General features: G+C 38.6%; 1 protein-coding gene across 1 annotated transcript; it reads left to right on the top strand.

Moving 5' to 3' along the window:
• The first annotated feature begins 56439 nt into the window (after positions 1–56439).
• LOC149264857 (uncharacterized) lies at positions 56440–60582 on the top strand. The gene is made up of 5 exons (XM_089401034.1): positions 56440–56631; positions 57088–57728; positions 58107–58807; positions 58991–59647; positions 59945–60582. Exons 1-5 carry the CDS (start codon positions 56440–56442, stop codon positions 60580–60582), a joined length of 2829 nt encoding a protein of 942 aa, XP_089257160.1.
• Positions 60583–72089: the final 11507 nt, after the last annotated feature.

The raw sequence follows: 72089 nt of genomic DNA, 5'->3' as shown, positions 1-72089 counted from the left end.
AAGATAGAAGGACAAATAAAGAAGAAAAAGGTAATAGTGTTGATTGATTTAGGAAGTACCCACAATTTTATTCATTGTAAGGTAGCAAAAGAATTGAATTTTTTCTTATATCTAGCACCAGAGTGTCAAGTGATGGCTGCAAATGGAGGAACAATAAATTTCTCTGGAAAGTGCCATAATATCAAGCTATCCATGGGAGAATATGTATTGACTAGCCCAATGCTTTCCATTCCAATGGGAGGTGTTGATGTTGTACGAGGAGTCCAATGGCTACAATCCTTGGGTACAATAACTTTTAATTTTCAAGAACTTTTCATGAAATTTTCTATGGAAGGAAAGGAAGTTGAATTAAGGGGTATTGCAGGGAAATTGGGAAAGATAATCAGCTCTAACGGTATGACAAAGCTTCTAAAAAAGGAACAAAGAGGTGTAATTGCACAATTATGTTTGCTAGATGTTTCCACATTGGAATCATCTATTTATCCAAATCTCCAAAAAGTCTTGGACAATCATTCCAAGGTATTTGAGACTCCCAAATGTCTCCCACCTATTCGTGATCATGATCATGCTATTCATCTGATTCCAAGAAGTGTTCCTCCAAACATCAGGATGTACAGATATCCCTATGCCCAAAAGAGTGAAATTAAACGTATGGTTGCAGAAATGCTAGAGGTTGGTATAATTCAACCGAGTCCAAGTTCTTTCTCTACTCCAGTAGTATTGGTGCATAAGAAGGATGGATCATGGCGCATGTGTCCATATTATAGGGAGCTCAACAAGCTCACTATTAAAGATAAGTTTCCCATTCCTGTCATTGATGAATTACTGGATGAATTACATGGATCAATTTACTTCACCAAGTTGGATCTTCGTTCAGGATATCATCAAATTAGAATCAAGACTGAAGACATTTCGAAAACAGTGTTTAGAACTCATGAGGGTCATTATGAATTTTTGGTCATGCCTTTTGGCCTTACCAATGCACCTTCAACATTTCAAGGTTTGATGAATTCCATTTTCAAACCATTCCTTAGAAAATTTGTGTTAGTATTTTTGATGATATACTAATCTACAGCAAGTCTTGGAAGGATCATGTTGAACATGTTGGCAGGGTGCTACAACTGTTGGAGGAGAAACAATTATATGCAAAAAGATCCAAATGTTTCTTTGGAGTACAAGAGGTGGAATACCTGGGTCATATTGTATCTCATGAAGGATTTAAGGTAGACCCTAGCAAAATTAAAGCCATTAAGGAATGGAAAATCCCCACATCCATAAAGCATCTGCGAGGATTTCTCAGGTTGGTAGGGTATTATCGCAAGTTTGTTAAGAATTATGGGAAACTAGCAGCACCTCTAACAACATTATTGAAGAAAGATGCATTTTCATGGACTCCAGAGGCAACAAAGGCGTTTTAGCATCTTAAAGAGGCAATGTGCCAAGCACCGGTCTTAGATACACAAGACTTCACAAAAACCTTTATTATGGAATGTCATGCTTCAGGAAATGGAATTGGTGTTGTTTTAATGCAAGATGAAAGACCCATTGCTTTCGAAAGTCATCCAATCAAGGGAAATTTTTTACACAAAGCTATTTATGAGAAGGAAATTTTGGAAATACTCCATGCACTTAAGAAATGGCGACCCTACCTAATGGGAAGACACTTCAAGGTAAAAACGGATCATGATAGCCTTAAATACTTTTTAGAACAAAGATTATCCTCTGAAGAGCAACAAAAGTGGGTCACAAAGATGTTGGGTTATGACTTTGAAATCATCTACAAAAAGGGAAGCAAAATGTGGTGGCAGATGCACTCTCAAGAAAGGATGAGGATGTGGAAGCATTGTTGTGCGCCATTTCTATTATCCAACCAGATTGGATAAACGAAGCAAGGGAGGAATGGAAGAATGACGAAGAAGTGTGGGCACTTATTCGAAAGTTACAACAAGACTCCAGTACGTCTGATACATTTAGTTGGAAAAATGATTTGTTATGGTACAAAGATCACTTATACCTCTGTAAGAATTCCCAGCTAAAACAAAAGATTCTTATGGAATTGCACACTTCTCCCTTAGGAGGGCACTCAGGATTTTTAAAAACTTACCACAGGGTTAAGAAGGAATTTTTTTGGGAGGGCCTTAAATCAGATATTCAAAAGTTTGTGGTGGAATGTTTGGTTTGCCAACAAAATAAAGTTGAAACAATTAAGACACCGAGTCTATTACAACCTTTATCCATTCCAATCCAACGTTGGGAGGAGGTTTCAATGGATTTTATCACAGGTTTACCCAAGTCTGAGGGAAAGAGTGTCATCATGGTGGTAGTCGACAGACTTACCAAGTATGCACACTTTTGTGCATTATCACATCCATTTAAAGCCAGTACAGTTTATACTGCATTTATGGAAACAATTCAAAAGCTACATGTAAACCCAAAGATTATTGTAAGTGATAGAGATCCCATTTTCACTGGAAATTTTTGGACAGAATTATTTTATTGTCTTGGTACTCAGTTAGCTCATAGCTCATCTTATCATCCTCAATCTGATGGGAAAGATGAGATAGTAAACAAATGTTTGGAAGGATATCTTTGTTTCTTTCTATCTAATAAACAGACACAATGGGTCAAATGGTTGCCTCTGGCTGAATGGTGGTATAACACTTCCTTCCATACAGCAACAAAAATGACCCCATTTATGGCACTTTATGGATATCAGCCACCATCCATCACATCGTATTTAAGAGAAAATTCTAAGGTTCAAGCAGTGGAACATCACATCGAACATCAACAACATGTCCTCCAACTCTTAAAGGATAACCTCGTGTTGGCATAGAATAGAATGAAACAACAAGCAAATTAACATCGCAGTGAAAGAAGTTTTGATGTAGGTGATTGGGTATTCCCAGGGAAAATTTTAAGAACCCCCCCTAAATTTATAAATATAATAAATGGGCGAATCTCCATGGTATATAGGAAAAATGGAAGGCGATTTTATCAATAATATAATATGTATATATAATTTTCTGGCGAATCTCTCACCAAGCATGGCGAATATTTTACTCAATTATAAAATCTTGTAAGATCTTGGCGAGTCTTTCACTAAATAATAAAACTTTGTAAAGTCCTAGTGAATCTTAGCATAGGCTACATGTTGGTTTAATTCCCCCATTTAAATAGGCTACATTCCAGGTGAATACCATGGGTCAATACCATGTGCCATTTTGGTGAATACCATGGGTCAATACCATGTGCCATTTTTATTTTTATTAGAATATTTTACTCAATTATAAAATCTTGTAAGATCTTGGCGAGTCTTTCACTAAATAATAAAACTTTGTAAAGTCCTAGTGAATCTTAGCATATGCTACATGCTAGTTTAATTCCCCCATTTAAATAGGCTACATTCCAGGTGAATACCATGGGTCAATACCATGTGCCATTTTTATTTTTATTAATTCTAATATTAGGGTTAATAATCGTTTTTTGCATGGTATTAATAACAATCTAGTCCATGGTATTTGTCCCATAGTATTTTGGCCATAGGTTTCACCTAAAATAACCCATTTTTTGAGTGTTCCTAAATATAAGGTGACTTATGGAGTAAATATAAAAAAATGTTTTATTTGTTTACCATACCTCTCGTTTATTTATATTTTTATTAATTTACCATACCTCTTTTACAAATATGGTATTTGGCCCATAGGATTCACTTAAATAAAACCTCTTTCTTGAGCCTTCATAAATAGAACAAGGGTTATGGACTAAATATAAAAAGATGTTTTATTTATTTACGATACGTCTAGTTTATTTATATTTTTATTTATTTACCATACCTTTTGAGTAAGTATAAAAAGACGTTTTATTTATTTACCATACCTCCACTTTACTATATTTTTATTTGTTTACACCCTTACATGTATATAAGGTGACTTATGGAGTAAATATAAAAAATGTTCTATTTATTTACCATACCTCTCATTTATTTATATTTTTATTAATTTACCATACCTCTTTTATAAATATGGTATTTGGCCCATAGGATTCACTTAAATAAAACCTATTCTTGAAAATGGGCGAATGGATTCACTTAAATAAAACCTATTCTTGAAAATGGGCGAATGGAAGGTTGTAAGTCCTAATTTCAAGGGCTAAATTTACCTTTTTTACCCTCTCCCTTAAAATAAGGTGGGCTATTTGAGGTGATTTGTAAAAATGTACTATGATACAAAATATTCGCCGACTAAAAATTTAAAACCCCTTAATTTCGCCAAAGGGCGAACATTCGCCCCTAAAATTATCCTTGGGTATTCCTACGGCTACAACCATATAAGCAAATGTCCCTCAAGCAAGCTAAGAAGGATAATAAATTATCACCAAAGTATTATGGTTCATGTACAAGGTGTTGCAAAAGATTGGTACTATGGCATACAAATTGGAGCTTCATACAGCTTCTTGATTGCACCCAGTTTTCCATGTTTCATGTTTAAAGAAGGTTATAGGTGACAAGCTTCCAGTTCAAACAATGTTGCCAAAACTTGACGAGGAAGGAAAAATTATATTGGAACCAGAAGAAGTCACAGAAACAAGAACTTGACAGTTACGAAATCGATCAATTTCGGAGTATCTTATCAAGTGGAAGAACTTATTTGTTGAAGATTCCACATGGGAGGATGAGAATTTTATACAGAAGCATCCAGAACTACTAAAGCGTTGAGGACGACACTTTTTTGAAAGAGAAGGGCATGTTGGGTCCCTATAATACTAGTGATTACCCCATTACTATTGTAGTTGTATCCATTATTAATATTGTTGTGCCCCTATTGTCCACATATTGTTATTACTGTGCCCCATAGAATCCCTCTATTTTTATTTTTGTGGCTTTATATTATTATTGTTAGGTTGGCTAGGTTATATTGTGACTCCTTAGACTCCTATATATAGAAAGGAGGTTTTGTCATTTGAATCATCTAAGAATTGCTCATTTGTGTAATGTAAAGGAGGTTGCCCCCTCGAAGAGGCTGAATTCTAAGGCGTTGATCTCTCTTTTCTAACTTTTTGTGAGCTGGTTTCATAACAATGTCCATCTCTATTACATCGTATGCAATGAATATCAAACCTTTCTCCTTAGAAATATTTGCCCCCCTCTGCCTCTAAAATTCTTCCTTCCTCTTCCTCTTCCTCTTCGGCCACCTCTTCCTCTAAAAGAATCTTGTGCATGATTCTTCTCTTTTTGTGAAAGGAACACAATGGTTTTAGAAGATTGAGGAGTTGTCTTATTCCCAAACTCCTTCTCTCCTTTAACAAAATTCTTCTCGAGGGATTCAAAGGAAATATCCTTAAGTTTTCCACTTTCTCGCAATGTATCAAGATAATGCGAGTAGGTGGGATATAGTGCCTTGATATAGGGTCATCATTTTTCAACTCAAGTTTGAACAACTTAATCATCAGTTAAATAACTTCAAGTTTAGGGTGTGAGTCATACAATTCCTTCAACTTCTTTAAGGCTTCAAAGGCATTTGAAAATGGCAAAATATGATGACTCGCCTCTTCATTTATTGATGCTGAAATCAAGGAATAGAGCTTGTTGTTCTTGTTTTCCCAAATGGCAAGCTCCTATATGAAGTAGGATTTCCAGGTGCATTGTCTTCTTCTCCTTCTCAAACTCCTTTCCATAGTTCATTGAAAATGAGAATGTATTTATCTTCTTGGACCACTCATGGTAGTTCTCTTTGCCAATAAGAACTACTCCCACTATGAAGATGAGTGAATATATTCTTAAAAAACTATCTTCTTTTAATTCCAAAAATAATTAAAATCTTTATTGATATCTTCTATTTAAATAACAAGTTAAGTTAATTTAATATGCAAATGAAAAACCTTCACTTTTCTTTATACGTATAAATAGTCACCGCCATATAATATATTGCTACTCACTCATGTAATTTATGACATGTTATACTTTTACTCCACTCATACACTTTTTGGTATTCAAAAAAGAGACACAAAGCATTTTAATATTATAAAATTTTAGTTGTGAACCATTAAATATGCCATGGGAATTATATGCCACCACTTATAATAATATGTCCTCTAAAAAAATATCAACCCATATGTAAAAATGACTCTTTAAAGGTTATCAAATGCACACTTAAAAGTATTAAAAAACTTCAACGTACTTCCCAATGGATTCCCAACATTAAAAACATTGATATGCAACCAAGCTATATGACTTTACATAATTCATATATACAGAGTGGATTCACCATACACGACGACTATTCAACACAACCTCAAGAATTTCAACGCATGACCTTTTAATAGAACCCAAGAATGTACATGCCATAGCAAAGCTCGTCGCACCAGAGTTTTCTTCAATGCACAAAGCCATCCAACAACAACGCATGATCAAAGATTTTAACAAACAACCTTCGAAAACATATACACACTCAGGCAAACGAACAGTCTGAAGAATATATTCACAATATTTACATATATTTTCCTAATTTCAAATATTAGGTTTCAACATTATATAGGATGACGTGGAGGTCTATAGTGGTCAACAATTTAGTGAAGAGACATACTCCAATTCGTAAGAGTGATCTCTTCTTATTTTTGAAAAGAATTCATTTGGCATGGAGGTGCAACCTTTGGGAGAGATCTGATTTCCATGATCTTTGATTATAATGGAAAGGTCTCATATTACATTGATTGGTTTCTGATTCCCAACAATGGGAGCATTCTCTAGCTGACGGTGCTAATATACATTCCAAAAATGCACTCACTCAACAATAGAACTCTCAAATCGTAGCATGCACCAGACAAGATTTGTAAATATGATAGAGGGGTATCTCCAATAGGTTTGAAATGTTATATAGATGGAGGAACTAAAGCCAAATCTGAAGAGTTCTCCAAAAATGATGATGTAGGAACTTGAACATATATAAATGCCCAACATGATAAAGGATAAATGAATATGTTTAAGGGATAATTTCAAAATCACTCAAGGTTGTTGAGGACAGTTGGCACAAGTGGACCCTATCATTTTAATGCTAATTTTCGAGGGTTGTTGGTAAAATGTGGTTTAAGAATAAACCAAGTCATTTTCTCTTAGGATGATCCATTACTTTGAACCCCTTGACACAATTAAAGATAATCCAACTTACTACTTTCATGAAGTTTTTTATGGAAAAGGATGGTGACACTCTTAGAGAAGTGGGGAAACATTGTCCAAAGATTCACTTGACATGGTCAAACCACCTTAAAAGGGAAACACACCTTTATGAGTATGGTTGTTGGGTTGTTACATTGCACATTTTTAAAGTAAGACCCATTATTAATGGAGGGTGCTAATTGAGGAGCGACTAGGCAACCCACTCTACAAAGACCATTGAAGCAAACAACATAGAGGAAGCACCTACTGAGTCTACTAGAGAATTTAGAAATTAATTACTATTGTTACCACACATTAAAAGGGCATCTCACCAGATTTCATGCGCCTAAGCTATGTCTTAAAATATTTTTATAATTTTTCCTTATTGGGGAAGCGCCCTAGTTTGATAATGTTGTTTAAACAATCCTTGGCCTATCTTTTCACTACTTCATATAAGATCCAAAATTCCAAGAAGTTATTTATGTCAAGGAGGCAACCAACACATCATTCAAGTTCATAGGAGATCCCAAGGAGAAAAGCTCCCATCCTAGAGGAAGAGTTGTGGCCTTGTTAATATATTTTATTATTTATTCTAGGATAAATTAGGGCATCAAGAAATGACTAAAGATATTTTCTTATTTTAGGGGGAGAAAAGAAAAAAGGACATTTAAAGGAATAACAATTCAATACCTTTACCTTAAAAACAACCATTGGATAGCCACGAGTTATTCTCCCATGGAGGGGATCACAAACACTTGAGCTTATATGAGAGGAATTTACATTCTCTTCGTGTTGAAAATATGTTTTCAATGATGTCAATAGGTGTTAGCAAGTGGTAGCATGAGGCACATGTGTCAAAGAAATATATCATAAGAGCAGATTCCAAGCACAAGAAGAAAGGTCTAGGTGCAAATAATAATAGAGATTTTGAAGCCATTTTTTATGCAATATATGAGCTTAAAGGCCACATCGGACAAGCTCAACTAGAAAGCACTTTGAAAGAGATTTACAACTATATAAGGAAGCTTGAAAATGGCCTCCTGGATAAAATGTTAGATCCAATCAAAGTTTTGTGACCCCAAGTCCAAAATAACAGAGTTAGTAGAGGTTTTGGAGGACATTTGGCAGGCAGCCAAAGTTGGTACAATAACCAAGACTGGCGGAGCCTCTAAGCGAGAGGTCTAGGAAAATATGGTGTTGGACAATGGATAAACCAATGCTCCCCATATGTTTCGCGACATGGACTAACCACATCTCGTGGATCCTTATCTATGGCGATGCGATCGTTGACTAACACCTACGGGTTTTCGTTTAATTGAAATCATGATTCCCAACAAGTGGTATCAGAGCATAAGTCACGAGTTCGATACACACCTAGATCACATTGGGGGGGAGATTATTGGACATTGGATAAACCAACACTCCCCATGTGTTTCACAACATGGACTAACTGCCTCTCGTGGATCCTTATTTATGGCGATGCGATCATTGACTAACACCTGTGGGTTTTGTTCTAATGACAATCATGATTCCTAACACATGGTGTTAGGGTCCTATGTTATAGGAATATTGATCATGCTAGTCTTTCTATTTATTTGAGGTCAATTTGTAAATATTAGTCATGATGACCTGACTATTATGGTTTCAAGAGGTCTAGATTTGGTTTAAATGTCATGAAAAGTATGTATATTTTGCTAAAAATTCAAATATCTAATGTCGTGAAGGATCATTATTAAAGGGATAGTCATAGGGAGTCATTCGGTCATCATTCCAGAGTAGTGAGGGGTGTTGGGATGGGGTCCCCAAGGGTAGAATTGAATTAAGTTAGTCATTTTTTGTAAAGAATTTTGTAAAATATTTAAAGTCTCTGTAAAATGTGGATGCGGAGGGCGTAGATAGATAGGAGTCAAAGGGGTCTTAGCCCCTTGTTTTGGTCACTTTTGAAGACTCACCCATGAGCTAGGGGCCATGGTATTGTATTAGAAAAGCTATAAATAGTTGAGTCATAGCAAGTCTTAGGGATAAATTTTTGATAGAGAAGAATGGAAGTAAGGCTTGCTCCTGTCAGTAGCAAAGGAAAGGCTCTGCAGCTGAGTGCATGGAGGCCTAGAAGAGTCCACAAATGAGTGGGTGGACCCCCGCAACTAAGTGCGCAGGGTAGTTGAAGTTTGCACTAGGAAGGCTTTGATTAATAAAGACTGATTTTGGGTTGGAAATATTTTCACCTATGTTTTGTCAATTTATCTATTTATTTGTTATCTCGCTCTAAATACTGTTTCCTTGAATTAATGTGCTTTATCTACGTGTAGTGGGTTAATTGAATATCTTATGCTTAATAAGATGATTGAATGATGTACACAAATTTCTAGATCTAAACTAAGTAGTTTCGGATAAGGAAGGTAGGTTTGTGCGACGACAGACCTAGACTTCAGAAACCCTAAAAAGCTTGTTCAATTGCGCGAAAGTAGTAGCCTTATTCTGTTAGGATATAAATAACACAATTGAATGGTTCCACGAGGATATGAAGGTATTTAAGACCAATTTAAGGGTTTAAGATCTATCATAGGATTATATCTATGCAAAGGCAGATTTGGGCTATAGAAACTCATCACATCATCTTTGGATGCATAAACTTGGTTCTTGCATCCCCCAACACTGCTTTGGGTGAGATTGTAACCTGTGCTACATAGGTTGTTTCCGAAAGGGCTAGCAATGTATGGTTTTGTTGGTTGGCACAACTAACTCCGAACCTGGGCCAGGATCCCCTAAGCCAACAAATGGTTCCGTTGTCAGGACCAAGATCTGCTTAAAGAGATGTGTGATGTCGCATCATTGGAATCTGACTAAGAAAGAGATTGAAAAGTGGTTAGATCGGAAGATTCACAAGTTTTCGGCTCAAGAAAATAGGAATCCATGCTTGTTGAAGGACGATTGGTTGAATATGTATCTGTATATAGAGGTACATGAAATTTTCTTTTGCACTTTCCCAATTGAATTATATGAGTGGTTAGCTAAATTAACAGATAGTCAAGGAAGGTGGAAACTCAATAGTCCTATAGTGTGGACTCCAGAATTGGTGCGACGACTAGAGGCATCTGAAAACAAGATCATGTGGGCTATCGATCATTGGCTTGATCGAATTCTAGGAGGATTTGTTACTGAATTTGTAGTTGATACCTCAGTTAGATAAAGCGAAGATTCTTCAAGGGACTGCAAGAGAAGTACTTAAGGTCATTGAATACTTGGATTAAAATGATCTTATGTGAAAAGAGGGTAACTTCGTTACCTTAATCTTCGGAGCTACGCAAAGTGGGAGACTCTTTAGAAGTAACGGATTGGGTCCAGAGTATAGTCCATTATTTGAACCTCCTTCAAGTGACGACGAAGGGGTAGTGCTGACTACACTGCAAAGTGTTGTTCAATTAATAACTCAAGGTATTCTAAGGATATCTCATCCATCCACTCCACCTCCACCTCCACCTCCACCGCATACACCTTCACCTACACCTCTGCCTCCACCTCTACTATTCAGCACGGAAAACGCAATGAAAATCTCGGTCTTCAAAGGAATAGGAAGTGAAGATCCAGAGAAATTCTGGCTTGTTGTGAACGTTGTATGGATAGCGCAACAAATCACTGTTGATAATATAAAGAAGGTGCAGTTGGTTACCGCCTTGCAGGATTGTGAACTAACCTAGTACATTAAGTATCACACTAAAAATCCTCATGCATTGTTACCAGAGACTCAGATAGCCTTGAACAAAGAATTTAGTAAGCCTAAATTTGAGGCGCAGTCAGTAATTGAATTTAAGGAGATCCTAATGAGGGTCGATGAGACACCGTGGGACATTGATAAGAGGTTGAAGTGCCTGATCAGAGGTTGAAGTGCCAGATCAGATAGGCTAACATGAAAATCTCAGATACCCAGCAACACGACTGGTTTATCACATCACATTTTCTGCATTTAATAATCTCTGTGTCACATTAGAAGATAGAAATGCAAGTAGAAGCCTTGAATATTACGATGAGGCTGCACACATATTCAGGATACGAACCTAGGGGTACAACATATTCACTCGCAGTTAGCGAGCCTACACCTTGAATCATAGAGTTTAAAGAAAGAAAAGAAGACTAAGCCAGAAGTGCACACAGAGGTTTGGTGCTTGAAGTGTAAGGGCCACGGGCATCATAAATATCATTTTCCATTTTACGTGAATTATCTTATGGGGGGGGCTAGCCCCCCTAAAGCCAGAAGCCCCAATCGGGCTAAGCATAGAAGTTGCGCTGTGTTGCGCCATTTTTCAAGTCACTGGGAAACATGCAATGGATAACTACCACTTACTTCAGAAGTTTTTTTTAGAAACCCCAATAACTATTTTGTAATTTCTGTAAATTTGTGGGCCATGATGAGCGCTATTGTCAAAGTTATGAGCTAATGATGGAAAGAACCCTACTTAGTATATGCAGGTAGAAAGTTGACCTCATGATCATGGCGCAAGAGGAGAACACAGGGGATTTCAAGGCCAAGGACGAGGAGGAGGAGGAGGACCTGGTCGAGGTCATGGTCAGGTTATCTACTACAATTGTGGATAGTCAGGGCACTTCACGCGAGATTGCCTAAATCCTACACACGCTTCATGTCAATACTATAGACAAATCAACCATGCCATAGAAGAATGTTCAATGCTAATAGCTAAAATGCAAGAGAAGAAAATGCAGCCTCAACAGCCTACGCAGAATTTACAAATGATGAGGGCTGAGCCCCGTGAGGAGGATCAAAGCATTAATATTGTACTAAGAAGTGGTATGATGACTAGCACAGATAAAGGTAAGCAGCCTAAAGAAGATAGATGGGTTTGAAAATCTCCTGAGAAAGAAGTTTCCTTTGACCTTAATCACGGTAAGGAAACATTCATGGAAGAAAAGAAGAGCTTCGTTGAGGCCTCCACCTTAGGAAGCTAGGACAAGACACCAGAGACCAGTGTGACACAAGAGGTTGATCCTTCCATACTCACTACTTTTTTGGAGACTTGCATGAAGTTACTACACGACATAAAGGTTGTGGAAGGATTTCAAAACTTAATAGACAAGTCCACCAATAAGGAAAATACTCCTACGGAGCAGTGCACAGTTAGAAAGATTGGTAAGCGTAAGGCATGAACTAGATGCAAGATGCAGATAACAATGTAGATAAATGATTATGAAATGGACCAGGTAATTTGGGATCTAGGTTTCGATGCGAATGTTCTTCCGAAATAGACATGGGAAAGGATGGGGAGACCTGTGCTGCAGTGGTCTCTGATTTAGCTCCGAATGGAAAATCAACAGAAAATCATCCCCATGGGATGATTGTATGGAGTGACGGTTGATATTGAAGGTGCGAGTGCATTAGCAGACTTCGAAGTCATAGAAATTGTCGATGACGATAATCCCTACCCCGTGTTCCTGGAAGTCGACGGGGCTATTAATATCAATGGGGTCATTAATTTGAAGAAAAGGACAATGTCATTTGAAAGGAAGTCGCTAAGGGTTATAATGCCACTGGATCCTGTGGAAGAGGCGCATTATACTGAACCAGTCTGCGACTATGTAGAACATGACGACAAGATGGATCAAATATACAAAATAACAGTGCAAGATTGGGACTGGATCAATCCAATGGGGGATGGAGATATCTCATGAGACCGGGAGAGTTCATGCACTTGTGACTCGGATGAGGAATTATAGCATTGGAAAAACCACTTACATGAAGTTTCTACATTGTGATGCAATATGATGATGAATTCGTTGCACTGTGTTTCGTCGAAGGTAAGAAATGTACCTTATTATGATGGTTTGACTTACGTAGATATGTTTTTAGATGAATTTGAGCATGAAGTCCCTGAAGACCATCATTTTCAAGCATTGGAGTTGGCGTTGTGTGCTATGCCCAGAGGGATTATAAGCGAGTGATGAAGTTACGCTTTGGGAATGCTAATACCAGAATGATTGTGAAGTGTAGTGGGAAGGATGATCTGCATGATCAACTGACAAAATGGACTAAGGCACAAGGAACAGAACCGTAGGCAGAATGGCTACATATATTTTTTCATACCTTGGATACAATCCCCATGCACTGGTACCTTGAAACAAAGCTCTACCATGACATGGCAGAATGGGATGTATTGAAGAAAGGTTTCTTACTGACTTTCAGCTTCAAAGATAGGTTTGACTGCATCGATGAAGTGATTCAAGAGATTAAAACGGTTATCTTCAGGACGCCCAAAGGATCATATGGAATGGACCCAACTAGATTGGAGCAGCCAGTTGCACCACGCATTGGAATGATATAATGTGACTACTACAGAGGAGGAAGAAGACCCGAGGAATCTCAATATTCCAAAGATAGAATGGCATCACAAAATAGAAGGACCACAAGTAGAGGACCCAAACATCTCTGCAGCTATGAAAACAAGATAGGTAAACATTGGAACTAAGGAAGAACCGAAGTTCGTGAAGAGCGGAGGCTATTCGGATGATGCTGCATTAGACAAAGTTGTTGAATTACTTCGGGAATACCAAGATCTCTTCCCCTCTAAGTTTTCATATTTAAAGGGCATGCTTGGTGATTTGGCCATTATGAGGATCCCTTTGAAGCCGGATGTGAAGCCTGTCAAACAAAGGCCTTATCGCCTTAACCCTAAGTATAAGGAGAAGGTTTGCCAAGAAGTGGATAAAATGTTGGATGCAGGCATTATAGAACCTATTGAAGAGTCTGATTGGGTGAGCCCGATGGTAGTACAAGAGAAGAAACAAAAGGGAGAAATAAGGATTTGCGTAGATCTACAGAATTTTAATGATGCATGTGTTCATGATCCATTTCCAACGTCGTTTATAGACGAAGTGTTAGAAAATGTAGGAGGACAAGAGGCCTATTTTTTACTGATGACTTTTCTGGTTATCATCAAATTAAGATTGCACCAGAGGATCAAAGCAAAACCACCTTTGCTACAGAATGGGGTTTCTTTCAGTACATTGTTATGCCTTTTGGATTAAAGAACACACCTACAATATTTTCCCGCATATTCATAGCAGCATTCAAAGAATTCATTCATAAGTTTCTAGAAGTATACTTCTATGACTGGACGTGTTTGGATTGGTAAAACACTAGGTAGCAAGTATGTGCCTTATGTTGGATACATGTTGAAGATAAAAGATTGCACTGAATTTAAAAAAATGTATATTCTGTGTTCCTTTTGGGATCTTGTTGGGTCATGTCGTGTGTAAGCAAGGATTGATGGTGGATCCTGCAAAGATCATTGTGATTGTGAACTTGGAGGCCCCTAGGAACATCAAGCAGTTACGCACAACGCTGGGACACACTGGATACTATAGAAAATTCATTAAAGCCTATGCTCAAATTACCGCGCCCATGGAAAAACTGTTGAAGAAGGATGCGACATTCTGTTGGGATGAGGAATGTCAGTGTAGCTTAGATGTGTTGAAAGAAAAGATGGTGACTCTGCCCATCCTGGTATTTCTCAATTGGAAGAAGGAGTTTCACATACATGTGGATGCTTCTTGCATTGCACTGGGTGCAGTATTAACACAGAAAGACAAAGGTGAGCTAGACCATCCTATAGCCTTCACAATTAGGAAGTTATCAAAGGCTGAGAAAATTAATTCAATGACAGAGCATGAAGGGTTGGCCATGGTCTACGCGCTGCAAAAATTCAGGCATTATCAGTTAGGGGGACATTTCAAAATGTATACAGATCACTTTTCCTTAAAGTACCTGGTCAACAAGCCTATGTTGGGGGGGGGGATATTTACAGGTGGCTGTCATTATTTTAAGAATATGATTTTGAAGTTATTGTGAAGCTTGGTAGGTTGAATGTTGGTTCAGATCATCTGTCAAGGATTGAATCAGGCAAAGAACTGAATAATTTGGAGGAAGGGTTGTCGGATGCGCAGCTCTTTACAGTACATGTAGCAGATGACCATTTTGATGACATTATTCAATTCTTAACTATAATGATGGCACTTGAAGGATATACAAATTAGCAAAAGAAAGAACTAGTCGTTTGCACAATAGATTTTTCGGTCATTACGGGAAATTTGTACAAAATGAGGATAGACGAAATATTGTGAAGGTACGTGCTAGAATTTGAGCATGATAGTATTCTCACTGAAGCTCATGGGGGAGCTGCGGGAGGCCATTATGCAGGGAAAGCAACCGCGCAAAAGATTTTTCGCGTGGGATTATGGTGGCCAACATTGCATAAGGATTCCAAAGTATACTGTAAGGTGTGTGATGCATGTCAACGAACTGGTAGACCATCGCAGAGGGATGAACTATCACTACATCCTTAGGTATCCTTGTAGGCAGTTAAGAAGTGGGCGATTGATTTTATTGGAACAATTCAGCCACCTGGCAAGAAAAACGACACACACTACATTATCACTATGATAGAATATTTAACCTGATGGGCGGAAGCACTTTGGATGCTCGAAAGTATTAATATATCTTAATGCATTTTGGATGCTCGAAAGTATTAATGAGTGATAGGGGAACGCACTTTCTGAATGAAACAATTAGCGCAATGACAGATGAATTTCAGGTCTACCATTAAAATAGCACACCATATCACCCACAGGCGAATGGGAGAGTCAAATATTTTAACAAAATTTTGGAGAACGCATTAACGCAGGTGTGCAACATGCAATGGAATGACTGGGATGTGCACATACTTGCAGTACTATGGGCCTATAGGACAACCTATAAGAAGATGACAGGGTAAACGTCATTTAGATTGGTCTATGGGGTCAAAGCAGTGATGCCTATGGAGTACAATGTACCCAATCTGTGCATAGCATCCTTGATAGATATGGCAGATCATGATGCCTTGGAGGAATGGCTCGCACAGATAATGGAGTTAGAGGAGGACCGATTTCTGGCAGGATTCCACCAACAAGTACAGAAGGAGCATGAGAAAGCATGGCATGATCACCATATCAAGCTTCACACTTTTAAGATAAATTATCTTGTGTTTTTATATGATAGCAAGTTCACCAAATTTTCAGGTAAATTCCAGATGCATTGGTTAGGACCATATATTGTCAAGGAAATTACAGAGGGTGGTGCAGTTCAGCTCGCGAAGCTGAATGGTGAACCGTTTCTGGGAAAAGTGAATGGGAGTCGGTTGAAGCTGTATATAGGGGATAATGCCCCTGTGCAATGACTATATGGCTACAAGACAGTCTTAGTGCTCCAGGCAGTTGCAAGGAGGCACGGGACTATAAAATACATTGCCTGACTGGGAGAACATGGTAGCCAACAGGCTGTGCGAAGAATGACTAGGTTGAACCACATCAAGTTTCACTCAGGATGTTGCACCATGGAGTGGGGTGTCATGCAGCCTAGCCCAAAAGTAGTCGTTGGAGCCACTGTTACTGATTGGACTGAGAAAATCCTATTATGAGGAGCGGATAGGGAGAAATTCAGGCGAAAATCTTTGAAAATTTGCTGCCAAGGGAGCATTTATAACAATGTTATGTTGGGAACGGTCGGATTTAAATCTAAAAATCACTATAAATATGCCCTGTTGGTCTACAAAGAAACACTTTGTTGCCTAAGAATTTCTTGATTGCGCCAAGAAGAGTGAGAGAATTTGTTCAAGCATCCTGGGCTAGTTCATTATTCTGATACATTGCGCTGAGTTTCTTTGGAGAAGAAGTCTAAGCCTATGAGTTCTGAGGCTATGGTGTCTAAGGCCCCTGCTCCGGAAGCTGAAGGCATAGAAGCTACACCAGCAGTACCTATGGCGCCAAGGTCGCCTAGGCCTAAACAACCTACTTCTAAGGCTAAGAAAAATAAGTCGGTCGTTGAACCAGTGCACCACTCACCCCGAAAACATCCGTAGGAGGTGTGGCAGAAGGGAAAAATGGATAAGAAAAAACAACCTTTTGTGCCCCTAGATCTAGACGAAGAGGAACTTCGATAGGGGAATGAGAAGTTGGATGCGGAGGACATGGAACTGATCACTATGCTTCGAGCATATGTGCCTCCACAAAGAGGATAGAAGAAGGTGACCAGAGACCCTGATTCTAGCAAATTTTCAATTGCCACGCCACTTCTCCCAGCTAAAGTTCACTTTGAGGGTATGCTCTTAGCGCACATACCATCATTAAAGATGGAAGACTGGGAACTCGCTGACCAGGAGAAATTCCCACATTTAACTATAAATCATTATATGACCCGCATATACTATGAGGATACAAGGGTCAACAAAATTGGAACCAATGAAATGGGTTCATGGAGATCAGCTGGCGAGGCCTTTTACACATGATATTCATACCTCATTTTCATCGCTCCAATATCAATACAACGTGTGTGCGCCAGTTGCTGATTTTAGTGCATGATGGGTGTTTATGGTTAGGTGAGCCTATCCCAATCATGAATATGTTAATCCATAGGATTACTAAACTACCCTATAAAGGAGTGGGCCTGGAAAAGGAGTTTGTCGAAAAATCCCTAGAGAAACAGCTTGTAGACCACATAAAGACCAAGTACGGGGTGGTAAAGGGAAAGCAAGGATATTCTATCCATTCCATAATAGACCAGGCGGTACAATTTTCCATGTAGATCCTCACAGGCAAGATAATGCGGAAATGTCACACGGATGAAGTTCCCATGTCGGTTATTTTGTTAGCCATCCAGTGTGCGAACGGGGTCCAATATAACTAGGCCCAGTATCTCTATAGGAAATTTTTTGCTAACTATTGTGAGGCGCAAGAGAAGAGCCAGCCATTCCACTATCCTTGTCTCTTATTACTAATAGTTTTGGTGGCATGGAGGCTTCCGGAGGATAGTCAGTTTCCTCTGCATGGTGGCATGGAGGCAGCAAAGTTCCCTTCGTTTTATCATATAAAAGATGCAGCACGAAGTACAGAATCAAATGTTTTTTGGGTAGTCATGGAGATGGGCATCCACATGGCTATAAACCAGAGGCCAAGGTTATCTCCCACCTTATTTGAGCAGCTAAGGGCCTTCGCAGAATTTAAGGCATGCCTTCACAATGTTGGGATCCACACGAAGAAAGACCCTCAAGAGGTATGGTACAAGATGCCACACTTGGTGGCTGACATTGATGTACAGGAGGTTGTGGGTGGGTGGCCAACAGAGTGGCACGAGTGTACCCAGTTGGATGTCGGGACAAGCAAGGCAGGAGAAAGCTCGTCTGCACAGGCCTCTGCTGCTGTGAAGAAGAAAGAACAAGAACAGGTAGTCGTGCAGGAGAAGGTTTCCCATTAGAACAAAAAGGAAGTTGTTGCTAATTAGTTGTGGAAAAAGAGCGCGTTGCGAAGGAGCGCACTGCTAAAGAGAAGGTTGAGAAGGAGAAACAAGATACCAAAGCAAGAAACCAATCAACTTCACAGTGCATTGATGAGAAGGAGATATCATCCCAGGGCGGTGATGGGGGTGAGGAGGTGTCCACCCCCTTTAAATTCCAGAACCGCACCCAGGAAATAGAAATAGGTCTATGGAAGAAGCAGAAATTAGATAAACAATCACAGGTGGAACCTCTTGTGCTAATAGAGGGAGATTTAGATGAGATCAACAACAAGGTTTGCGACACCACATCCGAGTTATGGTCACACTTTGAGCATTAGTACATACAGACACTAGGAAGTGCCCAGAAGGATCTGTGCAAGCAGCAAATCCAAGCCGGTCAGATCCAGGTGAATGTGGGGCAAGTGAGCGCGGTGCAAGCGAGCCTCACTCAAGAGAGCGTAACTTAGTGCTCCAGAAGTGGAATGGACGATGGAACTAAGGATCATTCCTTTAATAGAAGGATCCTTGTGAGCAGATAACCAGGAAGACCACAGCACACTAGAAAAAAATCAAGGCTACTGGGATCAATGTGGTCGCGTTGCCGCTCCAAGCCCTCCATGCATTGCATCAGGGGGTCTCTGATGAATTGCAGATCAAGGAGTAGCAAGCCCTTGCGGTCCTTAGTGAGTGTAAATTAAACTATGCATAGATGTACGAGGAGAAGATATAGGCACTAAAGGAGAAAGAGGATATGCAAGCACGAAGCACAAACCTAGAGATAGTAATTGAACAAGCTTGTCAAACAGTTCTTGAATTACATATCCCAGACGACGCACAGGTCGAAACAAAAGTCAGGAAGTTAGCTACTGCGGCGAGAGATGCCAAATATGAAGTTGGGCGGCTCACTTTCGAGTTCCATATGAAGATATCCAAACTCCAACTCAAGCTTCAACCAACTACACCGCTAGAAGTTCGGGAACAAAGAGGTGCAACTATCAATGAATATCTGGGTCAACTAGATGCCACAGTCCAAGGTTGTGACCAAATATTCAATCAGGCAATGAGAATATGGGATATATTGCAAGAGGACCCCAAGCTACAACAATTAAACACAGAAACCAAGGAAGCGCAGCAACAATATGACGAAATCAGTACGACTGTGTGGACGTTGGCACTCGTCCAGTGCTTCATGTGCCTACAGGAAGGCAAGGCAATTCAGATGTAGATCCAGGAGTTACAAAAAAAGAAGTCCTTGCTAAGACACCGACTTCAGCCTTGGACAAAGGAAGCCAGCCAACTTCCACAGAACATTCATGAGAAGCTCAATGCCATGCATCAGACCCAGAGGACTACGCAACTTGACGTGGACGGGCCAACCACAAAGAAATTGGTCCAGGAGGTACAATAAGCAGCAGAAAAAAGTACCGTGGAGCTTCAGACATAGACAAAGGCATCAAGCGATCCTCGTCAGAAAGTGGAAAAACCAGTCGAGTGACTGAAGGGCGAGTCACGATATTTGTGTTGGGGGCATGTTGGGATGCGGTCCCTAGGGGTAGAATTGAATTAAGTTAGTCATTTTTTGTAAAGGATTTTGTAAAAGATTTAAATTCACAGCAAAATGTGGATACGGAGCGCGCAGATAGATAGGAGTCAAAGGGGTCTTAGCCCCTTGTTTTGGATAGTTTTGAAGACTCACCCATGAGACGAGGGCCATGGTATTGTATTAGAAAAGCTATCAATGGTTGATTCATAGCGAGTCTTAGGGATAAATTTTTGATAGAGAAGAATGGAAGTATGAACGAATGAAGGAATGATATTGTAAGGGTTTAATAGACAGTAAGGTTTGTTCCTGTCAGTAACAAAGGAAAGGCTCCACAGCTGAGTGTGCGGAGGCCTAGAAGAGTCCATAACTAAGTGTGTGGACCCCTGCAACTGAGTGCACCGGGTAGTTGAAGTCTGTACTGGGAAGATTCTGGTTAATAAAGAATTATTTTGGGTTGGAAATATTTGCACCTGTGTTTTATCTGTTTATCTCTTATCTCACTCTAAATAATGTTTCCTTGAATTAATGTTCCTTACCTGCACAAAGTGGGTTAATTAAATATGTTATGCTTAATAAGATGATTGAATGATGTACGCGAAGTTTTATATCTAAACTAAGTAGTTTCGGATAAGGAAGATAGGTCTACGCGATGACAGACCTAGACTTCAGAAACCCTAGAAACCTTGTTCGATTGCACAAAAGTAGTAGCCTTATTCTATTGGGATCTAAATAACACAATTCAAGGGTTCCACGAGGAGTTGAAGGCCTTTAAGACTAGTTTCAGGGTTTAATATCTATCAGAGGATTACATCTATGAAGGCATATCTGGGCGATAGAAACTCATCACATTATCTCCTGATGTAGAAACTTGGTTCTTGCATCCCCCAATACTGCTTCGAGTGAGACTACACTTGCAGTACGCAAGTTGTTGCCGAAAGGGACAGAAGTGTAGGGTTTTGTTGGTTGGGACAAATAACTCCGAACCTTGGTCATGACTCCCTAAGCCAACAAGGGATCATGTCATCAAATTTTGATCATCATGAATTAGTTACCTAAATATAGAGATCAAGTTTACATCAAAGAAATCATGAGAAAGGATTGGGCACAAATTTGGAGGTTTTGTCAAGTCAGTTTAGATATCATTTCGTGAGTGGTTATGACCTCATCATGAGTACAACAATCAAAAGTAAAATTCGTTGTATTTCCTCAAGCACTGCACTTTCTAGGAGGTGTTGCGCATTCATCATTTCCTTTTCAAATCACAATCATTTCTATCAATTCTGCTCTAGGCCGTTTTGGGAGATTATTTGAACTTTTACCTTCATCCAAGATTGCTCATTTCCTATTTATTCACATTGGAAACCTGTGGTGTGGTCGTGCTAAGGTGTTGCGCAAAGGAGGTAGGGGCAATGTGTTTCCACACAACACAACTTTTCTTGTCAACCTGAAGACCAAACTCCTTTCATAGGTTAAAATTTGAAATATTCTTTGTTCCTTGGATGTGAATACATTTTAAATTGCATTCATGAGCCAGCTAAAACCATTCAAAACCTACAAAAAGATAAAATTCATCTTCCCTACGTTTGTGTAATTCGTTGTGCGTTCTCCTCATTTTTGCGCTACCACACAGTCCTTATATTTTGCATTTATTTGTTGCCAAGACTGCATTATCCTCTGCGAAGATTCCATATGCAAAGTGTTATATATGCTTAAATTTCAATGAAGCCCCTCACCCTAACTGTTGTGCTTGAGAGTTGTTTCAAACCCAATTGCCTTGAGTGGTACACTTCTCACAAGGCATTGTGCCTGTCCCTTTACTTTCTCTGTCAGCAGTTAAAATTTGCAAGTTGTTTAGGGTTTTTCTGAAGAAATTCTGTATTGATTAGTCTCTTGTGTGAAGTTTTCTACTTCTTAATCATCATAAAAGGTTTAAACTTGAAGAGTTATTCTTGTCATTACTCTTACATTGTTGCATAAAACAAGTTTCTTTAAAACCCTATACTATTCACTGCTACAAAACAAAATTATGTCAACTCCAAAGGAAAAGAAGCACAAGGGAGGTGTCATTGTTCAGTTTTTGCCACAAGATGTCACATTTTTTAATGCATACCTAGCCATCAGAATGGATTTTGAGTAGGTGGGGTCGGGTGTTTGAGGTTTTGTGAAATGATTCAAGGGTACAATATACAATTAACTAAGGAAATACCCAAGTGTTTTGATGTATTACAGGTGAAGGTTGCAACATTTACTTTTCGAATCACAGTGTAATTGATAGTTTATGACACTGAGATCCATTTACATGTTGATGAATGGTTTAAGGGTATGGAGTTAGATTTTTGCTCATTTCAAGACTTTATGAAACCACAATACCAAAAGGGGCATGGATTTGTTGTTCTAAGTAGCTATCTACACGACCACCATAGTAAACTGTTGGAGGTGATTCAAAGGTATTTTGCATGTGAAAGGAGGTTCAGAAAAGTTTATCAGTATCATGTTAGGATTCTAATGCATTTTAAAAGAAGGAAACCTTTGAATCTTCCTTACTATTTATTTAGGAGTCTTAGCAAAATGGCTAACAAAGTTCAAGCAAAGGGGAGTCATATTGAACCTAGTTTATTTCATTTTTCATTAATTAAATTGTTGGTGATAAAGGAACTTGACAAGAGGGAGCAGTCATGGTAGGAATTTTTTATCTCTTTAGGGTGGATGACACAATATTCTGATAGCCAAAGGACTAAGAGAGATACCCCATCAGTTGCAATCAAAGAGGCCTCATCTGCAGCAGTTGGCTCAGTCAAAAAACCTTTGATTAAGAACAAATCAGTTGACAAAAGAAGTGCCAAGAAAATTCACTTCTCACCTGAGGTAGAACAAGTGGCTAGGGGACCAAGAACAAGATCTTCAACCAAAAGATTTCCTATAGACTCTACACTTGTTCAAGTTGTTGAGATATCAGAAAGTGCACATGAAGAAGTGGAAGTTGATGAAAGGGATTAGAAAATTAAGGACCTACAAGATCAGTTGGACAAGGCTCATCTAATGGTAGCATATTTGCAACAAGAAAATAGAGAACTCGGGTAGAAAGTATCACAAGAAGTTTCTCAACCCAGTGAAGGAGAACCATCAAGGAGAGAATTGGTACATGTTGTTAAAGGCAAAAACAAATAGATCATAGATGTTGAAGATGTGAAGGTGAAAATTGAGAAGTCAATCCAAGATGGAGTGCAAATGAAGGAGACTATGAAGCCAAAACAGAGGGTGGTTTTTGATGAGCAGAAAGAGTTTGAAACAATGTTGGAACAACTTGAAGGAGTTCATCAGCAAATAGATTGGTTTGCAGAAAAAGATCAAAGAGATAAAATGTGTTTATTTAATCAATTACAATTTTTTGAACATGTCCTTGATAAGGTTAAACATAATTTAAAGTAGACCTTACCTCTGCATAGGCAAGTGATAAATTTGTATACCCAGAACTTGGTCTTAAAAAGGAGACTCAGATTAGTCAAACAACAACTTACTGAGGCTAAGAAATCTAGGAAAAAGAGGAAGTGAGGTAAGTTGGATGTACTAGCAGAAGACAAGGAAAGGTAAATCTTCATTAGGTGGATGCCACTAAGCTCTAAATTTTGTATTTTTGCTCAAGAAGTCAAAAATAGGTCAATTTTGGTGGAGTTTGCAAAAATGCAGCAAGGACATGTTGCACATTTTATATAGTCCTTTATGTTGATCAGATGGTGCAATTTTGAGGATTTCACAATACTTATATATTTACTCCAACACTTTATATCAGAAGAAGCCATCATATTCTCAAAATTTTGAAGTTTCTGCGAAAGTTGACAGTTTGCTACGAAAGTATGCTACATTGCCAGCCAAGGGGATTAGGTGATCAGGAGGTCTGCAACCATTTCAAAGGATGTTTCAAGAGTTCATTACCATCACAAGGATATTTTAAGACCACCTATTTTCTCCTTTTTGTCAGAGGAATGCCACGAATATACAGAACTTGAGGCACTGTGAAAGTTGATGCAAAACTAGGAGTTTTGTAGCATATGTTGTGTTTTAACATAGTCTTGATTTTGCCTTGTAAATTCGATTTTTTTGGGTTCCAAAGGCTATTTAATCATGTTTTTGGGTGTAATTACTCCTTTGGATGGTATGGTTTGTGTTTTTTTGTGAGTATTTCTAATTTTAATTATGTATTAAGCATAAATTTGCATTAGGTAATTAGTTCCTATTTTTATGCAAAGTAGGTGAGGAGTTTGATGTTTCTAGATCATTGACTAGTTTCCTTTTGAAAAGTTCGACCTAGATAGTTGGGAATGGATATTATATATATATATATATATATATATATATATATATATATATATATATATATATATATATATATATATATATATATATATATATATATATATATATATATATATATATATATATATATATATATATATATAGATATATATATATATAGAAAGCTAAGAAGGGAGTTTTTGGCTAGATTGGAGAGAAAGAGACTTTGTGTGCATTGTATTTTCTGAATATTTTTGCCAATGAATGAAAGACAAAAGGTGATTTGCAGGGATTCCTGTGTCATATATTGATGGTGTTGTGCTTCTTTCATGTTGTAAGTTTGTATTATGTTTTTACATATCTTGAATGTATGTCTTAATGCTTGGAAGAACCAGATGCTTATCTCAAATTTCATCTAAAAGTGCTATGATTTAGTTTTACCAAGTGATCTATGTTTTCTTCTTAATAAACATTCAAAATTTATCTGCAGTTTGATACTCTTCATGTTGTTTCCATATTTTCTCACACTCACCCTCCTACAATGAATCAATTCCATCACTAAGACTGCCTACCTTTCCCCTGTGGAAAAACCCTTTCTCTCTCGATCTTATCACTGGACAAATAATCAATTTGAGATGACTCCATGCCTAATGGATATGTATCCTTTCTTACTACAAAACCTTTGAAAATCAGACCTTATTGAGCAATATACCTAGCCTAATATCAGATTAGTTGAACAACCTAAGTGAGAGAGCCCTCTAAGGCTAGAAGGGCTAGATTCTATCCTAAAAGTGGTTTGTGGTTACCTCTGAATTTCTCTCCTTAGCCTAGGGAAATTACAGAGTGCTAACATTCTAGCACCATTGCTAGGGAATGAACGTTAAATTTCCCTAGTAATACCTTTGTTTGAGAAGCTTAATCCTAGTTCCTATGGGTGACAGTGAGTTAGGAATCATTAGGCTAAAATTTTCACCTAGAAGTTGTGTTTAGGCCTAGTTGTAATCTGTTTGCTTGGAAATATAGCTTCTAGAAATATCCATATAATATCACATCTAGATCCTGATCCCCCTGAAGTTGTAATTGATCTTGAGAAATTTCTTAGAAATAAGAGGTTTGAATAAGGTGAAGCAAGTAATAGCCTCTAGAGAGATCTTACACCCTTCCTAAAAGTATTGTAACAATTGATAACATTGAATTTGATCTGCCATTTGAGCGAAGTCTTTTTAGATCCAAATATGAATCTTTTGTGTCTGAGACAGTCATTGATGAATCTGAAATAAAACCATACATTCCATCTTAGAAGGTTAGTCAACTGCATGAGACTGTTGATAAGTCACTTGCATTTTAGCAGACTACCCCATGATCTTCTGCTCCTCTATATACCATGTCTTTGAATCCTCCATATTGTTCTTCTTCTCTTGTATCTACTGTCCTTACTCCTTCCATTACAACAATCCAGAAGATCATAGTTCCTCCATCTTTTCCACCTTCATTATCAAGTACAACAACTGGAAAAAAAACCTCTCATACCATAATCATGGTAGCTTGTTATGCTCCATTGATCTTGTAGGCACCATTGAATGATATGCCACAAAATTATCGGCAGTGCCTACCTCTATTTGGTGGAACTGGACCCACTACAATACAACAACACATAGAAAAAATGAATGACTTTGCAGATCTTGAAAAATTTGATCATGATGATGTTAAGATGAGGCTCTTTACCCAAATATTTTTTGGAGAAGTCAAAAAATGGTATAGGGGACTAGCACCAGGAAGTATTGCTAATATTCAACAGTTTCAACAACTTTTCCTTTCTAGATGGGAAGTCAAAAAGAACCCTCTTCAAATACTAGCAGAATATGAAAATTTGAGGAGAGCTCCAGGAGAATTAGTCCAATATTTCTCAATTAGATTCAATAATGTTTATAATTCTATCCCAACATAAATAAAACCTCCACCAGGTTTGGCCCTACTTCGCTATCCGCATGGATTTGATGCTGATATGGCTTACCAATTAAGGGAAAGAAACCCAACTACCTTAGAAGAGATGCAAAAGAATGTTGTCAATGTAGAGGCTAACTTGATGGCCAAGAAAGCCAAGTTGAAGACTGAAAAGAGGGTGACTATCAAGGAGGAGTATTCTACATCATGAGAGACTAAGTTGGACACTTTGGTGAAAACCATGGACAATATGATGGATAGAATGACTCTAACAGATAGGGATATTGCAAGAGAACCACAAGGAGGTCCCCAAATTAGAAATCCTAAGGCAACAAATTCAAATTAAACAAGGAGAGTAGAGGAATCCAACTAATCAGTAGCAAATCGGACTACATTTTCAATAGAACTATGTAGAAGAGGAGAAAATAGTAGTAGAGGATCAAGATGAGGTTCAAGATCATATTCATTATTTTGGTGAAACACAAGACGCCTTCCTTTTAACAAAAGGGGAGCAAGATTTGTTCTCAAAATCATAGAAAGATGTCATGTCTACAGTTTTGGAGGTACAAAAATAATACAATTTCAGAAATAGAAAGGTACCAGTTAATTCTTTGAAGAAAGCCCACGTTGATGGACCTTTTACAAGCCAGAAGAAATTTGATCCTCTAAAGGAGATTCTCGAGAAGAAAGATGCAGCCACTAAAGAAGTGGAAAAGGGCGAGTCATCCTTTAGTTTGGAAAATGAGATATCAAAAATCAAAATTTCTATCCCATTTACCAAACTGATTAAGAATGAAGTATACATAAGTCATATTATCAAAGCGTTGAAAGTTGGATATGTTTCAGATACTGTGAACCTGAATGATGATCACTCGGAGCTTCTGTTTCGTCCTGAATTCAAAGAAGATTCTCAACATGGAAATGTTCAACCATTCCATGTAAGCCTAAATATAAATAATTTTATCCTTCATAATGTCATGTTAGATTCAGGTGCTTCACACAATTTAATGTCGAAGGTTGTCATGGAAAAGTTTGGTTTCAATATTACAAGGTCGCACAAAGATCTTTTCTCTTTTGATTCCAGTAAAGTAAAATTTTTGGGTTTTGATTAAATACTTTTGTGTTACTCTTACTCAAATTCAAGCTAAAATCATAGTTATGGATGTAGTTGTAGTTGGCATTCTCTCAAAATATGTTATGTTGTTATCGAGATCTTGGGGTGAAAAATTGAAGGGTAACCATGTGCGTAACAGGAGTAAAAAGATATTCATACTTAGGTTTGAAAAATATGCATTAAAGTACATCAAAGCATGAAAGACCAGTTGTTTTGATAATGCAATCAAGAAGTAAGGTCTCAAAGAAGTAACGTGTGCTTCATTTCAAACTCTCTTGCAAGGTCCTCCTTGCAAAATCTGATCATGTGCTCATAACTAGTTAAAATCAAGTCATCAACATTTAAGTCAATAATTAATAATTTACCTTCTATGAAGATATGATAAAGGTTTGCATCCGCTTCAATTTTAGTGAGGCCCAAATTGGTGAGATAACTATCGATCCTGGTGTACCAAGCACGGGGTTCTTGCTTGAGTCCGTGCATATGGACATGTCATATGCTACTATCCTAGTGTTTGGACAACCAAGTAAGTTGTATAGGGAAAATATCATGAAGTACACGGTAAGCAGTCAAGACAAACCAAATAGTTATCATGTTTATTATGTACATTCAGATATGGATTCATTCATACTATACATTGGTATATATTTGGAGGAAGATGCTCAAAATAGGGACAAAAAAACATAAGAGAATGTAGGTAAAATGTTGGAAGAAAAATCAAAACCTGATGATGATGAAGGCATGTGGAACATGGATTTTGATGGAGAAGTCAATAAGGAAGGGGATAGAGCTGGTGTATGGATTATGAGCCCAAAAGTAGGCAAGTCAAAGACCTATTCTTATAAACTTGCTTTTGAATGCACAAATCATGTTGTTGAATACGAGGCACTAATTTTAGGGCTACAAATATTGAAAAGGTAGGGAGCCAAAAGGATTTTAGCCCATGGGGACTCAGAACTCACCATTAAGAAAATTAAAGTTGAGTATTCAACCAAGCACCCTAGAATTATGGCATATAGAAATGTTGTTTTATATTTTCTGCAATATTTTCCATAATACAGTTTGTCTGTGATTCCTAGAGATCAGAATTCAATTGTTGATGTGTTGGCCACCTCGAAAAGTACATTTAATATTCCTATTCATTTGAACAAGAAGTATGAAATTAAGGTTAAAAACAGTCTAGTTATCCCAGACAATGGAAGGTATTGGAAATTTTTTGATAATGATAAACAACTGGAAAATTTTCTGCAAGTGAAAGGATAATTTTCAAATTTATACATTGATGAAGGAAATGATTTTGATGATGATGAAGAGGTAGTTTACTTAAATCAGACCAGGAAGAATCTTGACAAGCATGAAGCAGACCTTGAAGTTTTACATCTGAAAGATAATGTGATCCCGAGAGGCTTAGTCCCACTGGCGAAATTTTTTGATTTCAAATATGTGACTCATAAGCCTAAACTACTACCTATTGAGACTAGGGTGGAAGATTGTAACATAGGAATTAAAGACAAACCTAAGATTGTGAAACTTTCTAAATCTTTAGTTCCTAAGGATAAGAAAAAATATATTGATCTCATGAAAGAGTATACTGATGTCTTGTAGAAATTTTGAATAATATGACACTTATTCACAGAGATTATCCTGATTATACACTATTTGTGGAATGCATGCATAATACATAACCTCCTCTACGTTGATCATCAATTTTGCGGAATTAAAAACAATGAAAAATCAATCGCATGGGCACATTAACACAGTATGTAACTGGGTAAAGCATACAGCTGAAAAACCCCAAATATCTGTATATTATAATGATAGATAACATGTAACAATACATAGTACAATACTCTTCACAAGTACTCAGTACTATCTCCACCTGCTACAAACAAACTAGCTCAGATCTCAATCAAGTCACAGGTTCAACTCTCCTCCGTTGTTTGCCTACCTCTACTGCGCAATCCAATGTGAGAATAGGAATGATCCAAGCTCGTTTTCCTTGGCTTGTACTGTGCAATCCTCATTGGCAATCTCCATCAATGCATGTGCAAATCTCATGCACAACTATAGTCACAACTGATAGCAGTCTCCACCTCTAACACCTGTCTCCATTGAACTGTCCATGCACTGAGTTAACTGATGTATTCTTTAGTTGCTTTATGAGTTAATAATTAGTGAATTAATTAATAATTAATTCACATCACTCATCACTAGTGTATTCTGCAGTTAGACTAAATACAACTAGTTCAACCAAGTCAAACTGAACACAACTCCATCAACTCCTCAATCAACTCCACCAAACTCAATCACTTGAGTTCTAACTGAAGTCCATCATGCAATAGCTCAACTGACCCATAAGAAAAGTGTATTTCCTTCTGGCAGTTGCATGTGCCACATCCGTAGCTCGAACTGAAGTGCTCCAAGAGGATAAGATAATGTTTATAGTCCAAATATTATTATGAGCTAATAATATTCGACTGTTCTATTTTTAGCCTGGCAGTCTAAAAATAGACTCCGCCCATATGTCTAAAAATAGAAGTCCATCTATTTTTACCAACATGACCAATCATCCACAAATAGCATCCTGCAACTCATAGACCATGATCCATATGTCTAAAAATAGACTTTGCGCCAAAAATAGCCTGCGGGCCCACTTAGTGAAGGCGACTTCTTTTCACTAAGCTCCATCATCTTGTTGCATTTTCAACACTCCCTCTCAACAAGATATGGATTATCTACAACCCTTATCCTGCAACTCTGGAATGTTCTGCATGCAACACATTTTCCCGGTCCACTTGCTCCAGCAACACTTGGAACAAAAACACTCCCAACTGACCACTCTATTGGGCTAGGAACATACTCTAATGCTGAAGCTCTACCTGCTGCTGACAAGTGCTCCCTCTCTAACACCTACGCTACTGCAACATCTCCATGCATATCGCACCATTGCACACTTCTCTATGCCACCTAGCACTGTGAAAAACACTTGTGCCTCTCGCATTGCTGCAGCCTGCTAGCTATGCGCTGTCCTGGGATTCCCTACACTGTCGCTCTCTCTGCTGCTCCATCTGCATCTGTCTCTACCCAATCAGTCAGTTCTTGCTACTCCACATCAGGGCTCCTGTAGCAAGGTCTCATCCAAGAGGTTGGGTACCTCAAGGATCCTACCCCTCCTCCTTGGGATGATCACTCTATATCGCCCCACCTCCTACCTGGAGGTATGGCTGCATGTGATCCCTTATCCCACCTGGCTCGAAGTTTCCCCCTACTGGAGGTCTCTGCATGAGTAGATGTCTCTACTCGATCTCCTCTCAGCTTCCCTTGTTGTGGCTGCTCCACAACCTCCTGAAGCTTCTGCACCAATCGTGGCTCCTCCACAATCGGCTGAGACTTCTTCTGGCTCTGCATGTTGAGAGGTAATATACGCTCCCTCTCAACCACCAAGTCTCCATCAGTTTCCTCACTGCTCAAGGCTTTGCATGCATCTTGGACCTCAAGAGCATACAGTTTCTTGACCCGTGAACCAATCTGCTTCACCAGTCTAGTGATGATGTGTCTAAGGAAAACCTTTCCCTTACTGAAGACTACATCACAGCCTCTGTCTTCCAGCATCGCGATCGACACCAAGTTACTCTTCAATCCTGGTACATACTTGACATCGGTCAAGGTAAGGAGAGCTCCATGCTCCCTCTGAAAAATAACTGTGCCTACACCTGAGACACTATACTTCTCATCATAACCCATCGCTATGAGTATCTGGAGATATTTCTCCTCCAAAGTACTGAAAAAACTCTTGTCACCAGTCATGTGGAAAGAATCTCCACTGTCAAGAAACCAGCCACTTCCCACCATGGATGAAACCATGCATGCAAAGAGTGTGAAATCCAACTCAAATTGTGAAGCAAGTGCCTCACTTTTAGATCCTTCCCCGGATCCCTTCTTGGATTTCCTCCATGGACAATTTGCAGCATAATGGCCCACCTCATGACAACGAAAGCATCACACTTTTTATTTGTCAACCTTCCTCCCATCATTGGAAGAACTGGATTCGGAAAGAGAACCCTTCTCCTTCCCCTTCTTTGCTTTGGCAGCCAAAGCGAAATTTTCTTCATCAGATGCCTTTGATGAAGATCCGTCCCTAACATTCCGCCTGATCTCCTCTTGCACAAGATCCAACCAAAGTCTCTCCCATCCTGGAAATTTCTCTTGACCATTGAAAAAGTCCTGATAGGAATGCCAACTCTTCGGAAGACAAAGTAGAGCCAAGCTCACCAAGTCCTCATCATCAACAGTCACCCCCACACTTCCCAGCTCATCCCGACATTGGGTGAACTTTGTGAGATACCTGGGCATACTGTCTCCATTCTCACACTTAATGTTTCTGAGTTTATCCTTGAGCGCCAACTTCCTCTAGTTGCTCTTGCTTTGGAATAAATCTGTCAACGCTTTCCACATCAAGTATGGAGAAGCCTTTCCATGCAGGCTAGATACAATGTGATCCTTCATGCCCTCCAACAGAATCCTTCGACACTTTGCTCTCTTCTTTTGCCAAACCTCAACATGAGCAGCATTAGTAGGCTTTGGGACCTCAGCCTCTATGAACTCCTTCAGCCCATTGTCATCTAACACCGCCTCCATCCTGTCTTTCCATGTAATATAGTTCGAGCTGCCTTCAAGAGCATACTCCAATCGCAATCTGTTGAAAGACATTTCAACTTTGACACCAAGAAAACACTGCTGCAAATTGAATTCCACCAACTCAAAACTCAACCGCTTCTGATCTAAAATTCGTGAGAACAAAGTACTTCTCGTACAGAGAATGACTGTATGGGCTTTTATTGGATATCTCACCTTCCAAAAGAAGGATGAATCCAGAGGCTACTTAGCCCAATTACAGACTCTGCCTGATGAAATAAAATGTAATCACTTTCTGAATAATAGATCTGATGATCAACTCTACTCTAATACCATGTATAAATTTTGAATAATATGACACTTATTCACAGAGATTATCCTGATTATACACTATTTGTAGAATGCATGCATAATACATAACCTCCTCTACGTTGATCATCAATTTTGCGAAATTAAAAACAATGAAACATCAATCGCATGTGCACATTAACACAGTATGTAACTGGGGAAAGAATACAGCTGAAAACCCCCAACTATCTGTATATTATAATGATAGAGAACATGTAACAATACATAGTACAATACTCCTCACAAGTACTCAATACTATCTCTAGCTGCTACACACAAACTAGCTCAGATTTGAATCAAGTCTGACGTTCAAATCTCCTCCGTTGTCTGCCTGCCTCTACTGCGCAATCCAATGTGAGAATAGGAATGATCCAAGCTCATTTTCCTTGGCTTGTATTGTGCAATCCTCATTGGCAATCTCCATCAATGCATGTGAAAATCTCATGCACAACTATAGTCACAACTGATAGCAGTCTCCACCTCTAACACCTGTCTCAACTGAACTGTCCATGCACTGAGTTAACTGATGTATTCTTTAGTTTCTTTATGAGTTAATAATTAGTGAATTAATTAATAATTAATTCATATCACTCATCACTAGTGTATTCTGCAGTTAGACTAAATACAACTAGTTCAACCAAGTCGAACTGAACACAACTCCATCAACTCCTCAATCAACTCCACCAAACTCAATCACTTGAGTTCTAATTGAAGTCCATCATGCAATAGCTCAACTGACCCATAAGAAAATCGTATTTCCTTCTGGCAGTTGCATGTGCCACATCCGTAGCTCAAACTGAAGTGCTCCAAGAGGATAAGATAATGTTTATAGTCCAAATATTATTATGAGCTAATAATATTCGACTGTTCTATTTTTAGCTTGGCAGTCTAAAAATAGACTCCGCCCATATGTCTAAAAATAGAAGTCCATCTATTTTTACCAACATGACCAATCATCCACAATAGCATCCTGCAACTCATATACCATGATCCATATGTCTAAAAATAGACCTTGCGCCAAAAATATCCTGTGGGCCCACTTAGTGAAGGCGACTTCTTTTCACCAAGCTCCATCATCTTGTTGCATTTTCAACATGTCTTTGCATGGGGGTATGAGGACTTAAAGGCCTATGATAAGAGCATCATCCAGCGCATGATTCCTATCAAGGAAGGTAAGAAACCATTTAAGCATAAGCTAAGGAGAATTAACCTTATTTTTCTACCCCTAATTGAGAAGGAGCTAAGAAAACATTTTTATGCAAAGATTATTTTCCCTTTAAGGTTTTCCAAGTGGTTGTAAAATTTAGTTCCAGTGAGGAAAAGGACCAGAGAGATAAGACTATGTGTTGACTTCAAAAACCTTAATAAGGTGTCTCTCAAAGAAAATTACCCCTTACCAAAGATGGATCACATATTGTAGTGGGTAGTTGGTTCAAGGAGGATTTCATTACTTAATGGCTTCTCTGGATACAATCAAGTTTTGGTACATCCAGATGATTAGGATACAACAACTTTCACTGCACCATGGGGGACATTTATGTATGTAAATATGCCTTTTGGATTGATGAATGGAGAGGAAAACTTCTAGAGGGCTATGAATATTGCCTTTGCTGATGAGAGAGACATGTTATTGTTATTTATCTTGATGAAATTACTGTGTATTCCAAATTTAATGAAGATCACTTGCAACATTTGAAGATTGTTTTTAAGAATTGTAGGAAGTATGGTATCTCTTTGAACCAAAAAAGTCCCTTTTTGGAATGGAAGAAGGTAAGTTACTTGGACACATAATTTCCAAATATGGCATCAGAATTGACCCAAGAATAATTGAGGAAGATTGATACCCCAAGGAATAAAAAGGAGGTGCAGTCTTTTCTTGGCAAGATAAATTTTTTGAGGTGGTTCATTCCAAATATTGTTGAAATCATAAGGGCCATCACAAATATGTTAAGAAAAGACAGTGAAATCAAATGGATTGTTGAAGCAAAGAGGTCATTCAATGAGGTAAAGTCAGCCTTAACTCATGCTCCTATTTTGGCTAGTCCTGACTACACAAAATATTTCATCATTTTCTCCTTTTCCTCGGAGCACACTATTGCAGCAGTATTGATGTAGAAAAATCAGGAGGATCATGAACAACCTATAACATTTTTTAGTAGGGGTTTAAGGGATGATGCTCTGAAATATAACATAATGGAGAAGCAAGCCTTTGTGGCTGTGAAGGATTTGAAGGATTTCAAGCTTTACATATTGCATTCTCACATAATTTTCTTTGTTCCTAATGGCTTTGTTTTGGAGGAAATTTGGTGTGAACCAAGACTAGCGGAGCCTCTAAGTGAGAGATCTAGGAAAACATGGTGTTGGACATTAGATAAACTAAATCTCCCCATGTGTTTCATGACATGGACTAACTGCCTCTTATGGATCCTTATCTTTCGCGATGCGATCGTTGACTAACACCTCAGAGGGGGCTTCACTTGGGGAGCAATACCATACCACTTGGGCTCATATTGGGGGATATTTATTGAGGAGAAACTAATAATATATTGGGGGATATATAGGGGGTAGATGGTTTTTATATTGGTAGGTATAAAAAATGGAGCCTAAAGTTAATGGAAAAATATAAATGGGTATAAAAAATGTTAATGAAAAAATGGATACCTACAATATCTAGTGAAAGTAGGGGTTTTTAAATTGGGAAGGTGTATTGGGTTTGTATTGGTAGGGGGTTAAATAATGTGATTTTTAGAGGTATTTTCCAATATGTAGTCAAATTAAGGGTATTGTTTAATATGCCACGAGCGCACGTGATATGTCATAGATTCATTGAGTGAAGCCCCCATGTAACACTTGCGGGTTTTGGTCTAACAACAATCGTGATTCCCAACAAGTGGTATCAAAGCATAGGTCATGAGTTTGATGTTGAAAATAGCAACAAGAAATGCTAAAAATAGCATTTCAGGATATACTCCAACTCTATTGGAAATAGAAAAGAATAGAAATGCTAAAAATAGCATTACTATAAATAGAATTTCATAATAGATTCCAATTTTAATTAGTCCCTAAATTAAAATTGAGAATTAAAATTCGAATTTAGTCTCACTCGTTGTTTGAAAAAATAATTAATTAATTCATCTTGAGTTAATTAGTTGGAGAAAATCAAACATGAATTCTATGTGAAGAGATGCAATAGTTATCCCTTTGATTGAGGAAGTTATCACTTAATTAAGGAGATTAAGATGAGTCGTATTTAAGTTGTAATTAGTTAGCTCAGTTAACTAAGTTAAGTCCAGTTGAATTAGTTCCAAACAGTTGGAGGAACTAATTGTGAGTTCAGTCAGTTAATGCATGCATGCATGCAACTAGTGTACTTCAGATAACTGAATATTCTCTGATAAATAACTCATGCATGTCAGTTCAGACAGAGACTCGGTTGAGATTAAAGGAAGGGACAGTGTACTATAAGTTGGAGAAATTTTCCTATATAGGAAACTCATCCATGTAGAAGGAATCAACTCCTGTAGGATTGTGCAGTTATTTCAGAGTTCAGTGTTGTGTGTGAGGTGATTATCGCACAGGTTACAGCTGGAGGACCCAGGAGAAACTGCGAAGGAAATAGAAGGCTTGGAGGACTGAAGGAAGGCATATGTGTTGTCTATTCTATCTATGAGCAATAGTGAGGGATTGTACTGAGAGCTGGATAGCTTGTGAGCTAAAGATTTGTGTAATCCTGAGATATTTCCACTTGTATGATAATACAGATAGCGGGGTTTTTAGCTGAGGCTTTCCCTAGAGTATTCTTCTATGTTTCATGTGTATGATTTCGTCTTCTCTGTTATATGTGTTCTGATTGATCTTGCTCAAATTGATTAAGCTTCCGCAAAGTTTAATAGTAGAAGTAGATCAAGTATTTTGCTTTAGTACATTGCATAATCAGTTTAATCTACAGTTTCTCTACAAGATGTGTAGAGAGCAGAATTTCTACATGGTATTGGAGCCAAGTTTATCAGAGCAGTGAACAGTATATGAAGAAGAGAATTCGAAGTAAAAAATAAAAATAAAAATAAATTGGGCCGTGAGTTTGCAGAGCAAATCTGAAAATTTTTGTGCAAAAATTTCAGAAAAAAATAGCATATCTGGATTCCTTGCGAAAAAATACCCAAATTGAAAAAAACATTGCCTGAATCGGAGTTTGGATGAGGGAGATATCGTTGATTTAAAATCAGCTCCTTTTCCAAAAAATTTCGTGACGACGAGAAAGATGAAACAGATTGGTGTGCTAGCCAAGAACCTGTATGCACTTGAGGTACAACATGCATGCAAAGCCTTGAGGAGCAAGGAAAATGTTAGAGACTTGGTGGTTGAGAGGGAGAGTAAATTACCTCTCAACATGTAATCCCAGAAGAAGTCTCAGACAATTGTGGAGGAGCCACAATTAGAGTCAGCAGAGGGATCACATGCAGCCATACCTCCAGGTGTGAGGTGGGGCGATGTGAAGTGATAGTCTAAAGAAGGCTGAAATTGGGCAAGGTCCATTGAGAGGTTTTATCTCATGGATCGTACCTTGCTACAGGAGCCCAAAGTACAGCGTAGCGAGAGGAATCAGTGGGATTGATGCAATTAGAGATTTTCAGTTGACAGAGGCAATAGTAGTCAGAGACTTTGATGACAGATGCATCATACTAATTCAGGTTGGATGTTTTTTTTGTTTCTAGAGTTGTTGTAGCAACAACACTAGAGAGAAGTGTTGCATGTAGAACATTCCAAAGGTTCAGGATCAGGATTGAGGTGAATTTCTTTCTTGTTGAGAGGGAGTGTTGAAAATAGCAACAAGAAATGCTAAAAATAGCATTGCTATAAATAGCATTTCAGGATATACTCCAACTCTGTTGGAAATAGCAAAAAATAGAAATGCTAAAAATAACATTGCTATAAATAGCATTTCAAGATAGATTCCAATTTTAATTAGTCCCTGAATTAAAATTGAGAATTAAAATTTGAATTTAGTCTCACTCGTTGTTTGAAAAATAATTAATTAATTCATCTTGATTTAATTAGTTGGAGAAAATCAAACATGAAGTCTATGTGAAGACATGCAACAATTATCCCTTTGATTGAGGAATTTATCCCTTAATTAAGCAGATAAGGATGAATTGTAATTAGTTAGCTCAATTAACTGAGTTAAGTCCAGTTGAATTAGTTCCAAAGAGTTGGAGGAACTACTTGTGAGTTCAGTCAGTTAATGCATGCATGCATGCAACTAGTGTACTTCAAATAACTGAATAATCTCTCATAAATAACTCATACATGTCAGTTCAAACAGAGACCCTGTTGAGATTAAAGGAAGGGACAATGTACTATTAGTTGGAGGAATTTTCCTATATAGGAAACTCATCCATGCAGAAGGAATTAACTCCTTTAGGATTGCACAGTTATTTCAAAGGTCAGTGTTGTGTGTGAGGTGATTATCACACAGGTTGCAGCTGGAGGACCCAGGAGAAACTACACAAGGAAATAAGATGCTTGGACAACTGAAGGAAGGCATATGTGTTGTCTATTCTATCTATGAGCAGTAGTGAGGGATTGTACTGAGAGATGGATAGCTTGTGAGCTAAAGCTTTGTGTAATCCTGAGATATTTCCACTTGTATGATAATACAGATAGAGAGGTTTTTAGCTGAGCCTTTCCCCAGAGTATTCTTTTGTGTTTCATGTGTATGATTTCTTCTTCTCTGTTATATATGTTCTAATTGATCTTGCTCAAATTGATTAAGCTTCTGCAAAGTTTGATGGTAAAAGTAGATCAAGTTTTTTGCTTTAGTACATTGTATTATCAGGTGATCTACAGTGAGAATTTTTACATTTGATACACACCCAGCTCGCATTGGGGGTAAGATTGTTAGACATTGGATAAACCAACACTCCCCGTGTGTTTCACGATATGGACTAACTCCTCTCGTGGATCCTTATCTTTGGCGATGTGATCGTTGACTAACACCAATGGGTTTTGGTCTAATGATAATCATGATTCACAACACATGGTGTTAGGGTCCTGTGTTATAGGAATATTGGTCATGTTAGTCTTTCTATTTATCTGAGGTCAATTTATAAATATTAGTCATGATGACCTAACTATTATGGTTTAAAGAAGTCTAGATTTGGTTTAAATGTCATGTAAAGTCTCTATATTTTGCTAAAAGTCCAAATTTCTAATGTCATGAAGGATCATTATTAAAGGGCTAATCATAGGGAGTCAATGGGTAACTATGGAAGAGTAGTAAGCGGACATGTCATCAAACTTTGGTCCTCATGATTTAGTTACCTAAATATAGAGATCGAGTTTACATCAAAGAAATCATGAGAAAGGACTAGGCACAAATTTAGAGGTTTTTTCGAGTCATTTTAGATGTCATTTCATGAGTGGCCATGACCTCAACATGAGTAAAATGGTCAAAATGACAATTTTCTACATTTCCTCAAGCGTTGCACTTTCCAAGAGGTGTTGTGCATTCATCATTTCCATTTCAAATCACAACCATTTCCATCAAGTCCACTCCAAGTTGTTTTGGGAGAGTCTTTGAACTGTTAAATTCATCCAAGATCACCCATTTCCTATTTATTCACATTGGAAACTTGTGGTGTGGTCGTGCTAAGGTGCTACGCAAAGGAGGTAGGGGCGCTACATTTCCACACAACGCTACTTTTCTTGTCAATCTGAAGACCAAACTCCTTTCACAGGTGAAAACGCACACTAATATTTCTTCCATGGTTGTGAATAAATTTTAAATTTCATGCATGAGCCAGCTAAAACCGTTCAAAAACTGCAAAAAGAGAAAATTCATCTTTGTTGCATTTTTGTAATTCACTGTGCTTTCTCAAATTGTTGTGGTTTCTCTTAATTGTTGCACTACCACATAGTCCTAATATTTTGCATTTCTTTGTTGCAAAGACTGCATTTTCCTTTGTAGGTATTCCATATGAAAAGTGTCTTATGTGTTGAAATTGCATTGAAGCCCCTCAACCTAACTCTTGTGCTTGAGAGGTGTTTCAAACCCAATTTCCTAGAGCATTGCACTTTTCACAAGGTGTTACATCTGCCCCTTTAAGTTCTCTATCAGCAATTAAAATTTGAAAGTTGTTTAGGATTTTTCTAAAGAAAGTCTGTATTGATTAGTCTCTTGTGTGAAGTTTATTGCTTCTTAATAATAATCAGAGATTAATCTTGAAGAGCTCTTCTTGTCATTACCCTTACCTTGTTCCATAAAACAAGTTTCTTTAAAACAATATACTATTCACTGCTGCAAGAGAAAATCGACTCCAAAGGAAAATAAGCACAAGGGAGGTGCCATTGTTTGATTTGAGCCACAAGATGTCACATTTATGAATGCAAACCCAACCATCAGAATGGATTTTGAGATGGTAGGGTGTTTGAGGTTTTGTGAAAATATTCAAGGGTATAATCTACAATTAACTAAGGAGTTTACCAAGGGTTTTGATGGACTGTAGGCAAAGGTTGGTGTTATCACTCAGGTTTTCCCAAAAGTTGTAAGAAAGGGAAAGGAGGCCGAGGTAACCACAGACCAATCTTTTAGATACAGAATCTAGCCAATCTGTATCCAGAGAGGGCTCTCTCTTTATGATTTAGCTTTGTTTTTAAAGGTATTAGGCTAGTTATGAATTTCAAGGGTTTTGTTTGAGTTTGGGTGGTGAGATTCAATAAAATAGAGAGGTAAGACAGAGTAGTTCAGTCCATTGGACTGATGGAGTCAGAGAAGATGGCTTTCTGGATTTGGTTTCTTAACAGAGGATGGTTTCACAGAGCAAGGTGGTCAAACAGGGAACAAATAAAGACTTGAAACAGATGGAATGGGCTCAAATGGGGTGAAGGGTAGTTGAGAATCCTTCAACCTATTTAAAGAGGGAAAATGGATGATTACTGATAAGGAGAAGTTAAGTGTTCTTTAACAAATAATCAATGTGAAAGAACTAGGAAACAGGAGCAATTAATATTTCACTGTTTATCCTAATTCTGAAGAAAACACGGAGAACAATAATGACTTGAAAACAGAGTGCAATCAAGCATATTATGAAATTAAATCTTTTCTTTATCATTCAGATTGTGAAACATAGATGATGTAATAAACTAAGAAAACTTTAAAACACAAGATATAGAGGACTTATTGATCTAGTGGTTGATTCAAGAAGTTTGTGACAAGTCCTCTGCTTCAATTCTTCATCCAGTAGGCCATGCAACAGTTGATTCCAACAGCTCTTTATTCCAAATAATCAATATTACAGCAAAGTCTAGGAATCCACCCACAATACTCCATTTGAGGGGGTATTTATGCAGAAAATTATACAACAAATATCTCAGTGAGATAATATCTAGGATGACTAAAAATAGTTTACAAAAAATAGAAACAGCTAGCCTTGAAAATAGGGAAAAGATGAACTGATGTTGTGTTGGTCCTGTTTTTGTTGAATGTGCTGGAGGCAGGCCCTAGGATTCAGCTGGCAGCTGTCTTCTTCAGTTACTCTGTGTTGGCTGCTCTGTCTTTTATTGATACTCTTTAACCCTTGATCTGATACTCTTTGACCTTGTTACCTTTGTTCATCTCTGTTCGGTATTTAGCCCAAAATCTCCCTTTTTCCAAGGGTAATAGCGCAATTATGGATAAACACCTGTTGTTGGGACATTGGAGGTTGTTCTGCGCCTTCTAATTCATAACATTTAGATCTTTCTGTGGAGATTGCTGAGAAGTTTCGGCAATCGGCACACCAATTCATGGCTTCTGAGATAGCTGAAAAGGTAGAGAAATTGTATAATGGCGGGTTTGAATGGCCGGCTGCGAGCTCGTTCCGTAGTTCTTCTGGTCGGGTGCCGGCCTGAAACTAGAACATTTGATTTCGGTCTTTATTTTGCAGGAGAGCACGGGGCGCAATGCATTACAGTGAAAAAATGGTGTTTTTATCGTTTATTTGACAAAACTGAGGTTTGGCAGGAGTTTTTTGTATTCATTGGGCGGATGACATCGGCGGATGATGTCAGCGGAAGGAGGTAAGCAGTTTTGCCTGCACTGCTTTTGGGGCCAAGTGGTATTGAGTGGGGGGTGAGCGAGCAGGTTGGTAGCGCGACACATGGTTGAGGTACGATGGAAAACCGCCAGTCGATCGCGAGTTAACGCACGGTCAAAAGGTGGTCGCGATATTGATATAGGCTGTTGGATGATCAGGCATAGATCGGACGGCTGACGGGTGTCGGAGATGACAGGGGTTTATGCAGTGGGCCCGATGTATTTAAATTGTATTTTAATAATTTCAGGCGTGTTTTGATTGGTTCGCGGGATTGGTTATTAATTAACCCAGGTGGTTAATTAACCCCTTTATCGCATAGAGGGGACGTTATTTAACGAATTTCCAATGAAATCGTTAATTCTTATTTAAATAGTGTGTATGGCCATATTCGATCGGGGCAGGAATATGTATAAAGTGTCGGGTTTTTGTAATATATTAATACAATATATGATGGGTAATGTTTTTTGGGATTATAATAAAAGTTAAAAATTAATATGAATTTATGAAATGAAAGTGCTAAGCCAATGTTTGAAATTTTACATTAAAACTTAGGCTAAAGGGAAAAAGGGGTTTATATGAGAAATGCTTGCCATTTTTCTAAGTAAAATAGGGTTTTACTTAGGCAATCTTTATGAAACGGAATGAGTGGTTCATGAGTGATATTAAGAATAGATCTTAATATTTTAGGGGGAATTAGTGAATGATTAGGGAAAAATATGAAGGGGAGTTAATTATTCAACCTTGTCTTGCTTGAGCTGCATCAGGTATAATGTCTGCCTTGCACTGTTGGAAATAATACTGAGAGGGGGGGTGAATCAGTATTATCAAATTCTTTTCAATATATCTTCCTTATTTATACTTTGAATAATTCTTCAAATATTGATCATTACTTTGTATGTCAGTATCATAAAATAATGAGCAGGAACAAGAAAAGCAAATAGTCACACAAAAGAACACCAGATATAAGGTGGAAACCCAATGTGGGTGAAAACCACCTGCTGCAATATGTCTCTATCTTCTTTTAATAAGAAACTCCTTTTACAATGATTTTGTACTGGTGCAGTCCTTTACCTGTACGCAGGCTACAACCTGCAGAGAGCTACAACCCTCTTAGCTCTTGTACTAGCCAAGATACTAGTACGTAGGTGCTGGCCTACTGAAGGCTACAACCTTCTCTTTCTGCCAGGGACCACGTTTCATAAATTTTCAGACTGGATCCATGAACATCAATCAATAATCAAGTATATCTGCATCAAACAATCTCCTTTTCCCAATTAGCACTGAATCAAGTAAACACTTCTCTGACCGCTGTACCCAGAACACAGTAACAGTAACCACACACCAAATTCTGAACCGAGAATACTGCAGCAATAGACAGAGGCAGCTAGATCATAATTTAAAGATATACGCTACTTCAACAACCTGAAACCTGCGTGCAGATCTATAAAGGATAATTCCTTCTTTCAAATATTCAGACACTAATTAACCCAGATTGTCAGATTTATAGATCAAGCATGCGCCTCATATAACATATCAAAATCATGCAAAGATACTATTATTCAAGCATAAAGATTATGACCCATCAAAAGAACTTATCCTTCTTTATGCGCTAAGGTTCCTCCTTCATTTAGATCCAGATCTGCACCATAACCCAATCACAAATATTTCAGATCTAGCACTTATTAGATATTCAATTCATTCGATGATGCTTTTCCAAATGATCTCCTTCCTCTTTTATAATCTTAGGCCTTCCACAATACCACGGTCCAAAACCATAGGATCAAAAAATTGTTGGACTAATACCATGAACCAACCATGAAAGTGCGTGAGATCAACACTTTTGGATGCAATACCACGGGCCAAAACCATAGGATCAAAAACTGTCGAACTAATACCATGAACCAACCATGAAAGTGCGTGAGATCAACACTTTTGGATGCAATACCATGGGCCAAAACCATAGGATCAAAAAATGTCGAACTAATACCATGAACCAACCATGAAAGTGCATGAGATCAAACCTTTTTTTTTTTTTTTACATGAAATAAACTTTTCTCTGCATAAAAGTGCGTGAACTTTTCTCTACATGAAAGAAACTTTTATCTTCATGAAGGTGCGTGAACTTTTCTCTACATTATAATTTATCATCTTAGATGAGTGGGTTTCCATCAAGTACAACATATGTATCATAATGTCAACATGCACTTGTGATAGAGATAAAGACTAACACATTTAGAGACATAATCTATCACAAGTATCATTCTGCAACACCAATCTACCTACCCTGCCTACTTGGGCCTAGCATTTTTTCCTTCTTTATTTGGGTGCACTTGGACTGGCAAACCCTCATCAACTTTTCTTTTCTTTGCATGGCAAGCCTACCTAAGTCTGCACTTATTACATCCAAGGGCTTAGATTGAACTGTTGAGCTCCTTTTTATTTACTCTACCTATCTACTTATCTGCCAAGATTAAACAGTTTGGTCAGACTTTATTCTCTATCTCTAAAACATGAAATTCAAAATATGAATGAGCCAAGTTTAAGTTGTTTGACTCTTCATCAATTGTGGCATGAATTAACAAGTTGCACACAATGCTTATTACAGAAAATGAAAAAGTAGTGGCATTTTGGACTTGCACACTTTCCTGGTCTATTTTTGTTTGGGGTTCATTTCTTCTCATTTTTTGACCATTTTATTCTTTTTACCCTTTGATTTTTCTTTTAGGGTATACCCTCTTTACATTTTTTAATTTTTTTAATTTTTTGATAATATGGAAAACCTTTGCAACAGGAAAGGAATGAACATATTATAGAGCTCATCAAGTTAATCATGAAATATGACACCTATTGGTATAGGAGTATAACAATTGGGACACTTACTTTTCCAGTCATAATGCAATCAATAGATGATGCCACTGAGATCCCTTTACATGGTGAGGAATTTTTTAAGGGTATAGTGTTAGATTTGACTCATTTCAAAGACTTTCTGAAACCACAATACCAGGAGGGTTATGGGTATGTTGTTCAAAGGAGATATCTACATGACCACCATAGTAAACTACTAGAGTTGATTCAAAGGTATTTTACATGTGAACGGAGGTTCATCAAATTTTATCAGTATCATATTAGGCTTCTAATGCATTTTACAAGCAAGAAACCTTTGAATCTTCCTTACTATTTATTTAGGAGTCTTAGAAAAATTGCTAACAAAGTTCAAGCAAAGGGGAGTCATATTGAACTTAGTTTATTTAATTTTCAACTGATTAAACTATTGGTGATAAAGGAACTTGACAAGAGGGAGTAGTCATGGCAGGAATTTTTTATCTCTTCAAGGTAGATGACACAATATTTTGCAACCAAAGGACTAAGAGAGAGACCCCATCAATTTCAATCAAGGAGGCCTCATATGCAACATTTGGCTTGGTAAAAAGGCCTTTGATTAAGAAAATACCAGTTGAGAAAAGAAGTGCCAAGAATCCCTTGAGGTAGAACAAGTGGCTAGTGGACCAAGAACAAGAGCTTCAGCCAAAACATTGCCTACATACTCTACACATGTTCAAGTTGTTGAGATATTAGAAAGTTCACATGAAGAAGTGGAAGTTGATGAAAGGGATCAGAAAATTAAGGACCTACAAGATCAGTTGGACAAGGCTCATCTAATGGTAGCATATTTGCAGCAAGAAAATAGAGAACTTAGGTAGAAAGTATCACAAGAAGTTGCTCAACCCAGTGAAGAAGAACCATCAAGGGGAGCATTGGTACATGATGTTAAAGGAAAAATAAAACAGATCATAGATGTTGAATATGTGAAGGGGACATTTGAGCAGTCAAGGAGACCTAGAACTAGGTTTGTTTCTAAGATGGAGATGCAAATGAAGGAGACTATTCATCAAGAATAGAGGGTGGTTTTTGATGAGTAGAAAGAGTTTGAAAGACTGTTGGAACAACTTGAAGGAGTTCAGCAGTAAGTAAATTGGCTTGCAGAAAAATATCAAAGGGATAAACTGAGTTTATTTAATCAATTACAAGTTGTTGAACCTATCCTTGACAAGGATAAACATAAGTTAAATTGGAGCTTGCCTCTGCATAGGAAAGTGAGAAATTTGTATACCCAGAACTTGGTCTTAAAAAGGAGACTCGGATTAGTAAAACAATAACTTACTGAGGCCAAGAAAGCTAGAAGTAAGAGGAAGAGGGGTAAGTTGGATATACTAGAAGAAGCCAACAAAAGGGTAAATATTCATCAGATGGATGCCACTAACCTCTAAATTTTTTCTTTCTCTCAAGAAGTCAAAAATAGGTCAGTTTTGGTAGAGTTTGCAAAAACACAGCAATGACATGTTGCACATTTTATATAGTCTTTTATGATGATGAGATGGTGCAATTTTGAGGTTTTGATTGTCTTATGGAATGTTGTAAGGATGTCAAACTACTTATATATTCCATCCAACACTTTATATCAGAATAAGCCATCATATTCTCATAATTTTGAAGTTGCTGCGAAAATTGACAGTTTGCTGCGAAAGTATGCTACATTGCCAACCAAGGGGATTAGGTGATCAGGAGGTCTTCAATAATTTCAAAGGATGTTTAAGGATTTCATTGCTCTCACAGGGATATTTTGAGACTACCCAGTTTCTATTTCTTGTCATAGGAAGGCGAAGAATATACAGAACTTGAGGCGCTGTGAAAGTTCCTATGAAGGATTTCATTGCTCTCACAGGGATATTTTGAGACTACCCAGTTTCTGTTTCTTGTCATAGGAAGGCGAAGAATATACAGAACTTGAGGCGCTGCGAAAGTTGCTATGAAACTGGGAGTTTTGCAGCAAATGTTGTGTTTTAACACAATCTTGATTTTGCCTTGTAAATTCGAATTTTTTGGGTTCCAAAGGTTGTTTAATCATGTTGTTAGGTGGAATTACTCCTTAGGATGGTATGGTTAGTGGTTTGTTATGAGTATTTCTAATTTTAATGATGTATTAAGCAGAAAATTGCATTAGGTAATTAGTTCCTATTTTTATGCAAAGTAGGTGAACAATTCGATGTATCTAGATGATTGACTAGTTTCCTTTTGAAAAATTCATCCTGGATATCTGGGAATGGAATATTATATATATATATATATATATATATATATATATATATATATATATATATATATATATATATATATATATATATATATATATATATATATATATATATATATATATATATATATATATATATATATATATATATATATATATATATAAAGCTAAGAAGGGGGTTGTTGGTCAGATTAGAGAGAAAGAGACTTTGTGTGCATTGTATTTTCTAAATATTTTTGCTAGTGAATGAAAGACAGAAGGTGATTTGTAGGGATTCCTGTGTCAGATATTGATGGTGTTGTGCTTCTTTCATGTTGTAAGTTTGTCTTATGTTTTTACATCTCTTGAATGTATGTCTTCATGCTTGGAAGAACCAGATGTTTAGCTCAGAATTCATCTAAAAGGTGCTCTAATTTAGTTTTACCAAGTGATCTATGTTTTCTTCTTAAAGAAACATTCAAAATTTATCTATAGTTTGACACTCTTCATGTTGTTTCCATATTTTCTCACACTCACCCTCCTACAACAAATGAATTCCATCCCTAATATTGCCTACCTTGCCCCTGTGGAAAAACCTTTTCTCTCTCCATGCATGATGGATTTGTCTCCTTTCTTACCAATAAACCTTTTAAAATTAGACCTTATTGAGCATTATACCTAGCCTAATATCATATTAGTTGAAAAACCTAAGTGAGAGAGCCCTCTCAAAGGCCAGAAGAGCTATATTCCATCCTAAAAGTGGTTTGTGGTTACCTTTGAATTTCTATCCACAGCCTAGGAAAATTATGGAGTGCTAACACATCACAACAGCAGGTTGGTAGGCAAGTGGAGCCCAACCGACAGTGGAATCTTGGAACCCCAAAAATATAAAAATCCCGGAACCCTGGAAATCTTGGAATCCCATAATATGGTGGTACCATGGCAGGAGCACCCCAGATGTAATAGAGTAGGTGGATCCAAGCCACGTGGCGGCTTTCCAAAGGCACTTGGAGACAGGCCTTTGGAGAGAAGTAGTGGTCTCAAGGAGTGGTTTCCCACTCTATCGATCATGTACATCAATGATGGAAATCTTCATCGGGGGAACCCCTCCCAAAAGAAAAATCCACTCAAGAGTGGTGTTGAGGTGGAAAGGGATTGAACCCGGTGGTTTTATTAAAAGAACAAATTATGAAGGAATTGATCGCAAAACCAAGTCCTTGGGACCCCCTCTCTCTCCTGTAACAAAAGATAGGTTGCACTGTGCAATTGGCCTTGATGACAACATTAATGATGTTAGCACCAACCAATAAGATGTGGACATGTGGCATGCAGATATGGCGTTTTTGGGAACCCAAGTGGCCCTTTTTTGGGTGACAAGTGTCGCCACTCAAAGGACGACACATGGCAAGGGTGATGTCATCCCAAATCCTAAAATCCCATAACTTTTAAAGAATTAAATTAATAAGAGGAGTTGAGATCCATTAACAAAGAAAAAGGCCTTCGACAGGATTTTAAAGGGCTTAGTGCCCATAACCTAAGACGGTGGTCGTAGAGATTGGTATTATGGCTAAGAAGCAGGAAATGAGACAGTAAAAGGGGCTTAAGCACAAATTCGGCGGAACTAATAGTTTACATGAAATTTGGTTGTTAAGCCAAACTTAACTGTAGCTAAAAATAGAAAAAGCATTGCTAAAACTTGTAAAGTCCAGATTAGCTATAAAATGCAAATAAACTTAGTTTAACTTATAGAGAATGGTTGTTGAGGTCAGATAACTTGGAGAAAAATTCTATAGGAAAATCTATAAAAGCAGGTTTTATCAATTATAATGGACACAAGTTTTTGCGACAGAGCTTATGGTGCAGTGAGGTGCTAGTATGGTGATAATTGTAGGTGGTTTTCGGAAGTAGTGACAAAGATTTAGATGTTTTTGAAAGCAGATAAGGAAGCTATTTATCCTAGTGTGAAAATGGATGAAAAATGGAACAACGAGTGTCAAAGAAAGTTGTATCTTGTTGATCAGGGATTGATGCTCCTTCGAGTGGGTGGTAGAGAATAGTTGGGGTTGTAACTCCATTTAGTTTCACCTGACAAAATAGGAAGTTTTATCTTCCTACTGGTTGTAGTGAGAACATTATATTTTCAATTTGTAGCTTGCCCTATTAATAAAGTAGAGAAGCACTTTTTGAAGTTAATCATTCGTTGAATGTTCCACTGATTGATGAAGTAGTTGTTTATCATATTTATTACTGAAAGTGATCTTGAGTGTCTTATTATTCTCACAGAAAGTAAAAAGAAACTTTAAATTGGTAAAAGTATTATAATATTGATTCACCCCCCCTTCTCAGTATTGTCTTGGTTTCCAACAATTGGTATCAGAGCAGGTTACTTCTAATTAATCTAACAACTAGAATAAATATCAAGCATCATGGAAAACTAGGAATGAGGTTTTATAAATAAGGCACCTATGTTCAATGGAATAAACTATGTGTTTTGGAAAGTGAGGATGAAGACCTAAATTCATCACTTGGAGCTAATGTGTGGGATTTTTGTAGAAGAATAATATCAAAGAACTCCAACATTAGTTACCAAATATCAGAAGTTTGAGCTCACATGCAATGCTAATGCAATGAATGCCCTGCTTGTTGGTCTACCTGAATCAAAACTTGTCAAGGTGATGAATTGCAAATCTTCCAAAGAAATATGAGACAAGATGAGAAACTTCTATGAAGGAGACAACAAGGTAAAGAAAGCTAAACTCCAAGGTTGTATGATCCAATTTGAATATTTGAGCATGTATGATGGTGAAAAGATTACAAAATATTTTTAAGAGTTGATGAAGTTGTGAACAACATAAGAGGGTTTGATGAGAAGCTAGAAGAAGATGTGATAGTTCAGAAAATACTAAGATCTTTTCCTGAGAGGTTTAATCCTGAGTTGTTAGTCATATAATAAATGTCAAGTCTGAACACTCTCACTCTAAATCAACTACTTGGTATACTCACTGCCTATGAGATGAGAACTTTGAAAGGAAAGTCTACAACCAAAGAATCAACCTTCAAAGCAAAAAAGAAGAGAAAGGATGAGCATGATGACACATGTTGTGAGTCAGATGAAGAATAAGCTAATTTTGTGAGAAGGCTCAAGTGAGGATTAGGTAAGAATAAAGGTAAGTTACCCTTTAAATGTTTTAACTATGGCCAAGTTGGTCATTATGCATCAAAGTGTCCTAAAAAGAAGAAAAAGGATTATGATCCTAAAGAAAAATTTAAGAAGGTTCAAAAGGAAAGAAATAAGGCTAAGAATAAATGTTTCTATGCTCAAGATGAGAGCTCCTATGAAAGTGAGACTAGCCAATCCTTAGATGAGGATAGAGATGATGAGAGCCCTAAGGAATTCATGTTGATGACCATTGAAAATATGCAAGTCAAGGCTATTAACTCTGATAATGAAGAGGGAGAAGTCAACCTTGAGGGAGAGCTGGTAAGTGCTCTTGAAGAAATAGAGAGGTTGAGGAAGAAAAACAAAACCCAAAAGGAATATCTATTAAAGGATAAGGTTGATGTAGTTGAGCCATTCCTTATGCAATTAGAATAAAGTAAGAAAATCCAAGAAACCTTAAAAAAATAATTGAATGAAAAGGCTCAAATATGTGAGAAGATGGAAAGTGAAATTGTGTTATTAAGGAAGGAGCTTGAAAAAGCTAAAATATGACTCATCTTCAATCAGAAATTTAGTAAAGGGACAGAAAATTTAAATGAGATATTAGAGGCTCAACACATCTCTAAAGACCAAATTGGTTTAGGATTTGAAGTTAATTCCAGAAAAACAATAGAACTCAAATGAAAAAGAGAAATTACCTTTGTTCCCCTAGCAAAAGAAGGGCCCACGCAACAACAAGAGACAATTACTCAGCAAAAGAGAAATCAAGAACAACAAAGGGAGTATGTTGTCCATGAAAATTGATTTACTCATAAATTTCTCAACACAGAAAGAAACCATCTAGGTACAACAATATCTTCCGAGGGTATTGTTTCACATACACACATTATGGCCATAAAGCAACAAACTTTAGGGTTAATCTCTCTTATAGACAATTCAGATCCAAGAGAAGAATTCAGCAAATAAGACATAGACCCAAGTATAATAATTCCTTTGATCCCTTGAATTATCAAGTGCAATGTTTTAAGTGCAAAAAATTTGGGCATATAGTAGTTAATTGTAGGCTAAGAAAGAATAAGATATAGCCAATTATTGAACAAAATGTATAGAATCCCAAAGTATGGAAAGAAAAAGAGAAATCAAAGAAATGTGATATTTCATTGTATGCACACAATGGTGGGAGCCATTGGTATGTGGAAAATGGTTGTTCCAGGCACATGACAAGAGACAAAAGCAAGTTTCTCACTTAGAAGCCAGTTGACAAAGGTAATGTTACTTTTGGTAAAAAATGCTCTAGGAAAAATAATTGCAAAAGGAGTGGTTAGTCTCTCAAATGGAAAAGGTAAAGCTAAGAACGTTTTATATGTTGATGGGATCAAACATAATTTGCTAAGTGTGTCTTAGATGTGTAATCAAGGATATGATGTGGTTTTCAAAGCTAAAAATTGTCAAGTCAAGTCCATGGGCATAGGTGAAATAGTTGTTGACGAGGCAAGAACAAATAATAATGTCTATATGCTCAAAGAAAATATAGAGAAATGTTTCTTATCAAAGAAAAAGCTATATTTTATGCTAGTAATTGATGACTTCATCATGATGATGTGGGTTTCCTTTCTCATAGAGAAATCTAAGGCTTTTGAGAAGTTTAAAGAATTCAAAGCTATGGCTGAGAATAAAACCAATTGAAAAGTAAAAAGCATCAGGTTAGACAATGGAGGTGAGTTCACTTCAAATGAGTTTGATGAATTTCGTAAGACAAATGACATCAAAAGGAAGTTTACCATAGAAGAGACTCCCCAATAAAATGGTGTTGCAAAGAGAGAAAACAAGTCAGTGTAGCAGTTAGCCAAAGTAGTGATGATAGAAAAGAATGTCCAACAAAGGTTTTGGGAAAAGGCTATTCACACAATAGTTGACATTCTCAAAAAAGCTCATTTTTTACCCAACAATGAAAAAATCCATATGAGTTGTGGTGTGGAAAACTTGCAACAGTCAAACACTTCAAAATATTTGGCAACAAATGCTACATGAAGAGAAACAATGAGAAAATTGGGAAATTTTATGCCATGGAAAATGAAGGAATTTTTCTAGGTTATTCAAATAAAAACAAGGGTTACAGATGTAAAAATAAATTCAATAAGAGAATCATTTAATGTATCGATGTAAATATAAATGATCATGATGATCAAGAAGTGAAACAACTCGAAAAAACTAGTGTTAATGACTGATTAAGCATTGGTGATGAGAATGATGAGGGAGTTGCAGAAGAAAGCGAGGAAGATCCCTCTAGTCCTCAAGCTTGAAATCCACTAAGGTACATATGAAAACATCATCCAGTTGATCAAATTATTGGTGAATTAAATTATGGAGTGCGGACAAGGAGGAGGTTGTAGGATTCTCTCACACATGCACATGTTGCACTACTATCCATGGAGGAACCAAAGAATATTGTTCAATCTAGTCAAGATCAATAATGGATAAAGGCCATGAATCACAAATTGGACCAGATAGAGAAAAATCATACTTGGGAACTTGTTCCAAGACATGCAAACAAGAATGTCATTGACACAAAGTGAATTTTCATAAATAAGTTAAATGATTGTGGAGAAGTGGTAAGAAACAAGGCCAGGTTAGTATGCAAAGTTTATACTCAAGTAGAAGGATTGGATTTTGATGAGACTTTTTCTCCTGTTGCTAGATTAGAAGCAATAAGAATTTTTTTGGCATATGCTTGTTTCAAGAAATTCAAAATCTATCAAATGGATGTCAAATATGCTTTTCTTAATGGAGAGCTACACGAAGAAGTTTATATAGAGCATCCATAAGGCTTTCAGCTGACAGAAAACCCAGATTATGTTTCCAGACTTAAGAAGGCTTTGTATGGTCTCAAGAAAGCACCTATATCTTGGAATCCCAAGCTAGAAAACTACCTTATCAAGTGTGGATTCAAAAGAGGTGTAGCTGACAACAACCTATATGTTAAATAAAAGGATGGAAAACTCATTATGGTGGTAGTATATGTTGATGATATTATCTTTTCAAGTAATGCAAATTCGCTGAAAATTGATTTTGTAGCTGATATGAAGGCATAATTAGATATTTCCATGCTTGGATATCTATCATGTTTCCTTGGATTGCATATAGCGCGAACCCTTAAAGGAATTTTTATCTCTCAAGGCAAGTATCTCAAGGAAGTACTAAAGAAATTTGGCATGGAAGAATGTTCTTTGCTGAGCACTCCAATGGTGATAGGTTACAAGCTTAGTAAGATGGATGAATATCTAGAAGTGGACCAGACCTTATATATATCCATCATTGGCAACCTTTTGTATTTAACAGCTTCAAGGACAAACATCATGCAAGTTGTTGCAATAGTTGGAATATTTCAAGAAATTCCTAGACAAAGTCATCTCCTTACAACCAAAATAATTCTTAGATATCTCATACCAACAATGGAATATGGAATGTCATACCCAAGAGGTAATGATTTTTCATTTACTGTTTATACTAATGTTGATTGGGTAGGTGATATAGATGATTGAAAGAGCACAAGTGGTGGTGCTTTATTTCTTGGAGAAAGTCTAGTTTCATGGTTGAGCAAGAAGCAAGCTTCCATTTCCTTATCTACAGTTGAAGCATAATATATTGCAACAACTTCTTGTTGTACTAAACTTCTTTGGATAAAGAAATTTTGCAAGATGTACAAGTGTTTTATGATCATTTGAGCCCCATTATTTTTGATAACACAAGTGCAATAAGCATGTCAAAGAATCCATTATTTCACTCTAAGACCTAGCACATCCCCATCAGGTATCATTTCTTTAGGGAGAAAATTGTTGCCTAGATTTTGAAGCTCAAGTATGTTCCCACAAAATAATAAGTTGTTGATATCTTCACAAAGCCACTTGCTAGAGAATAGTTCAAGTACTTGAGGCAAATATTGGGAGTTGTGCCTCTTGACTCCCTTCACTGGCTCCTCCTCCAAGAGGAAGAAAGGAAGATGTTGCTTTATCAACATATCAAGGTGAAGCTTCTAGGTCCGCAAGATCAACATGACATAGAAAGAATGTTGAAATATGGAGTATGGCAATAGGGGGAGCATGTTGGTGTCTTTTCCATTGATGTCAAAGGGAGAGAGATCTAGTGAATCATACAAAATGAAAACTGAGGGAGGGATCTATGGAAGGAGAAATCTAAAGGGGGAGAAATCTATCAAGCACAAGAACAATAAACAACAAAAAAAGTTTATCTCAGGGGGAGAAACACTCATGTTTTGCTAAGGGTGTTCCTAGAAGAGAAAGAGGTGTTTTGTTTGATTTTCATGTTGCCATCAATGCCAAAGGGGGAGAATGTTGGAAATATGTTGTCATTGATGTCAACAGGTGTCAGAAAGTGGCATTAGGAGGCACAGGTGTCAAAGATATATCTCAGAAGAGCAGGTTTCAGATAAAAGAAGAAAAGTATAGGAGCAAATAATAATAGAGAGTCTGGAAGTAATATAAAAGAGCTTTCCAGTGGTATAAGGAAGTTTGAAAATGGCCTCCTAGATCAAACATTAGATCCAGTCAAAATTTGGTGACCTTTGGCATGCATAAAAAGTTGGCAAAACAACTAAGACTGGTGGAGCCTCTAAGCGAGAGAATCATATTGGAAATTAGGTGGATCCCACCAAGAAATGGAATCTTGAAATCCTAGAAATTTGGGAATCTCAAAACCCCAGAAATCCCAGAATCTCTTAATATGGTGGTACCCTGGTGGGAGCACCTCGATTGTAACAAATCAGGTGGAGCTGGGAAGCATGGTGATGTTTTGAAGACACTTAGAGACAAGCATTTGGAGAGAAGTAGTGGTCCTGAGGACTAGTTTCCCACTCTATCAATCGTGTAGATCAACGGCTGAGATCTACCCCGAGGGCACCCATCCAAAAACCACAATCCACTTAGGATTTGTGTTGAGGTGGAAAGGGCTTGAACTCGATGGTTTTTCTAAAAGAAAAACTTACAAAGGAATTGGTTATAAAACCAAGACCTTGGGACCCATTCTCTATCCTCTAATAGAAGACAGGTGGCAACGTGCAATCGGCCTGGATGACGACAATGATGACATTAGCACTAGCCAATAAGAGGTGAACATGTGGCATGTAGATATGGCATTTTTGGGCACCCAAGTGGCCCTTTTTTGGTTGACAAGTGTCACCACTTAGAGAATGAAATGTGGTAGGGATGGTGTCATCCCAAATCTTGGAATTTCATAAATTTTAAAGAATTGAATTAATAAGGGGAGCCGGTAGCCGTTAACAAAGAAAAATCCCCCCGGTGAAGGAATTAACATAGCCTCCCACACGCGCGCGCGATAGGGAATGCGTTCTGCTAGGTTTACGACCAGCTGCCGCCGCCATGGCTGCTCCAGGGGGTGCGGAGCCCTCTCCCACCCCTCCGATTTCGCCTGCAGAAGCCTTCAAGAAGATCCTTACGCAGAGAGGGAAAAAACGAATGCAGCCTGAAGCTCCGAAGTTTATCAAAAAATTAGAAGAAATCCCAGAAATTGCTCTGCCAGAAGACCAGACAATCAAAATCGCCCTTGCCCTGGCTGACAGAGGTTTAGTAGGGCAGTTTATGGGACGATGGCCAACAACCAAATCGACTGATGAATGGGTGCAAAGAAACTGGAGACCCCTGCTCCCAAACAATGTAATCAGCTACCCGATTGGAAGGGGCTACTTCATCTTTGAATTCACTACCAAGGAAGACCGAGATTTGGTGTTCAGAAATGGCCCATATTTCATGGGAAACCAAGGTCTCTTTCTGAATAAATGGACACCCGACTTTGACCCCTCAGTCGATGTCCCAAAGGAGGTCCCTGTTTGGGTTCGGCTCCCCAATCTTCCAATACACTGTTGGAGCTACCAAGCACTGCAAAAGATAGGAAATGGACTGGGAAGATTCATCGACAAAGCTGATAACAAGGGCCAATACACCTGCGCCAGAATATGCGTGGAAGTGGATCTCGAAGCTGGGCTACCGGAAGCTATCAAGTTGACAGTGGGAGATTGGCATCACTACCAGAAGCTAGACTACGAGCAACTCCCATTTAAATGCAGGATCTGCCATGAACATGGCCATTTTCAACGAAACTGCCCTAAAGCACCATCAGGGGATAAAGAGGAAGAAGAAGGATGGAAGGAAATAAAAAAAGGAAAGGTAGTCTCAAAGCCAAACGAGAAGAAGCAGACAGAATCAAAGGGAAATCCCCAGCCCAACGACAAAACCAAACCAGTCTCAAATGAAGGCCCATCCACAGCTGAAAAGGGGGAGGCCTCAGAGAAACATGAAGAAACTGAAGGTCAGCCGAAAGAAAGGAAAGAATCCGAAGAAGAACCAAATCCCCAACTAACCAAGGCAGATCAAGGGGGAAAAGCAGGCGATGACGAGCACATTAGTCTTGCCTCCGAATCAGGAGAAGAATCAGAAGAAAGAGAATCTGAATCAGACAGTTCTCAAATCTCTCCTATCAAAACATCCAGGGGCCGAAAATCCAAGAAGAAACAAAGAGAGGAGAAAACCTACATGGATGTTCTCCAAGGTTCCCAGAAAACCCTCAAGGGAATGATGAATACCAGATCCGGGCGCAAGAATAACAAGGCTCCAAAAGGAGCCACTCCCCCCCTCTCCAGTAAATAATGAAATACGTCTCCTGGAATTGCAGAGGATTAGGTAGCAGGCTGAAAGAAGAGGCCCTGAAAGACATTGTAAGGTTGCATATGCCTGAAATCCTTCTCATCCAGGAGACAAAGATGGAGGACTCTCTTCTCCTCCAATCCAGCAAAACATTCTGGCGCAAAGGCCCTGGAAGAGCTGTCAGTGCTAGAGGTGCCTCTGGTGGGATCGCCTCCTTCTGGGACAGCTCCAAATACGACTTGATTCAAGAAGAAAGTGGCCAGCACTGGATTTTCACTCAACTCCTTCACAAAGATTTTGGTCAACAAGTAAGTTTATTTAACCTTTATGCTCCAGTCTTGCCATCGGAGAAAAAAATTTGCTGGGACTCGCTCCAGTCCTTTCTAGTTTTGCACAATCCAGGAAATATCATTATTGCAGGGGATCTGAACGTTACTCTAGCTGCTGAAGAGAAAAAAGGTGGTTCACCTGTAAGGGACCCTGCCAGAGAATGGGTAGAAGACATCATGAACGATTGGGATTTGGAGGACATCAAACCTTCAGCCGGGAAATATACTTGGTCTAATAAAAGACTAGGTCCCAGCCATATAGCAGCTCGCTTGGACAGATTCCTTGTCCAAACCTCCTTCCTCACTAGTGGCCTAATGACCTCATCCAAAATTCTGCACAACTGCACCTCTGACCACAAACCCATAAGTCTGGAGCTCTCCGTGGATAGATTTCTTGGACCCATTCCATTTAGATTTAGCCCATTATGGATTCAGCAAGAGGGGTTCAATGAGGTGGTTGCTGAAGTCTGGAACCGGAAAATTCAGGGTTCCCCTTTCTTCGTGTGGGAAGAAAAATTGCGGGCTCTTAAGAGAAAGCTCAAGGAATGGGCAAAAGCTTTGAAAACTCCTGCTGCCAATCGAAAAGAGTCTATAGAAAATCTTGCTGCCCTCCAATCCTCAATGGAGAATTCAGATATTACCCAAAGTCTGCTCCAAAAAGAAGTTGAGTTACAAAAAGCCTTTCATAAAGCCAGTAGGGACGAAGAGGAGTATTGGAGACAGAAATCTAGAAACTTATGGTTACAAGCCGGCGACAAAAATACTAGTTTCTTCCACAAACATGCCGAAGCCCGAAAGCAATACAAAAATGTTTCAGAAATCCGATTCCAAGATACAGTGGTTAATGATTTTGAGGGCATAAAGAGAGCAGCATTCTCCTTTTTTAAAGATCTCTATTCAGCTCCTGATTACCAGCCTATAGATCCCCAAGCATATCCGTACAATCTGATCCCCTTCTGTGTGCAAGACCCCGTCAATAATATGCTGACTGCCTCGATCAGCATGGAAGAGCTCAAGAAAGCTTTGGATTGCATGGACCCGGATAAAGCGCCAGGGCCTGATGGGTTCACTGCCAGGTTCTTTCAGTCTTGCTGGTCAATTATCAACAAAGACCTTCTGAGAATGGTAAGGAAATCCCAATTTTGTACTAAGATAGGAGGCAGCACCAATTCAGCCTTCCTGGCTTTGCTTCCGAAAGAAAAAGGAGCTTCTGAGTTCAGTAGATTCCACCCCATTTCGTTGTGTAATACTAGCTATAAACTTATTACCAAAATAATATCCATGCGCCTCAAGAATATATTGCCGAACATCATACCGGAGAACCAAGGAGGCTTCATCAAAGGGAGAAAGATACTGGATAATATTGTACTGGTTCAAGAGGCAGTACATTCAAGTGTCCAGAGAAAAGAGAAAGGAATGGTAATAAAACTAGATCTGGCTAATGCCTTTGACAGGGTGAGGCATGACTTCCTGTTTGCAGTTATGACAAAAATGGGCTTTTCAACAAAATTCACAAATTGGGTGAAAGCCTGCATCGCCTCTCCTTGGATTGCTCCGCTGGTAAATGGAAGATCAACTGAATTTTTTACAGCTTCAAGGGGATTAAGGCAAGGCTGTCCGCTGTCCCCGCTTCTCTATGCCATTCAAGCCTCAATGTTGAGTTTCGAGCTCGACTACTGTCAGCAAATCCAAATTCTGCCAGGTCTCAGAATGGTGCAAAATGTCAAAGAAATAAACCATGCTCAATTTGCCGACGATACTCTGCTACTAGGTGGAGCGAGTATTATTTCGGCCAATTCTTTCAAAAAGGAACTGGACATCTATAAGGAAGCATCCAGCAGCAAGATTAACTACTCAAAAAGTACAATCTATGGCTGGAATTGCTCAGCTAAAAACCTTGCTGATATAGCTAGGCTTCTTGAAATGAAAATCTGTCAAGACTGGGATTCTTTCAAATATCTTGGGATCCCAATTTTCAGATCCATCCCCAAAGTTTCCCATTGGATGCCCCTTTTGGACAAGCTCAAACTCAGAATTAATGCCTGGGGAGCCTCCTGGCTGAACACTGCTGGGAAAATTATCCTTATAAAATCTGTCTTAACAAGCATGCCTCTGTTTCAGCATTCCATTCTCCTCGCCCCCAAAACCTTTCTCAGTAAAATGGATGGTATGCTGAGAAGATTTCTGTGGGAAGGGGGAAAAAACAATGAAAGAAGGCTTCATTTAGTAAATTGGGATACCATTAAGAAACCTTTCATAGAAGGAGGTCTGCAAATTAGAGACTCGGCTGCCCAAAATCTCGCTCTTGGCTCAAAAATATTGTGGAATATTGTGGCAGGAAAAATAAGCTGGAGCAAGAAAGTGTTGTGGAAGAAATACTTTCAAGGTCAACGATTGAGATGTCTTGATCTTCCTCCAAAAAATTCCAAAGGCTCCCCAATATCCAAACTTTGTACCGCTGCTCTGGACAACTTCAGCCCCAACCTCTATTGGATCCCAGGTAATGGGAAAAAAATAAGAATTTGGAATGATCAGATTCTTGGAGACCAGCCTCTTCATCATATAAAAGGCCTGGAAAATATTAAGCTATGGTTGCATTCCAACAACAAGGAAACTCTATGGGACATAACCAACTGGACGGAGGATGCTGAAAGAAGATGGGACAGCTGGAATCTCGGGGAGGTACCACACCATTTGCAATCTGAAGCTTCTTTACTGTTAGACAATCTGCAAGGGAAATCACCATTATCAGCAACAGCCAAGGATAAAAGAGGTTGGGGCTCCCATACTGGCTCCTACTCGGTAGCTGAAGGATACAAAAGTTTAATTGCTGTCCCGAATGTCCCTCCAGACCCAACGCAATGGAAATTCATATGGAACTTTCCTTCTCTCCCTAAAATAGACTTTTTCTGCTGGACACTTGCTCATAATAGTATTCTCACAGGAGACAATCTGAGAAAACGGGGAATGGAAGGGCCCTCCAGATGTCCATTATGTATATCATAGGAAGAAACAGTTGATCACCTGTTGCTATTGTGCCCCTTTGCCAAGGCAGTCTGGAAAGGGGTCCTGAGTTCAAGGGCGGACAAGATTGAGCTACCAAGAAGTGTGCCATCCCTGTTCTACGAGTGGGCCAAGCTACCTCCAATCTGCACCAACAATAAAAACCTCCTTAGGACTGCTTGGATGTGGACCCCTAAATACATATGTTGGAAATTATGGCTGGAAAGGAACAACAGAATCTTCAGAGGAGAAATCTGCACTGTAAACAATGTTATATCCAAAATTAAAGCTTTATTGGGAGAGACTTTGGAAGCTAAGCGAACCCTAAGGAATGAAGTAAAGCTGGACAATGAGGAGGAGCTGTGGCTAAAAGAAATCGTTCCAAATAATCAACCCATCCCTACTATTCCAACCACTTGCCATGCTAAGTGGGAAATCCGTATGGAAGAACAGGAATTTCTAAAGTGGAGATCGGCACTAGATGACCATTGTTTTTTCTTCGACGGGGCCTCTAAAGGCAATCCAGGAGCTGCGGGTGGAGGTGGAGTGCTGCTGAAACCCGATGGGTCTAATTTACTCAAGTACCATTGGGGTCTGGGAATCGAATCAAATAATAGAGCTGAGGCTCTAGCTTTGTGGCAGGGGCTGACTCTGGCTCTAAAATGGAACATTCAAACATTGACGGTCTTCGGAGACTCTCGGCTCATCATTCAAGCAATGAATTCTCCTTCGAATCAGTGGCAGATCCAGTTAGGCCGAATTCTAAAGAAAATAAGACCCATGCTGGCTAAGTTTCAGAAAATCTCCTTCTTCCACATTATGAGGCAGCTTAATACTCAAGCTGATTTTGAAGCCAACCTTGGAGCTGCCAGAAGCCAAAGAACCCTATCAGTCAATTTGGAAGATTCTCTCTGCATCATCCCATAATCGGATTAACCAGTAATTCTGTTTTAACACAGAAAACCCAGAAATTTGCTTGCTGGAAATGGTGTTTCAGCAACACAATTATTTTATCAGTTGCTGAAACTGGTGTTTCAGCAACGCCGCTCGTGGTGTTTCAGCAACGCAAAATTTTGACGTCAGGCTCTGTACATTCAATCAGACAGCTGCCCATTTCGCACGGCTCTTTCTGCTCCAGGGGAAATTGCTTTGACAAAAATCAAGGCGTTGGAAGGTTAGAATGAAGACTAGAGATGGAAAACGATTTTCATACTCCCAAGTGGAAATAGCTCATATCTGATTCGCTCCTCTGGCAACAGAGTTAGAGGAAGGCTCCAGAAAGGCATACTCAGGTTGTCAGAATTAGCTGGTAACATCAAGGTAAAGAACCATCCGGCAGAGATACAGCGTTGCTTCTCCAAAAGACGACCCTGAATCAAAGATTGATTCAGAGAGAAATGAAATTGAGAAACTCAATCCAATGTAAATGCAAGCGGCAGCTGTTTTGCCGCCTTTTAAATAAAAATCTAACCGTTAAAGTCAAAAAAAAAAACAAAGAAAAATCCCCCCAAAAGGATTTAAAAGGGCTTAGCACCCAGAGCCTAAGTTGGTGGTTGCAGAGATGAGTCTCATGGCTAAGAAGTAGGAAAGGAGCCAGTAAAAGGGGCTTAATCCCAAATTTGGAAAAACTAATAGTTTAGCATTAAATTTGGCTGTTAAGCCAAACTTAACTGCAACTAAAAATAGAAAAAACACTGCTAAAACCTGTAAAAGTCCAAATTAGCTATAAACTGCAAATAAACTCAGTTTAACCTACATAGAATGGATGTTGAGGTTAGATAACTTGGAGAACAATTCCATAGGACTAATATAAATAAGACAAAGGAAAAAACAAATGCTTCATGCATTAATTCAAAAATAAATAAAGCCTAAGTTAGTAAAAGGAAAATATATAAAAGCAAGCTTGATCAAGCAGAATGGACACACGTTTTTGAGACAAAGCTTATAGTGCAACGAGCTTCTAGTACGGTGATTAATGTAGGTGGTTTTCTAAAGTAGTGAGAAATATTTAATTGTTTTTGAAAATAGAGAAGGAAGCCATTGATCCTAGTGTGAAAATGGATTAAAAATGGAACAGTGGGTGTCAACGCAAGTTGTAGTTTGTTGATAAGGGGTTGGTGCTCCTTCCAATGGGTTCTAGAGAATAGTTGGGTTTGTAGATCCATTCAGTTGAAAGTGATAAAATAGGAAGTTGTACCTTCATGCTGGTTGTAGCCAGAACATTGTATTTGCAAGTTGTAGCTTGCCCTATTAATAAAGTGGAGAAGCAATTTGTGAAGTTATTTGTTCCTTGAATGTTCCATTGATTGTTGAAGTAGTTATTTATCATACTTATTGCTGAAAGTGTTCTTTATTGTCTTATTTTTCTCACAAAAAGTAAATGGAATTTTAAATTGGTAAAAGTATTACAATATTGATTCACTCCCCCTCTCAGTATTGTCTTGGTTTCTAACACTTCGAGCTAGGGGAATATCAATTTTTGTTATAAGTGAAGGAATAGGATTAGGAAAATTACCTTCCAAGTAGTTATTCTACCATGAAAGGGATAATGAACACTCATATCCTTGAAGGGATCACGAATATTAGGAGCCTTTATGAGAGTAATTTACATTCTCTCAAAGCTAGGGGAATCTCAATTTTTGTTATAAGTAAAGGAATAGTAAATTGGAGAGTTTATAAGGAGAAATGTAAATCGATCTGATAAGTCAAAAAATATGGTTTCTGAGACTTTATGAGGGGAAATGTAAATTGATCTTGAACCTCCTATTGTAGAGTAACACATTGAATGAGGCAAGCCTTATAATTCTTCCCCACCTTAATAGTATTGTGAAAATTTGCATTAAGGATTGTTTAACAATAATCTACTAAAGACAATCGGTCTAGATCATTGAAAAGAAGTCGAAAAGAACCCAACTATCAATTTCAATCAACATATTATATATGTATCATTGACGACTAATAATAAGTTCAATTGTATGACCACATTCTCTTAAGTTGTGAAATAATTTAGAAAGTATGGAAACTATGAGAGGATTCTTCATCAAAGAAAAAACTACAGGAAAATGAGTCCCCCTTTTTCTTCCTAGGGAATGGCACATGGAAAATGCCTTCTCTTTCAAATTTTTGGGGGTTAGAATTTTATAATGAAGTCCCTTTGGAAAGAAAGAAACTTGAGTAACCTTGAAGAAAAATCGTAGAGTCTAGAGCAATTTTGTTTAAAAGCTCACAAACCTATTAGGAAATCAGTGAAAATGGGCTAGAAGGCCTCAAATATCTCCCCTCCATCAAGGTGGTGAGAATATTAAATGCTTTGAAGCTCGATTTCAATCCCAACAACCAAATTTCTAGGCAAAGGCAGGTCAGAAATCCTCATCCATGGATCAAGTTGGAGGTGGGGTGGTTTAGGCTAAAGTTTGAAGGAGCAACAAGAGGTAACCAAGTGAAGCTAAAGTAAGTGGATTCATATGAGGCCATCATAACCTGTAAATAAAGTGGAGTCATTTGGGACCATCATAGCATATTTGTTCTAGGTTTTTCCTACTTCTTACATCTACAAGAAGAAACCAATATTAAAGTAGAAGTTGTTTCTCTTCTCAAAGGCCTAGAAGAGGCATTGGTTAAAAAGTAGAAGGCACTTCTCTTCTCAATGTCCTAGAAGTGGCATTGACTAAAAATTAGACTTTCCTCAAAGGCGTAGAAGTAGGATTGTATTTAGCCATTTTGGGACTATAAATAAAAGGGCATTCCTAGCTCTCGAGAATTTTGATAAGTGGTAGGGCAACAAACAAGGCATAGGAAATGGAAGGCATAGTCCAACAAGAAAGATATCTATGCTGAATTTCAAGGAATCCAAAGTAAGCCACCTGCATCATACAACTAATACAACTAACTTTGTAGAAAATTGGAATTGCGCTTCCTAGTGCAAGGAATTTATTACTTGTCCTGCACCGGGCAAGGACCAGTAGGGGCTTGCTTGACGTTAGGAGAGCAAGGACTGGCAGGGGCTTGACGTGTAATGTTTTCAGAGTTCAAGAAGGAAGATAGATTTTCTTGTGAATATCTCGTCTTAACAAAGAATGGGGTATGGAAAAATAAATCCACGTGGCACTATCATCATCATTTCAGTGAATCCATGAGTCATCTTCATTGCAAGGGTAAGGATGGTAGTAGGGTGCATACAAATCCCAGTATGAATTACCTAGTAGCCTTAAATAGTTGAATCTGCAATAAATAGTCAATGTTGTACATGGATTTACACTTTTATTAGAGACAGGGCCATCAATAAGGAATACTAACCTTGATGCCTAGGAATTTTTAGCTATGAAAATGTTTACGGGAAAAGTGTCTATTCAGAACGACCCTATCCCACTAAGGTGTGACAGTGACCTTAGAAACAAACAAAGAAAACTACTTTTGTATTCTTCTTTATGAACTATAAACGAAGAGGAATAGGATGAACCAACCTGTGTCTTGCGCTAGTCCTTTGATCCAATCTCTCTCCTCTTTGACAGCTTCCAGCTACCTGCTCCCTTACTTGTCCAGCTTCACCAAGTTCCTGTAAGATCACAGAAGAAGAAAACTACACAAAGACATGGATTTATATTCATAAATAGCTTAGGATCAGATTTAAGCTAAACATACAAATGTAACAAACATCAATGATACATAAGCATGTAGGAGAAACTCAAATAGTTTTATTGATATAAAAATAAGATCCAGGAGGAGTTACAACCGATGATTCCTGATCCAACATCAACCTCCCAACAAAGAAGCCCCTCTTCACCTCCAACAAAGCATAAATCACCCAATACTCTGATATCTATCTCAAAACCAACAACAATTCTTTGCAATGTATGAAATTCCAGCCTCTGGATCTCTGGGATGAGGGATCCATATATAGATGTATGCAAGGAAGATGAGTCAGCTTATGATTTGACTAGTGTCTTCTCTCTGTCAGTTCTTGCTTCCACTTGGAGACTGAGAGCCTCTTACTCATCCTTGGTCGAACTCAGTGAGGCAAGTGTAATTGGAGAAGATTCTGGAAGCTTCCATTGTCTTTCCACCTCGCGGAATGACACTTGCATTTGTCATTTCCCGCTCAACGCACCCTGATAGTGCATTTAGGTGCGTTGCAACGCACCTAGCTAGTGTGTTTGGGTGCTATGCAACGCAGCTAGCCAGTGGAGCAGCTGAAATGATCCTGATTTGACTGATTCTGAGCAGTTTCTGGTGGAGAACTTCTGGGAGAAGCTGTAATTTGTTGACCTTGTTCCTCTAGTGGTCGGAACAACACTTTTAGGGACTTAGGATCCCTTGGTTTATGGACATTTCATGCTTGGAGCTGCAAGGCACAAAAATGTCTATAACAGTTTCCCCCTAAAGTATGAGGCCGTTTATCGGGTGAAATGCTTTATTAGGAGGATCTGAAGTTCTTTCAATGCTAGGAGGAGACCTGTAATAAGATACAATACAATACATTATCTTCATACTGTTTTTCATGATCTAGCTGAGGCGGGCATTCCCATGCTCAGCTTTATAAATTCATTTTCATGTCATAGGACAGACAATCGTCTGATGGTAGACTGATGATTCTGATAGAGCCATCATCCTTTTGGTAGGATGATTATCTGTGCTGCAATGCTGTACATTTCAATGTCTTTATTTTCCTGAATATATATCGTAGCCTGGATGGATGAAACTAGATCCGGGGTCTTCAATCTCATCCGATCTTCACTCGAGGTACAAGTCGATCCATGTGAGAAATGTTTTGAAGTCGAACATGGAAAGACATCTCTTGATTACCAGTCAATGATGTAAACTTTTAACAAGCGCGAGAGGAATCACCGATAATGATAATGACCTTCGACCGAAAGATTTTGCATGGTGTTTGACGCCAAGTCCTTTATTCACACCATGTGAATTATACTGCAGTCATATCCCTCCGAATTACTCATCCTTGGTCGAACTCAATGACGCAAGTGTCATTGGAGAAGATTCTGGAAGCTTCCATTGTCTTTCCACCTCGCGGAATGGCACTGCCATTTGTCATTTCTCGCTCAACGCACCTTGATAGTGCATTTAGGTGCGCAACGCACCTAGCTAGTGTATTTGGGTGCTATGCAACGCAGCTAGCCAGTGGAGCAGCTGAAATGATCCTGATTTGACTGATTCTGAGCAGTTTCTGGTGGAGAACTTCTGGGAGAAGCTGTAATTTGTTGACCTTGTTCCTCTAGGGGTCGGAACAACACTTTTAGGGACTTAGGATCCCTTGGTTTATGGACATTTCTTGCTTGGAGCTGCAAGGCACAAAAATGTCTATAACAGTTGCCCCCTGAGGCCGTTTATCGGGTGAAATGCTTTATTAGGAGGATCCGAAGTTCTTTCAATGCTGGGAGGAGACCTGTAATAAGATACAATACAATACATTATCTTCATACTATTTTTCATGATCTAGCTGAGGCGGGCATTCCCATGCTCAGCTTTATAAATTCATTTTCATGTACATAGGACAGACAACCGTCTGATGGTAGACTGATGATTCTGATAGAGCCATCATCCTTTTGGTAGGATGATTATCTGTGCTACAATGTTGTACATTTCAATGTCTTTATTTTCCTGAATATATATCACAGCTCGGATGGATGAAACTAGATCCGGGGTCTTCAATCTCGTCCGATCTTCACTCGAGGTACAAGTCGATCCAGGTGAGAAATGTTTTGAAGTCGAACATGGAAAGACATCGCTTGATTACCAGTCAATGATGTAAACTGTTAACAAGCACGAGAGGAATCACCGATAATGATGATGACCCTCAAGGTACTGTAGTACAATTCACGTGGTGTGAATAATGGACTTGGTGTCGAACACCACGCAAAATCTTTCGGTCGAAGGTCATTGATGTATACCTGTCGCCGGAAGTGAGAAACTTGCCATTGAGGCATGCAAGCTTCAAAGTACTGAATGGGGTGTTCCTAGATCAACTTCTTGGATAATGAGCTGATGTCGACAAGAAGGGATCCGTCAAAGGAGGGTCTTAATGAATCCCACATCAATGACACGGAACGGAGCAAATGACTTTGATGGAGGTGAAAACAATCTAATGATATACGGTTCAGGATGGTGGTCATGAAAGAATGAAGTATAATGTATGGTAGTGGATGGGACACAGGTGACTTCTCTGGATGACTTCTCTTGAACATGTCGGCGACACTTATGTGATGGATTGGTAGCATTTACCCCAAATGTGGATGGTATGGCGTGACCATGGTGATGTGACTGGTGAATGAAACAACCCAACCCGACTCGGACACGGAGTGGAAGTGTCATGTTCAAGAGCGACTTGCTACCAATAACGATTCTTTGAGTTTTCTTCCCAATTTTTCCCCAGTCATTGCTGATGAGTACCTCTTTATTTTTGTCAAGCTTGAGGAGGATAACATATGCTTGTTCTATGATTTGCCCTTCGGGCAAACCCATCGCTATGTTTTAACGAGCCTAGCGATAGTGAAACTCGTTCTCGTCTAAAGACAAGTTTGTCGCTATTAATCTTTTTAACGAGTTTAACGACAAAGATAACTCGGTCCTTTTCATTTTTAGAGAGTCTGAAAAGGTACGTAAAGGTAACTCCACAATTCCTTTTTCGTCATCTAATCCCTTAAGCCCGGAAAAGTATAAAACAATATAGAAGGGATGAATTTTCGATAGTTTTAACGAGCCGAAGAAAACAAGTGCTCGATCTTTTTGTGCAATAATCCCTCAGGTCCAAAAAGATTAAAATCTAGAGGAGGGATAGCACTTCTCGTCGCTTTAACGAGCTGGAAGGCCAAAACTCGGCAATCTTTCCATATTTTACGAGTCAGTTGAAAAGAGCTTAAAGAAGACTCGTCTTTTGAGGAACGAGTGATAAAATGGGTAGCAGCTGATTCCAGGTAAGGTTTGGAATTTTCCAATCACGGCAGTGTCACAAGGATGGCTAGTGAAATCACTCTTCGCAGCTGTTCCTCAAAATGGGTAAACAATCAAGTGGAGGTGAATGATCGGCCAATGAAAAAGTGGAGGTGATGGTGCAAACACGACCAAGGCTTTAATGGCTGAAGTACTACATTCATGGTGGTTATTTACCGGGGAATAGTTCATTTTTTAACGAGCTTAAACGCAGGTGGAAACATTTGCTCATGTCTTATGTTTATTTTTTAACGAGCTTGAACTATGTGCTAAAAATGCTCGATTAATCCAGTCATATGATAAGAATGTCTCATATAAAAATGGAAATTTTTAGATTTTTGCCCCACATCCTTTCTTTATGCAAGTTAGGTGACGACTAATCCTACGAGTTTAAAGGGTTAGAGGTCCTAAAAATTTAAAAAATAAATAGCCACCCCTCGCTTGCACTCCAAAAGGTTTGCATGCCCCCAGGTATAAAATATGGTTTCAAAGTTACCCCTCAATTTGCAGACAAAACATTTGTTCCATCAGGAGAGGCCTACCTCTTACAGGTTACCAAAGATTGTCTTATTTGCGTTGCGAATGAAACATTTCTTCGACGATGTCTACCGAGATAAACAAAGGTGAGCGACGATGCCCGCCAACTCACATAACTTTGACAAGAGAATCTTATTCTAGAATAACCCCTCTTCCAATCATGGACGGGGTACAGACTAGTCATATTCTCCCGCGGAAACCTACCCTATACCCGAAGTTTTCCTGCCGAAGCAAACCAGGATGCATGCCCCCTGGGTTTCAGTCATATCCCTCCGAATTACTCGCGCTCATCGGGAGGACGGACTGGGGATTGAGACATTTCTTGCGTGAAAAGACCATTTAGGGACGGTATATGACTATTTGCTATGCGTGATCCGGGAAATGAAAGCTGGTCCACGAGCTTGACCACTCTTCCTTCGTGCGGAAAACACATTACTCTAAAGAGTGAGGAGATGATGGCTCCCATGCAATAAATATAGTCTCGTCCAAGGAGTAGATTGTAATCTAGGGGTCCTTGAACTACCATTATGTTCATTTGAACTGTTTTCCCTCTCAATGTTATGGGTACATCGGGAAGGATCCCTAAAGGTCGACTGGTTCCTTTATCAAAGCCTGTCAGATTTCTCATCTCAGGCAAAAGCGATGGCGAACCAAGCGCTTTCCAAGTAGTAGAGGAAAGGATACTCACAGGAGCCCCCTCATCTATGATGGTACCAGCCATGACCATTCTATATATTTGAATGATAATTCGGAATGGTATGCTTGCTGGTAGGTGGGGTCTGCCTAGTTGATTCCAATCGAAGGAGACAACTAGGTTGCTTGGAGGTGGGACCAAGTAGACGGCCGGGTATGGCTCTGATGAACTTCCTTCCTGCGGTAAAGGAATGGGTAGATTGTCCCCATGTTCGTCGGAGCCTGTGTTGATGAAGAGAATTTGGACGGTGTCATCCTTGTTCTCTTCAGTGACTGTATCATCCGAAGATAAAACCTCTGAAGGCAAGACCGGGTCAACTGCCGCCTCGACCTTTTGACTTTCATCTGGTATGGATCCAGATGGTTTATCTTCAATGATAGGTGCTTCAGCCGACCACTTGAGCGGGCCAGCTGCATTCTCAACTAGCGACGGACTCGGCAAGAGATTTTTTTATCCAGGAGGAAGTCGTAACGGTGAAACCGGACGATCATCCAAAACTCTTTTAGCTTCGTCTAAGAAGGGACAATGGTGGATGGCATGATTGCCTTCGCACAGTTTACAAGGAAATCTAGCTTTCCCTTTTTGTCCTGGGGCTTCACTTTCGCTAGTTGACGGTGTGCTTTCAACATGATCATCAGAGGTTGATGACACCGGATTGTGCAAACGAGGAGACCAGTCCCTTAGTATCCGGGGGATGCAAGGACAATCTTTGTGAAGGTGGTCTCCTTTGCAAATGACACATGGCGATTTAGGCCTAGTCGGTGCAGTGTGTGGATTTTCGTTAGACGACACTCGTTTTCCCCCATTCGCTTTTGGCTCCTTCTTCTTCTTCTCTTTCTTCTTCTTTTCCTTCTTCTCCTTAGGAACTTGACTTTTGGCTTTGCCAGCCCCATCAAGTGAAGAGGAAGGAGGAGAGGAAGAATTAGAGGAAGTAGAAGGTTGGTGGGTAACTCTGGACTCGTCTAATTGCTGATTCGATTGTTCAGGAATAGTGATGTTCTGAACGACATTGGTTGAGAAGAGCCATACTGGCAAGCCGATTGTTAGTCCTGGAAGTGACAATGTGGCCATATGGGGTGCACCAACATCTCCCCAAGAGGAGAAGGGACTAGGATTTCCACCAAGGGGAATTCCTTGGTTGGTGGACTCCATTTTCTCAACCTAAGATCAACGTAGGAAGGGGGTAATGAATATTCTGTTTAAAATAAATTTTTTAGATGCTTTGACACAACTTGTTTTTTCAATTTTTAAGAGTCGAGAAAAAACAAAAGATGACTCTAGTCTCCTTCGATTTTTAATGAGCCTGAAGTGACAAGTGCTCAGATGGACCTTTTCCATTAAGGAGTCTGAAAAGGAACGAAAGGGACTGCTCTGGAGATCTAGGTAGAGGGAGTACCAAACCAATCGCAAAACTGTAGAATACTTTTTAAGGTATGGCAGTCAATCTTCCCGAATGCTGTGTTCGGTGCATTGCGATCAGTGGCCGACACGGCTTCCTATGGATAAAAGGATTTAAGCCTATAGGGGTCTCCCAATATATACTCGACGGTACGTGGGAGCACAAGTCTGTACTGGCACTTATCGTCTCAAAGTGGAGGAATCACCCAACCATCAGTGAGGACAACAGTTACCAGGCTTTACGACGTCGGAATACGTCTCTAGCCTAGACCTCTAAATGTTGTGCGTTAAGTTCCAAAGCGTTGTTAAGTTCATTGAATTTATTTTAAGTTGATCTTTCTTATGAAGTTTGCCTTTTGGGTTCACCACGAGATGTAGATGTAATTCCTAAAATGCAATCTAAAGATGATAAGCAAACTTTTATCTCTTTTCAGCAATGAAAATCCTAGCTACAAGGGGAAAAGAAAGACACAATCTTTTCACAAAGAGCAAAGAGCACACTGTAAATGCACTTTCCTAAATCAAGCCAAACAGACTGTCAATATGCAAATGCACATGTGCATGTATTTGTTTTTCACTTTCTTAATATTGATGCCTAAAAAGAAAGTTGATGTACAAATCTCAATTTGCTTTCAAGTGACAAACACAAACAAGCTTCTTTTCGAAACCAAAAAGTAGAGATGATTACGACACTTTATGATTTTGAAATAAATACTCGTTTCGACACTAGAAAGTCACAAATTCAAACCAAAGGCAAAAGTAAAAGCATAATCGACTGTCAACAGCAAATAAAATTCCTCCTAAGATCAAAATCGACACTTGTGACAGATCTAAATCAAAGGACGACAGTATGACTATTCTACTTTTGCAATGGAAAACTATAAATGATGTAACAAACACACAAAAACATCTACAGTCTTTTTGTACAAAGGAGGCAGAATTACGGCAAAGAAAAGGGGTTTTTAAACAGACACATACACTGATCACAGGCTGCAAAAATCAGAGATAAAACTGCAAAAAATGAAGCATAGAACCTTAGCTACACAGGGCTAGGCTGATCGGCGCACCTGTTATACAGGGAAACTGGATTGCAGCGCAGGTTGCCCTCTCAGGAACTGCGCTGAAATGCAGGAACTCTTCACAGTACTTGCACTGGGGCAGAAACGAGAATTCTATCCGGGTTCTGGGTCACGGTTTACAGTTTAGTCTTTGGTTTTTGGCCGAGTAAAAGCAATCAGTAATGCACAATCAGAGGGTAGATTTAAAGAAGGTCTAAGAGCTATCACAAAGGGCAATCAGATCATTTTTGAATCAGCTGTTCAAATCATAAACAGATCCAGTGAATGGATTGAAGTAGCAGATGTCTACTTTGCATTTGTTAATGGCAAATGCAGTTCGATTTGCTACTTCTAAGTTTATGAAACAAACAACAAGAGAAACACAAACAAACTAACTAGACACGATCCCCAGCGGAGTCGCCATTTTGTTAACGGGAAAAGTGTCTATTCAGAACGACCCTATCCCACTAAGGTGTGACAGACCTTAGAAACAAACAGAGAAAACTACTTTTGTATTCTTCTTTGTGAACTATAAACAAAGAGGAATAGGATGAACCAACCTGTGTCTTGCGCTAGTCCTTTGATCCAATCTCTCTCCTCTTTGACAGCTTCCAGCTACCTGCTCCCTTACTTGTCCAGCTTCACCAAGTTCCTGTAAGATCACAAAAGAAGAAAACTACACAAAGACATGGATTTATATTCATAAATAGCTTAGGATCAGATTTAAGCTAAACATACAAATGTAACAAACATCAATGATACACAAGCATGTAGGAGAAACTCAAATAGTTTTATTGATATAA

This window comes from Pinus tabuliformis, chromosome 6 (genome assembly GCF_031772625.1).
Source record: "Pinus tabuliformis cultivar Carrire ecotype Pingquan chromosome 6, CPIR1, whole genome shotgun sequence".
In the NCBI taxonomy this organism is placed as follows: Eukaryota; Viridiplantae; Streptophyta; class Pinopsida; order Pinales; family Pinaceae; genus Pinus; species Pinus tabuliformis.
This window is presented reverse-complemented; position numbering and strand designations above follow the sequence as displayed.

Bases quoted from the DNA above. Each gene is read 5' to 3' on its own strand.
- LOC149264857 (XM_089401034.1), top strand. From the start codon at position 56,440: ATGGAGGACTCTCTTCTCCTCCAATCCAGCAAAACATTCTGGCGCAAA. The intron at 56,632-57,087 runs GTAAGTTTATTT...TTATGGATTCAG, and splicing joins ACAAAGATTTTGGTCAACAA to CAAGAGGGGTTCAATGAGGT. The intron at 58,808-58,990 runs GTAAAATGGATG...ATATTGTGGCAG, and splicing joins CGCCCCCAAAACCTTTCTCA to GAAAAATAAGCTGGAGCAAG.